This window comes from Jaculus jaculus, chromosome X, assembly GCF_020740685.1.
Source record: "Jaculus jaculus isolate mJacJac1 chromosome X, mJacJac1.mat.Y.cur, whole genome shotgun sequence".
NCBI classification, from domain to species: domain Eukaryota; kingdom Metazoa; phylum Chordata; class Mammalia; order Rodentia; family Dipodidae; genus Jaculus; species Jaculus jaculus.
The window spans coordinates 115,629,161-115,701,249 of NC_059125.1; the positions used below are offsets into that span (position 1 = coordinate 115,629,161).

The following is a 72,089-nucleotide window of genomic DNA, read 5'->3' on the forward strand; positions in this document are numbered from 1 at the left end:
ATCTCTCCCACCCAGTTCTCTTGTTTAATAATGGTGGGAAGCAACAACAATCTTACTTGACTGATAACAAATATTATGTCATCAGAGTTCATATTCTTTTCTTAGAATTGACTATGTAATTTAGTTAACTATGTACATGTAAAATGGACAGCAGGTATAATTTATTTCAAGCATAACACACATCACCCAAGTGTTGTGGCACCAATGTATAGTCACAGTTATCTGAGATACTTATGTGTTAGGATCATTTGAATTCCAAATTTCAATATCAGTCTATAGAACATGGTGGGATTCTGTGTTAAAGATGCAAACAAAAGATACATTGAATCCAAAATGAAACTTAAATCTTAGTTAATGATAAATACGTATTCATGGCTTTTCAGGGGAAAATTCACCATTACAACAGAAGGGCTGAATGCTTGATACAGAGCAAAAGCCTCGAGTCACAAGACTAATGATATTTTATTAGGAAGGTAACAGCAAGAGTGGTCTTCACCTTATAGAAGCCAAAGTTCCAAGTTGTTGTTTCCAAGAGAGTTTCTCACATAAAGAAATGCTTTTTGAGCTGATGTTGGAATTATATCACTCAGATTTCAAGTACTTTACTCAAGGAGTCATCAGTATATAATGGAGTTAAGTGAATTCTTGATTTCTCCAATATTTTTCAGCAGCTATTATAAGAAGTAGATAATAAACATATTATTAACTGATTTGTATGTTATAGAAAATAAAATATCTTAGAGCCTGGTACGTCCACGGCGACCTCGCCTGTGTAGCAAGCAGAGATGCTTCTGTACTGGATGAGAGCTGAGGACAGAGGGCCAGCACTCCTCGGAGGGATGCCCCCGGTGACCCCTTGGCAGTCGGTTACTGTAAAGGTTCCTGCTGCCCATGAAGTCACGACGACCTAATTGCTGATGCCAATGAGCTGTGTTCTGCGCTCTGTTTCTTTCCTGCTCCCTTCTAGTTGTTTGTCAAAGAACAGCTAGTTTCTGTGCTACACTTACTATTAATCTTGCACGCAATCAGAGTACAAAAAACAATTTGAGTATTGAATGTGCCCCTCCTATGATTAGGGCAATGGAGGAAATGTATAACTCTACTAGGAATAAAAAATTAACTCTAAAACAGTTTTTAGATGGTGTAAAGTAAAAACAGCTTATGATGTTTGAGAACGATACTGAGCTTGAGAATATAAAAGTAAAAATGTTGATCGGTAATGTTCATTAGAAGTATGACAGTTCTACAGATAAGGAGTTGTAAAACTTAGGCATTCCCACCAGGAAACTTCCTGGGGGGTATGTTCAGTACTTGATCAAGGGCTGATAGTAGACTCCCAGAGCTGGGAACTACCTAGATCCACTCCCCTATGAGGGAGGATATGATAAATTCGGTAATAGATGAAAAATTATAAAGGAAAAAGGAGGCTATGGCATTCTCTTCCATTTATGAAACGCTTAGCAAAGACACGTAAGCCTTAATGCTTATACTCTAGACAAGTAAGAAAAGAATTCCTGGAAAACATTAAACCAGCCTTAAAATATTGGTGGTCTTTTGGATAGAAACACTTTTATAATAAATATGAGGATTATATAAATAATCTAATAAGTGGAAAGAGATGGCTCTCTGCTCAGTTTATAAAAAATAAATAACCTATTGTTCACCTTACATCCCTTACCCCAAGCTTCTATTCATGTAAAGCTATGGTCAATGATGCAAGGCGTCCTTCTTAAAAAACGGGTACATTCCTGCCTGATAAATATTACATGTATGCTTACAATAGAACAATACTTAAGACTGTTTAGATTAATGATCACTTGTTGGCTTACTAAGTTTCCCTGTTCAATCTGTATAAAACCTTCATGAAACCTTCAGTAAATTGCAGCAGCATATTCAACTTAGAGTGTGTCTGTCTGTCATTTCCTCGCCGAATCCCGAGTTCTCCTTGAGCCTTCGCCCTTGTTCTCCCTCGGTCCTGATCTCCCCGAGAGTCAGTCCGCGGCAAGAGCCTGATTTAATAACCTGGGAATTTAAAATATAACTTACATCTCCTATCATCCTTCCTTATGCCATCAGAGAAGCTTCTTTCATAAAGTCACTGAGTGAGGTACGAATTACATTATATGCTTTCTTCTCCCCATCTTCCACACACTAAAACACAAAAAGCTAGTCCAGTTATAGGCAATAACCACTCACCCCAGGACTTCAATTTTAAAAGCAATTTCCAAAAGTAGCATCTATTTTTATTTCATTTTCCAAAGTAAGAATCTACTAGTATTCAAATGATACTTAATATTCATTCCAAATTTTAAAATCTCTTCAAATAAAAGGTGAGGACCATCATTCCGATTTTCATGGAGGAAAAAATAAAGAAAAACATTGGGCAGGAATGAAATATTGTTAGAGAAAGGACAACACTAGTAAAATTTGCTACCAACAACAGCAGTGTCACAATGCATAAATGAAGTTGGGAATGGTTTCACACAGTTCCCAGGTACTTGGATGCTCAGGGAAGTAGACAAAGTGCTTGAGGCCAGCCAGACGAACATGGTAAGGCCCTGCATGAAAACAGAAAAAGAATCAGAAAAGCCATAGACATAAGAAGGCTTCAAGATCCCATCATATAGATCATTTAGAATATTACTGGTAACATTTTCAAGAATCTAGTTATAATATACTTATCAATAAGAATAGTAAATATGTCATAAATTTACTAAAGGGAATAAAATTACCTGTAATAAATGTTTCTTTTAAACTTATAGAGAACAGAAATTAACATTTGAGCATTTCATGTCTTTTTTCTATTTGTATATTACAGAGAGAGAGAGAGAGAGAGAGAGAGAGAGAGAGAGAGAGAGAGAACAATTTCCTTTGTTTTTTAAGACAGGATGTTACCATGAAACTCAGACTAGCTTACAACTAGGCATGCTCGAGCCTGTGGCTCCCCTGTACATTTATAAAGGCAACTGGGGGAAATGACCAATATCTGTCCGAGCAACTCATGATCTAACCTAATTAGCAATAAATAACCTGATGTGATGCTCACACAAGTGCAATAGCGTCACACAGCCATGGTGGGGAACCAACTGCTCTTGATTTGGCTAACTGATCCCCTCAGTGGTATGAGATCCATAGCTGGACCTGGGAAACAAGTCAGAACCATACCCAAACATAAACCCACTCTCCAATATCAAGCTACCATCAATCATGGGGTACAAGAGGGCCTACACCTATTAAACTCTCTATCAAAAAAGTAAGTGTTATCTCAATTTTCCAGGTGCTAACTTACTCTCCGTTGGAGAATCTGCTTCTCTTTTTCAGATAGATGCAGATCCTAAGGAGAGAGCTGCCCCAACATACCTCAAAAGGGGCCCGACTGAAACTAAGGACAATTGGCGAAACAAGCAAGGGTGATGTTTTCCTGTGAACCGGATACCAGCACAAAGGGGAAGGAGACCAACGCAGAGAAAAATCAACTCCTACCAAATCAGAGAGCCAGAGCCTCAGAGGCCCCCAACACCTCAGCATTGAAGCAGACCAAAAATGAACCCAACATGGCTCAGGGAAATTTTGCGGAAGAGGGGGCGGAAAGAATGTCAGAGTGACATGTTGGGTCATGATATGCAGAGACATTTATCGTACCAATAACTGTGGGCTAACTCCACAATGCACGACCCATTTACATCAACAAGGAGGGTCCATTGTGAGGGCGTAGATCATGGATGAGCCTAAACAATGGTACCAAACTGCCTGTATTTGCTGAAAAGAAAATTAATAAATTAAGTTTTATAAAAAGGTAATGTACCTCCACACCCCTCTACAATGCATTCTAAATCATCATTGTTCATTCAACAAATAATTGGCACATTCACCTATAATGTATAAAGTCTGAAAAGGAATTTTGTTCAATGTGGTGGAGAAACTGAAAAACCAATAATACAGAACTCTAACTTTGTTATCAGTGAAAAGAGACATGTAAACCAAAACTACACAAAAACGTTCTGTTGCAAGTTTCTGTGGTGCAGAGTTCAAACTGGGGAACAATGAAAGTTCAGTTGGGAAAAGAATACTATGTCAGTAAGGAGGCATGAATATAGAAATAATGTCGGGGAAGAGGAAAACCAAAACGAGGAAGTACACAATCAATGACAAAACAATGCTGTATCCAAGTGGAAAGAATGCACAGGCCAAGTAAATGAAGCTTCAATGCTGACCCATGTCATGGTTTGCGTCAAATACCCAAAAATGTACAATGGTGGAGCTTCTGTTAGATTTTAAGGTAAAAGATGTTTTAGAAAGATAACATGGGTGACTTAGGAAGGGTAGGATGAGCCGCAGAAAGGGGAGTGAATTGTTCAGTTTTCAAGAATGTGTAATGATACAGGCAAAACATGACCTAGGTTGACAATAGTACACTTGAAAGACAGACCTGTGGTAGAGGGAATGCTTATAGAATGTAGAAAGATTTGAGTGTGAAAGATTGAAGATGAGGAGGAGTTAAGAATGACTCTGAGTTTCCTATCCTAAATGACAGCAAAAAGTGATATTACATAGAAGTAATCTTGTTTGGTACATTATCAAACTTTTAACCAATGAAACAATTGTTCTTAGAGAAACTTGCAGAAATCCAGCAAGTTCTCTACTTGGAATCTCTTAAAATCATATTTACTGTGTAAAATTTTTTTGAAAGTTCTTTAAAAACATTTTATAGCTGTTCACTATTTTGACTCAAATTTGCTAATATATAGATATCTGTCGAATATTCTCACTCAAAATGAATTTGTCTTCAACTATATATCCCATTATGGGCTATATCTTATGAATACAGATGATCGTTTAAGTGAGGTTTTGTCATTTGAATAAGTCTAAAAGAACAATGTTAGAGTTCAGTTATGTAATAGATTTAGAAACAAAAGAAATATTTTAAAATTTCAATAGTGTCCTTTCTAATGTATAAACACTGGGGACTTCAGAGAGAAGATAATGAAGAAATGATGCACAGGCTTCTATTTGCCTGTGTCACAGTGAATAAGAAAATGTTCATTCAGTCAGCAATGAATAAAGCACATAGTATTTACATTTCTTATTAAAATTCTCAATTTTACATTTCTCATCTTGAATAATCACCAAAGATATTATCCTCCTGCACATATGGTTCTCACTTCACCAATAAAGAAAAATTCTAACTGGAATACAGTTCAATAGTTCAAATATACAAACTAAATGTTTTTCATATATAATTGTAAAGAACCAGTCTATGTGTTATATTGTATAAGAATGTTTTTTAAGTACTTTATTTATTTTTTTGAAAATAGAGAGAACAGAAAAAGAGAAGAGAAGGAGCACCCCAAGGACTCTAGCCAGTGCAAGCAAACTCCAGACCCTTGAGGTACCTTGTGCATCTGGCTTTATGTGGGTCCTGGGGAATTGAACCCATGTCCTTAGACTTTGCAGGCAAGAGCCTTAACTGCTATGACTTCTCTCCAACCCAAAAATGTTTTGTGTGTCAGTGGACAACATACCTTCTTATGCTGTGGAAACACCTGCTTAATTTTCATCAGTCTCTTCTTCTGTAAAATCCCAAGTTGCTTCAAAATCATTTTGTCTTTTTGGACACCATTCTACAAACATAGTAGAAAAATTGTATAAAAACTTGGTAGTTGGATCTCTTTGTTCTGATTGGCTCCATTCATAATAATCAGAACTTGTCACACAAAGCTACAACTCAAGCAATAAAAGTTTAAAATTGATCAAAAGAAGTCTTTCTTAAGCATAAAAAGAATAGTTTTAAAATTAATTCTTTGAATATTTTGGTTTACAATAATTATAACTAAATTTCAAGTCATTTGTGTTTTTTACTACTAACATGCTATGAAATGATGGTGGCAATAAAGATACATATTTTAACACTGTGTCTGTTTATGTTGTACAAGGTGGCTTAGAAATGGTGAATCTCTTTCCTCAGCCTCATAAATAGCTGAAATGGCAGGTATGCACCCCATGGCAGACTAAGTAGAAGGTCTTCATATTCAAACATGTCTTATTCTTCAGAATCTCAGTGGTAGGCAGATGATAGCCCACTAATGGTGGTTCTTTCAGTTCCTTTACCTATTCCACTCCAGTGATGTTTCGCCTGCACCTTCCTGTATCCATTCTTTTATTACAAAATTGTGATTATAGATGTTGCTGTTACTATTTACATAGTCTACACTACTGGAAACATTGAACATATGTTAACTTTATGTCTTATAGTATGCTGGTGTCCCATAGAAGATAACTTTATATAGAAACTTTTAAATCTGTTACCAGGGGCCGTCACTAATTTTAAAATGTAGGAAACTGAGGTGTGATAATTATTTGTCTATTACTTTTCCACAGTTACCTATAGCCCAAATCTCAATTTTGTCCAAACCAATTGGCTTTTAGAATCGAGGCTTTAGCCTCAACACCACTACCCATTTATCCCTCCAGGTCACTTTCTCTTTTTAGTACTACAGCTCAGTAATGCACTGGGAAGAACAAACCACATACCTTACTCGCGCTTTACTGTTTTCATGACTACTGTGCTCTCTGCTTTCTCTTTCTCAGCTCAAATGCTATAGTCACCCATTGTAATTACTCCTTTTCACACACATATAAATCCCACCTAACTCTCATATTTACTTGGCTTAATCTATAATTCAAATATCAATTCTAGCTAGTCTAATGGTGGCAGTTCTTTAACCATGTCATCATTTAGTACATAGAAGCCACCCAAGGAGAAGAAAGTTCAATGTCCCATGCTGATATCTACCACCAACCTACAGCTGTCATTGTTCTGCTTTCTCTGAGGCAGATAAGGATGGACTATGCATGTTCTTCATTAACTCCTGTTTCTTCACATAGCCCTTTTCAAGAATTCAGCAGTTATCCTACTTTCTCTGGTACTTTATATTTGATCCTCCAACCAGTCCAGTTGGCACAGACTGGTGCATTAAGCTATTGTGAAGGTGGAGAGGAATGCCAGGGCTACAAGTCCTGACATAATGACAGAGCAAGTGTAATTCCAGCCTCTGCAAATTAGTAGAGTGTGTTCATCTCAAAATAAAACGTAAAAATGGGCAGGGAGATACAGCTCAGTGGCAGAGCAATTGCACATCTTATGGCAAAATCCTAGGCTCTAATCTCAAGGACAACAGATAAATTAGGGAAATGAATCTTTCCCTATACATTTCTCCTGTCAGTACACACAAAAAAAGAGATTTTGCTCTCTCTCTTTTTAAAAAAAATTAAAACTCTTTATTCCCTTTCACCTTGGCTTACCTTAGTGTTTTCTTTTCTATTCTGTCTCATCCTCATTCTAATCAGATAATTTACTCATTTTTCAACCAAATCATTCTCAATCAGGATGCCAATATCCTCTCAATGACATAAATTCATCTATCTCCCCTGTAAGTGGCACATGGCCCAATTAATGCTCTTTTCTGTTTAAGACCCTAAGACCTAGAGTCTAGCCTTGTACTAAAACCTTTTGTTTTTAAAAAGGATGCCTCTACATGGAGTCATTTACTTTCTATGTATGAGGCCATTTGTTCTCTTTCTTTTGAGTGCAAGCCTCCTGTCCTAGTCCTCTAGATAGTGAAGTGCTACAAGAGTCTGTCCTTAGACAGTTCATCTTCATTTACCACACCTCCTTTAGTGATTTCCTCCAGTTTTCATGGTTTAGAAATGGCCTGTATGCTGAAAATTCTCAACTTTGTTTATTTATCCAATAGCTCTCTCTCTTTAACTCCAGCCTTATACAGCTAGAAAATATTCAGTATCTTCTTGGAATGAGGATCCTGTGCATCACCAATAGAATATTTCCAAACCTGCCCTGTTCCACCAACTACAGATTTATTGGTTAGGAACTATACCACATATATTTAGACATATTTTGGTAACTATGGACAAGGAAATGAAACCTAGAAGGTGCAATTAATACACTTACACAATTAAAATAATTAAAAAAATAAACCCGGGCTAGAGAGATAGCTTGGAGGTTAAGGTGCTTGCCTCTGAAGCATATGAACTCATGTTTGATTCACAGGTCCCACATGGGCCAGAAACATAGTGAAACAAGCAGACAATATTGCACATGTGTACACAAAGGCACGTGTATCTGGAGTTCATTTTGGGTGGCTGAAGGCCCTTGTACAACAATTCTCTCTCTGTCTCTTTCTCTGAAGACAAAATCTCTCATGCTTCATATGGATGATCGAAAGGCCTCAAGTTGCCAAAAATGACTTCAGCAATAAGAATGAGATTGGTGATCACACTTACCATACCTGGAATCAAGAACAAACAAGCCAAGTATAGGCATGCACACTTTTAGTCCTAGCACTTGGGTAGCAGAGGTACAGGATGAATGAGAATTCAAGTTTAGGCTGGGGCAACATGCTACGTTTCAGATTAACCTAAGCTAGAGTAACTCCTTACCTTAATTTTTTTAAAAAAAATTAACAAACTTTAGGGCTGGAGAGATTGCTTAATAGTTATTGCACTTGCCTGCAAAGACAAAGGACAAAGTTTAGATTCTCCAGGATGCACATAATCCAGATGCACAAGAAGGTACACACATCTATGGTTTGTTTTCAGGGCCTACAGGCCCTAGTAGGCCTATTGTTTCTCTCTCTGTGTGCCTTTTTCTCTCCCTCTCTCTCTCTCTCAAAAACTAATAAATTAATTAAACATTTAAAAAGTAACACACTTTATACAACCATGCATTAATAACAAAAACAGCATGGTACTGGCACAAAAACAGACACATAGGTCAATTAAATCCAACACATGGTCCTTGTATAAGTTCTACTAACAACAACCACCTGATTATTGACAGAGACACCCAACCACAAAAAACACTGTAGAAAAGACAATATTTTCAACAAATGGTGCTATATCAATGGGATAACCATATGTATAAGAATGAATTTGGACAGTCTTCTATGATCCTGAAAAAATGTCACCTCCAAATGTTTTAGCGACCTCAATATAAGAACTGAAACTGCTAGCCAGGTGTGGTGGCGCACACCTTTAATCCCAGCACTTGGGAAGCAGATGTAGGACAATTGCTGTGAGTTTGAGGCCACCCTGAGACTCCAAAGTAAATTCCAGGTAAGGCTGGGCTAGAGTAAGACCCTACCTCGAAAAACCAAAGCAAGCAAGCAAACAAACCAACAAAAAACCCTGAAACTGAAGCAGCTAGGGGAAACTGAAATATTATTATACAGTCAAGCAAAACAGGTTGTGATCACAAATCATTGTGACATCAAACTGGAAATGAGATGGAAGCCACATCCCTGATGGTTAGATCCTGGGATGTGCTTTATGAGGCGTTAGAGATAAAAGTCACTAACAGGCAGTTTATCCTAAAGTTATGAAACGAACTAGCCAGATGAATTCATTCATAGGAACAATAGTGCCAGATATGTTATGGGCCTAATCAACTGCTCTTCGGTTTCATATGAGTCTAGCTCATTAGATGGGAATTCATGCCTACTACTAAGAACCCAACCAGAACCTTTGGGCTTCAAAGGTCATTGACACCAGAGGGATGTTCCCACTATTCTTTGGCTAAAAGGTGGTTAGGCCCCTCAAGGTGTCTTCCAAATGTCTAACTATCTGCTTTGATCCATGCTTTGATCACTCATGGTTAGAGAATATGTTTTTTAAAGACCGCATTGAATACCAGGTAGAAGACTGAGACCCATCAGAATGACAAAAGAAGGAAGCTGCCTGGCACAAGACAAGTCTCTAGCACACACCAGGAAATGGCAGGTTAAATATGAGTGCAGCTCTCTCAATTAGATTGAAAACCTCCAACCAATACAAGATGCCCATTGTTTTTTATCAGTATGATATGTATCTACACTTCTTTGGTTTATGATTAGCAGGTCTAGAAAACATTACCAAGAATGGGTAATGTGGCCTGACTTAGGTCCATGAGCCTAATTCAAGCCTAACTTCTCTATTTCTATTTGAGATGACTTGAGGCTCAGCTACAGCAGACAGGTAATAAACTTCCTGTGATACCAACAATTAGATTTTCTTCAGCGTCACTGATTTGGTGCATATGCAAATCACACTGCTGACAGATATCTTTAAACTTATAAGTATTCTCCTCTTTATACTTCTTCCTATAAAACAATAACAGATAATACCACTTTTAATACCAATATGAAGACTGTTCACATCAATATTGCATTGACATTCTTACACAATAAAAGGATGGAAATCTTACCATTTCAATATCTTGGTGAAAATCCAGGAAGTAAAACTAAGTTTGCAGTTACTAGAAGTATTTTTCCCATAGAAAGTAGCAGAAATGTCTGCACCTAAAGATTTGCATTTGAAAAGTGAGGCGTTTTTACCATATATATCATTGTTCAGGAGAAAAATCCATACCATCTCCAAGGAAAGTTTTTCAAATTTTCCCACTAAATATAGGTTCTGAACAAAAGATTAAACAGTTGATAATTAGAACTATGTGGGTAAGATTTCCCGCTTTTGACACAGGAAAAACATTATTAAAAAGAAGTGGTTCTGTGAGTTAAATGAATGACTTACTTTAGTGCTTTGATTCAGGTGTCCCCCATAAAGTAGGTTGTTCTGAATGCTAAGTTACCAGCTGATGGAGATTTGGGAAGTAATGCCTCATGGAGGGAACGTATTGATGGAGGTGGGCTTATGAGTATTATAGCCAGTGTCCCATTGTCAGTGTGTGCCACACTCTCCTGTTGCTATGGTCCATCTTATGTTGGCCAGGGTGTGATGACAAACCTCTGCTCTTGCCATAGTTTTCCCCTGCCATCATGGAGCTTCTCACTTGAGCCTTTAAGCCATAATAAACCTCTTTTTTCCCACAAGCTGCTTTTGGTTGGGAGATTTCTACCAGCAATGAAAACCTGACTGCAACACCTACTTATGATATCAAATTGGCACTGGTTTACATTTTTCATGTAGTGTACTATCATATCATTCACCATTTCTAGGACAGCCACCAATAGTATATTTCTAAAATACTTCTCAAGTAATATATTTCTAAAATGAGCATCCCTTTCCTTTGAATAATAACCTTTGGAAATATTTGAAGAGAGCACCAATTAAGCTCAACTACCTTATAAAAGTATACATCAATTGCATGAAGGAAAAAAAAAGATATAGGAGTATTTGCTTATAGAAGAATCAAACCCAACATTTCACTAGAGACTCCAGTAGACAGGAGGTGGTGCAAATTTTATAACTGTGCCAATATATGCTGAGAAATGAAATAATCAAGGGTCTGAAACTACCAGCCTTATATTTGGTCTTCTTTTGACTTCCAAAGTTGTTCTGCTTCCTGAATACTCCTTTCAGTAAAAGGATTGATATATGTTTCTTCAGTTCTTCTTTGGGCAAGGAGAGACTTGATTATGTCAGCTACATTGAAAATAAGTACTTGGCCAATTATATGTTGAAGAAAATTCAGTTGCAAATTCATATGCAAGTAAAATTTAGTATGAGAAAAGTTTGCTTAATAACATCAGTGAAAGATCCGGGTGTGGTGGCATATGCCTTGAAACCCAGCAGTTTGGTGGCAGAGGCGAGAGGATTGCCATGAGTTCAAGGCCACCCTGAGACCCCATATTGAATTTCAGGTCAGCCTAGGCTACAGTGAGACCCTCCTCAAAAAAACAAAACAAGCAAACAAAAAAAAGAATAGAAGTGACATTAAATGGCAATAGCACTAATAGCACGTACCAAATTTTTGATATTCAGGAGTACCCCAAAGTTCAGATTATCAAAGTAGGTGTGCTCAAACAATGGAGACTATGCAAATTTTCCATTTCCAGAGAATTCTGAAATCTAAAAATATTCTGTTCCCAAGGATTTTAAATAAGAACTCTTTTGACCCAGTCTTAACTCTGAATTTTCTGAGTGAAGCTAAGTTTTAAATACATTGATTGGGCTGGAGGGATGGCTTAGCAGTTAAGGCATTTTCCTACAAAGCCAAAAGACCCAGGTTTGATCCCCAGGACCCATGTTAGCCAGATGAGCAAGGAGGCACATGCGTCTGGAGTTTGTTTACAGTGGCTGGAGGCCTTGGCGTGCCCATTCTCTCTCTCTCTCTCCCTCTTTCTCTGTCAGATAAATAAATAAATAAAATATTTGAAAAATTGATGATAAACAAAAAACAAACTGATGTCACTAATGGTAAAACATGTCTTTTAATCTCAAGATTTGTGAAGCAGAGGTCAGAGGATTGCCATGAGTTCAAGGCCAACCTGAGACTACATAGTGAATTTCTTCCAGGTAAGCCTGATCTACAGTAAGAATCTATCTCCAAATCATGTATATATAGAGAGGTGATGAACAACAAGAAAAACTAAATCACAACCACAACCACAACAACAAAAAGCAGAGCATGGGTAGACCTTAATTTCTTCATGATGACAGCCCAGAAAAATGGATAATTATTTCTCAAACTATAATATATTCTCCAATGAGATGATACATTAATTGAAATTAATTTTATAATAAATTTTATACAGTACAGAAAATATTTTCTTTAAAAACAATCTGGACTGGAGGGATGGCTTAGGAGTTAAGGCTTTTGCTTACAAAGCCAAAGGACACAAGTTTGATTGCTTAGGATACACATAACCCAGCTGCACAAGATGGCACATGCATCTGGAGTTTGTTTGGAGTGGCTGGAGGAACTGGCACACCATTGTCTCTTTCTATTTCTCTCTCTCATAAATAAATATAGTTAAATGATACACACACACACACTCTCTCACACACACATATATGTATATGTACTTTGGAAATCCATTATTAAATCTAAAAATATGAAATCTATTTGCATAATTATTGTCAATTGTGAAGTTTCAAGTTTTTCTACAAAAAGTTACAAACAACAAGAAGTTAATGAAAACATTTTAGTTTATGCAAGTACCAAATTAATTTGGAACACGTCAAAGAATTTTTATAGATCTTTTTAAAAGAACACTTTTACCAGTAAGCACAGAGGGTCAAAAAGTCTTACTATTTAATGGACAGCTTGTCAAACTGCCTTCTAAATGTCCGTGTTTGTATCAAGAGATTAGTGCCGGCGTCAGCCTTGACCTCAGAAATTCATTATTGCAATGGGCAGGGAGACTTAATGCAGAGATATATAGCTGGTAACAGTGTAAAGAATAAGTGCCTGCTCTTCCGGCCAAGATGGCGACTGCCTAGCTGCACTCCAGATACCAGAGAGAAAAACGCAAGAAATTAAGGGCTAACAGGGTCTTTTTGCCAGTGGGAGGGCACAGAGTGGGGAAAAACAGGGAAGCACACATCCCCGCGCCCCCCCCCCCATGCAACCTGGCGCTCCCCGGCCCGCACGCCCCAGCCCCGGCGCTTCCCATGCTGCCTGCTCGCCCCACACCCCCGTGCTCCCCGGGCAAAGAAAGGCAACAAATTAAGGGTTATCAGGGTCTTCTTGCCAGTGGCAGGGCACAGAGTGGAGAAAAACAGGGAAGCACACATCCCCCCTCAAGTGAGTAGTCTACCCCCACACATACAGCCGCCGCTCCCCGCACCCCATGCCCTGAGCCCCTTGCCGCGCTGCTGTGCTCTGTTTGCGCGACCGCCAGCCCATTGTGCGCCTGCCAGCCTGCTGTGCTGACTCACTGGGATCTCTGCCTTTGTGCTCTGATCGTGCGTGTTGGCCAGCCACGCTGTGCTTGGTTCCCACGCCCGCGGGGGCCACCTCTGCCTTGATTAAGCTGCTTCCAGAACTCCTGCTGCTGTGCTCCAATCGCTTGCCTGCCGGCCAGCCTCTGCTATGTCCTGATCCCATGCCTGAATCAGCTGCCTCTGCACTACAATTGCACGTGCAGGGGGCCCAGTCCCATAGCAAGGGCCACACAAGTCCACACTGAGTCACTAGCGCCAGCTCAGGCACCATCCCCTACCTGTCCATCGCTACCCATCCCCCACACCCCTGAGGTGGGAGAGCTCAGTTTGCAAGTCCCAGTATTCCCAGCCAGACTTTGGGCAGCTTCAGGGCTTGCTGCCTCAGTCGGAATCCAAACTAGAAGGCAGGCAGCTTTGGTGCATTACTGGGTGAGAATTCAGGCAACTTTGGTGCCCTTGTCAGGGTATAGATAGACGGCTTTAGAAAGAGAGAGCAAAAACCCAGGCTACTTGTAATTGCCCCAGGCTGCCTTGGATTCTCATTAAGCTAGATCCCACCCACCTACCTGCCCATACACTGACATGGGTAGACCACAGCGCAAAAGAAATAACATGAAAAATAAAATACAAGAAAATCCAGACAGATCACCCAGTCCAACAAGGATTACATCTAACCAAAACATAGAAGAGTGTTTAGGATCAGAACATCAAGTGGAAGCTATGAACAATGCAACCCTGACCAACCTACTGCTAGAACTGGCAAGAAAGCTACAAAGGACAGATAATCGTGTGGATGCTACCATCACTAAGATAGAGCAATATGATAACACACTGGAAGGAATTCAAAGAGAGCTAAGAGAGTTGAGGGAGAGTGAAACAAAAGAGGACCTTAAAAATCAGCTGGCCACACTAAATGAAAACATAAAGAAATGCAAGGATGATTTCCAAGAATCATCAAGAAAATCAGAAAATGAGGCGAAAAGGGAGCTGGAAAGAGTGATGGAAGTGATACATAGGAAAGTAGTAGAAAATGCAAACTTAATTGAACAAGTCCAAAACTTGCTAGAGGCCCTCAAGAATAGAGTCAGCGAAGTGGAAGATAGAAACTCTGATCTGGAAGACAGGATGGAAGAAACAGTTCGAGAGTACAAAAATTTCAGTAAATTAAAAAGTTCCTGTGAATAGAACATGAGAGAATTGTGGGATACACTTAAACGTCCTAATATCAGAATCATTGGAATACCAGAAGGAGAAGAATTTCAGACCAAAGGCATGGAGAACATATTTAACACAATAATTGAAGAAAACTTCCCCCGTCTCTTAAAAGAAAGGCCAAACAAGATACAAGAAGCAAGCAGAACTCCTAACAGACTAGACCCAAGGAGAAACTCACCAAGACATATTATCATCAAGACGTTAAACATTGACACCAAAGAGAAAATCCTAAAAGCAGCTAGGGAAAAACAGCATATCACTTTCAAAGGAAACCCCATCAGAATTACTTCAGACTTCTCAATGGAAACCCTGAAAGTTAGAAGAGCCTGAAATGAAACTCTCCAAACTCTAAGAAATTATGGCTTTCAACCCAAACTACTCTACCCAGCAAAAGTCTCCCTTATAATAGATGATGAAAGGAAAACTTTCCATGACAAAACTCAGCTTTAGAATTATATGAACACAAAACCAAACCCACAGAAAGTATTCCAGGAAATTCTCCACAGAGAAGAAACAAATAACCAAGCACAAATGTCTACAAGAAGCAGATCACAGCAACCAAACCCAGAGTAGACAGAAAAAAAAAAGAATTAAATTCCATGTAAATGCCAACACACCTCTACCACCACAACATGGCAGGGATCAAATCAAATCTCACAGCCATCACCCTAAATATTAATGGCCTTAATTCACCCATCAAGAGACACAAGCTCACAGGGTGGATCAAAAAATTAGACCCCTCAATCTGCTGCCTTCAAGAAACCCACCTTACCACTAAAGACAGAAACCTCCTCAGGGTGAAAGGGTGGAAAACAATATTCCAAGCAAATGGAAATAAGAAACAAGCAGGTGTAGCTATATTAATATCAGATAAAATTGACTTCAAACCAAAAACAATCAAAAAAGACAAAGAAGGCTACTTCCTATTTATAAAGGGAACAATCCACCAAGAGGATATTACAATCATAAATCTGTATGCACCAAACACAGGGGCACCTCAGTTCATAAAACAAAACCTACTTGACAATAAAACAGAAATAACCACCAACACCATCATAGCTGGGGACTTTAACACACCATTATCAGTAGTAGACAGATCATCCAAACAGAAGCTCAACAGGGAAGTAAGAGAGCTGAACAAAACCATAGAGCACTTAGACCTAACAGACATCTACAGAACTTTCCACCCCAAATCCACAGACTACACATTCTTCTCAGCAGCCCATGGAACATTCTCTAAAATGGACCATATACTGGGTCACAAAGACTGCCTCCACATATTTAGGAAAATGGACATAATTCCCTGCATGATATCAGATCATAATGCTATATTCTTAGAAATAAACAACAAAAAGACCAACAAGAACCCCAACGGCAACTGGAAACTGAATAACACACTCTTAAACAATAAATAAATAGTGGATGAAATAAAAAAGGAAATTGCAAAATTCCTGGAATTGAATGACAATGAGAACACATCATACCAAAACTTGTGGGACACAATGAAGGCAGTCCTAAGGGGAAAATTCATAGCACTCAATGCCTTCATAGAAAAGACAGAAAGATCCCAAATCAATAGCCTAACCATCCCCCAAAAGGCATTGGAAAAACAAGAAAAATCCAACCCAAAGAGCTCCAGAAGGAAAGAAATAATTAAAATCAGAGCAGAAATTAATGAATTGGAAACCAAGGAAACAATTAAGGCAATTGACAAAACAAAGAGCTGGTTCTTTGAAAAAATAAACAAGATTGACAAACCTCTGGCCAATTTGATCAAGCAAAAAAAGGAGAGACTCCAAATTAACAGAATTCAGAATGAAAAAGGAAAGATCACAACAGACATAAGTGAAATTGGCAGAATCATCAGGACTTATATCAAAAACATCTACTCCACAAAACTGGAAAATGTGGAGGAGATGAATAAATTCCTGGATGCATATCATCTACCAAAGCTAAACTCAGAGCAGATTAATCACCTTAATGAACCCATCACACTCACGGAGATTGAAAAAGTAATAAAAAACCTCCCAAAAAAGAAGAGTCCAGGACCAGATGGATTCTCAGCTGAATTTTATCATACCTTCATGGAAGAACTGAAACCAATCTTTCTAAAACTGTGCCACACCATTGAAGAACAGGGAAAGCTACCCAACTCCTTCTATGAAGCTAGTATCACCCTAATCCCAAAACCAGGCAGAAAAGAAAACTACCGGCCTATTTCCCTAATGAACATAGATGCAAAGATCCTCAACAAAATACTTACAAACCGACTCCAACAACACATCAAAAGCATTATCCACCTTGACCAAGTGGGATTTATCCCAGGAACACAAGGGTGGTTCAACATACGAAAATCGGTCAATGTAATTCACCACATAAATAAGCTTAAACATAAAAACCACATGATCATTTCGATAGATGCAGAGAAGGCCTTTGACAAGATACAACATCACTTAATGATCAAAACTTTGGAGAGAATCGGCATGGCCAGTCCACATCTTAACATAATAAAGGCAATATACAAAGCTCCAAAGGCCCAAATAATACTTAATGGAGAGAGACTGGAGGAATTCCCATTGAGATCAGGAACAAGACAGGGATGTCCTCTCTCACCTCTGCTTTTCAATATAGTTCTGGAAGTCCTAGCACAAGCAATAAGACAGGAGAAGGAAATAAAAGGGATACAATTTGGAAAGGAAGAAGTTAAGTTAGCTCTATTCGCTGATGACATGATTGTATATGTAAGAGACCCAAGACACTCCATCCCAAAACACCTGAAGGTGATTAACTCCTATAGCAAAGTAGCAGGATACAAAATCAATGCACAAAAATCAGTAGCATTTCTGTATGCAAATGAAAAAGACACAGAAAAAGAAATAAAGGACATAGTCCCATTTTCAATAGCAACAAAAATACAATAAAATACCTTGGAACAATGTTAACCAAGGAAGTAAAAGATCTATACAATGAAAATATAAAAACTCTCAAAAATGAAATTGAGGAGGACTTGAGAAGATGGAAAGACCTCCCATGCTCCTGGATAGGCAGAATTAACATTGTGAAGATGGCAATCCTACCAAAGGCAATATATATATTTAATGCAATTCCAATTAAAATCCCTACAGTGTTCTTCACAGAGATAGAAAAAATGATCTCAAATTTCATATGGAAAGGCAGAAGGCCTCGCATATACAAACATATCCTCAGCAAAAGAAATACCTCTGGTGGCATCACCATACCTGATCTAAAGCTATACTACAAAGCTATAGTAATAAAAACAGCATGGTACTGGCATAAAAACAGGAGTATAGACCAATGGAATAGACTTGAGGACCCGGATTTTGGGTCCACCAACTATAGCTACTTGATATTCGACAAAGGCCCAAACAATACAGGCTGGAAAAAAGATAGCATCTTCAACAAATGGTGCTGGACAAACTGGATAACCACATGCAGGAAACTAAAACTTGATCCACACATTTCACCATGCACTACACTCAAATCCAAATGGATCAAAGACCTCAATATAAGACCAGAAACTCGAATACTACTAGAAGAAAATTAAGGAAGTACTTTCCATGATATAGGAATGGAAAAAGACTTCCTGAACAAAACCCCAGTGGCTCAAGTTCTTAAACAGTCACTCAACCAATGGGATCATATGAAACTGAAGAGTTTCTTTACAGACAAGCATATAATAAGCAAAGACAGTAGAATACACACAGAGTGGGAGAAAATATTTGCAGGTTATCCAACTAATAGAGGCCTTATTTTTAGAATTTACAATGAACTCAAAAGTCTAAACAATAAGAAGACAAATACCCCACTCACAAAATGGGGTGCAGAGTTGAACAGGCAGTTCACAGAGGAAGAAATACAAATGGCAAACACACACTTAAGAAAATGTTCATCATCCCTAATCATCAGAGAAATGCAAATTAAAACAACTATGAGATTCCACCTTACCCCAATAAGGATAGCAAACATCAAAAAGTAAAATGAAAATAAATGCTGGCAAGGATGTGGAGAAGCAGGGACACTCATTCACTGTTGGTGGGAATGCAGGATGGTACAACCACTCTGGAAAGCAATATGGAGACTCCTAAAAAAGCTGACTATAGCAATACCAACAGACCCAGTTATACCCTTACTGGGCATCTACCCTAAAACCTTCAAACCAAAGGCCAGAGAGATTTGCTCAACCATGTTTGTAGCGGCTCAATTCGTAATAGCTAAAAGCTGGAATCAACCCAGATGTCCATCATTAGAAGAATGGATAACAAAGATATGGTATATCTACACAATGGAATCCTATACAGCAGTAAGAAAAATGACACAAAGAAACTTGAGGAAAAATGGTTGAACCTGGAACAGATCATTCTCAGTGAACTTACCCAATCACAGAAAAAAAATCAACACATAGTCTCACTCATCTACAACACCTAACCTGAATCTACCCAAGACGCCTTACATACTCAGCAAGCACCTCATGGACTAGACAATAGGATGGAAGGGACGGTGGGGAGGGCATCGAAGGGTGGAATACAGTAATCTGGACCCAAATGGCATTGGTACCATAAAATTCTACTTCCTAAAAGTCAGACCAAATGGCTGAACCTTCACTAGACCTTTACAGGAAACACCTGAACCACAAGACACTGGAGAGGGTAGGATCAAGACTTAACTAAATCTTCTAAATCTTCCCTCCCTCCCTCTCCCCCTCTCCCCTCTAACTGTCTCCTCTCTAACTCTTGTATATTAGTTATGTTTTTCCTCAATTTATTAGTGGGCACTGGCCTGTAACCCCCACTTCCAACTTGGGCCTACCATCCACAATGAGCTTTAGATCAGAGAAACCTACAAGGTTTCCCAAAACAATGACAGATTTCTGTCAGAGTACTTGATGACCCACCAAAGGCCAGTGATAAGACCCTATTGCTGAAGACTCCATATGCAGCTTATACGCAAAATCGAATGGCATGGCTGGAAGCCAGGAGAGAGTCAGTCCCCAGACAGTCAGTGTGTCTAGCGCCAGAAGGTGCTACATGGGCGACTGGGGGAAACGACCAATATCTGTCCAAGCAACTCATTGTCTAATCTAATTAGTAACAAATAACCTGACGTGATGCCCACACAAGTGCAATAGTGGCACACAGCCATGGTGAGGAGCCAACTGCTCTTGATTTGGCTAACTGATCCATTCAGTGGTACTAGACCCATAGCTCGGAAACAAGTCAGAACCATACCCCAACACAAGCCCACTCTACAATATGAAGCTATCATCAATCATGGGGAACAAGAGGGCCTACACCTATCAATCTGTCTATCAAAAAAGTAACTGTTGTTTCAATTTTCTTGGTGCTAACTTACTCTCCGTTGGAGAATATGCTTCTCTTTTTCAGATAGATGCAGATCCTATGGAGAGAGCTGCCCCAACATACCTTAAAAGGGGCCCAACTGAAACTAAGGACAATTGGTGAAACAAGCAAGGGTGATGTTTTCCTGTGAACGGGATACCAGCACAAAGGGGAAGGAGACCAACGCAGAGAAAAATCAATTCCTACCAAATCAAAGAGCCAGAGCCTCAGATGCCCCCACCACCTCAGTACTGAAGCAGACCAAAAATGAACCCAACATGGCTCAGGGAAATTTTGCGGAAGAGGGGGTGGAAAGAATGTCAGAGTCACATGTTGGGTCATGATTTGCAGAGACATTTAGCATACCAATAACTGGGGACTAACCCCACAGTGCACAACCCATTTACATCAACAAGGAGGGTCTAATGGGAGGGGGTAGATCATAGATGAGCCTAAATAATGGTACCAAACTGCCTGTATTTGATGAAAAGAAAACTAATAAATCAAATTAAAAAAAAAAAAGAAGAAGTGCCTGCTGAAGGTCCAATCATTGAGCTGAGTGCTCAATCCTAAACAGGTAATGAAACCCATCCAATACAAAGACTCATTTAATTTTGCACAAGAGTTGGCTGAAAGAATGTATCTGCTTTTCGAGAGCTCTTGGTAGTCCAACATGGGTTCCCAGGATTCACAAGCAAGTGCTTTAACTGCTAAGCCATCTATCTTGCTCAGAATAAATTTTAAGTAATTTTTTTAAAAGATTGAGTGTGTAACTCAGTGTTAGAACACTTGTTCTGCATAGACAAAGCCCAAAGTTTAATACCTATCAGCATAAAAAATTACTTAAACAATTATTTATTTGAGAGAGCAAGAAAGAGAGGAGGGAGAGAAGGAAGAGACAGCATGAATGGATGTGCCAGGGCTTCTATCCACTGCAAGAGAATTCCAGACAGCTGTGGCACCTTGTGCATCTGACTTGAAATGTGTAATGAAGCATGGAACCAAATGGAACCTAGGTCTTGGGCTATATAGGCAAGTGCCTTAGCCACTGAGCAATCTCTCTTGCCACTATTTTAATGTTTATAATGTGTAATACTTGATTTGGAAGAAGTATCCCATGTGAAATAATCTACACTCTATGTGTTAGCCAAGTGAAGTACTTTTTCATTCTTTCTATTTATGAGACAGCGTCAAGTATCCCATGCATGTCTCCAAATAGCTATGTAGTTGAGAATGAATGACCTAAATGTTTGACATTCCTACTTCCATCATTCAAGTGCTGGAAATATATGCGTACACCACCTAAAACATGTTTGAATGACATGATAGAACAAGAAATTTTTTTGCATATCTTACCTTATATCTTCAAATATTGTTGTAGAAGACTGTTTCCTTTTGATATTTATCAAATATGTGTCACCATTCAATGAATCAGGCTCTTTCTTGCAAAGTTTACCAAAATCTGAACTATTTTCTGGATTGGCAATGACAATGGAACACATTTAAAGTAACTCTATTATTTTGTAAATTTAAATATGATAGGATCTTAATTTTCATTTCTTTCAGACATTTTCATCATTTGAAGTCTAAATGAATTCAAGTGATAATTCATGGCAATTTTATAGGACCAATTCTTCAAGTCTCACTGAGAGATGATCATGTTAAATTATTTATAATTTATCCTTATTGTGGTCCTAAAATGAAAAGTGACACTGTGTGTGCCCCCACCCTTTCCCATAAACTGATGAGCCTTGAACACTTGGTCCAAGCCGATGTCAATTTGGGAGTTCGATCCTTGATGCAGGAGGTGTGTTGTTGGGGATCAATTTAGGTGTGTAAAAGACAGATGCCCTTTGCCAAAACTCAGCACATTTTACTCTCAGTGCTTTCCACCTGCTGTATCATAGGTGATGAGGAGCCTCTTCTTATGTCATGCTTTATATTGGCATTGTGAAGCTTCCCCATGAGAAAAATCACAGACTCTGGGAAACTGCTTACTAAAATAATTTCAGCAAGTGCTGCTTAAATTCAAAGGGTAACTGGGTTGGATTGGATTGGATTGGAGTTCATTTACTCATCCCCGTGAACTGACTGACCAGAAACAACTTAAGGAGGGAAGGTTTCATTAGGCTTGACATTTTAGGATGAAGTCCAACATGTTGGGGATGGCATGGAAGCAGAGTTCTATAATAGTTCATATTGCATCTGCAGACAGGAAGTACACTGTCATGAGTAATGGCACTCAGCTGACAATATTGTTTTTTTTTCTCTCTTTTAATTTTTTTTTTTGATTCTGGCTAGGGTCCAAGCCAATGAAAATGGTGCCACGTGCAGCTAAGGAGGGTCTTCCTAAGTAAATAATGTAATCTAACAAACTCCTTCACACATATGCCGAGACACTGTCAGCTAGACAAGTCCAGATATAATCAAGGTGACAATCTATCACGTGTGCACCCCTTAACAACTTGACATCTAAACCTATCACTTTTAGGCCACATTATTTAGCCCTATAGTTTCATGGAAAACTCCTGATGCAAAAATGTGTTCACTCTAACATCAAATTTACTCAGACCTCTTACCAATCCTAACCGTATCCAGAAATCTAACATATATACTCCATTATGAGGCTCCACTGAATTGTTAAGGTGAGATAGCATGTGAAATAAGCAGGTTAAATGATTCTGACTCACAATGGCATAGTAAACATACCAAATCCAAATGGGATGAATTGGGCCATAGAACAAAAAATAAAAATGAAAAAAAAAGATACCAAAATAAAACTGCATTTGATGTGTATGCCCCCAGCACATGCAAGTCTACAGAGTGGTCTCAAACACAAACCAGAGTGTGAGCACCAGTAGTAGCTGGAGCTCCTCTTTTGCCTTGTGAACCACTAAATTTCTTCAGAAGTTGTACAATTACACACTCACAGCTATTTTCCAGTTATGCTGGTCACATTGCAAGTTCAAAAAGCCAGGAGTGGCTCATGGCTCCTGTGAAGGGCAGAATGTGTCTAGACGCTTGATGATAAAAGTCAAAAAACAAGGAAAGTTGAAAAAAGAAGGAAACCACTGACTCAGGCCTTGGAGGGAGTCAGAAGACTTTGGCTCACTGCTGTATAGGCTACATCTGCTCTGAAGTGAGTAGCTCATTCAAAGAGGCCCATATCCCAAATCAAAGAAATTATGAATCTCAGATGCACAGACATGCTATCTCGTCGCAGGACCATCTCCCTGGGATCAGGTATGTCCTCCCTGAAGGGAGGCTGAGTCACAAGGTGGATTTGAGTAGATTCTACTACATCTCTCCCATGAAGTCTTTTGGATATGCTAGCAGGTGATGAGACTTTTTGCCATTACCCATAGAGATTCAGACACTGCCTTGGTCCTCTGACCCTGAACTTCCAAAAATTTCTCCCATGCAGCCAAACCTGGACCCCAAACAGAAAAGGGGCTCATCACAGTAATTGGGACTCAGTTTGGTTCCCTGATTTGGATGGCGCAATGTTACATTATTTGTTGACTCTGTCCGGTTTGGGGCACCATCAGCTCTCAGCTTGTGCTAAACTTCAAGAACCTCACAAGATGGCCCTGTATCCCCTTTGTGAGGTGGGGATTGAGTGACCCAGCCTAAGATTCCATCTTGAGTCAAATGTTGACCTGGCCCTCCTAGATACAGAAACTCTTAAAACCATTCCTACGAAGAGATACCTGGAGTTAGCAGGAGATAATGAGCTCCATCCAAGAAGTAGAAACACTTTTGGTGTCAAGTTACCTCAGGGTGAAGGTGTAGTACTTGAGGACACTGTATGTGGAGGAGAGCTGCTACAGCCTACACCCAGCTCTCACCTCTACTCTGAATGCATATTGAGGACTTCTGAACTAGAACGTCACACATTATATTTAATTCCTCCAAGTCCCCAGATGTAAATTTGTCTGAGTGGACCATTGAGTCAATTCAGGCTACTGTGTTGTAGAGCCATTAACAGGTTTAGGTATCATCTCCCTAGAGTGGGGCTTCCACAGTCCACACTCAGGATTTTCTCCTACCCTATATGCCATATCCTTAGCCTTCTCTGTTCTTGGAATCTCCAAAGTTGGCTCCTATGCAGAGGCTGCCTAAGGTCAATTAGGGAAGTTATTTGCTACTACGGTAGGGGCCCCATTTTGTGCTAGGTCGATCACAGAGATGATGCTGAATGACTTGGGACCATAGCCCTAAAGTATGCTATTTGCAGTCCTCTTTGAGATTTCATTTCAGATCTGAAAGTGGGGCAGTGTCCCTGAGCTCCAACAACATCAGAAAAGGCCTACCCTTAGTTTATGGATGTTGGTGTGGAAGTGTAGAGAGAGTCTTTTTCTGGGAATTCCTACCCTGTTTTTCCAATAACCTAGGCAGCATTATCGCTCCATTTTGTCCTATTTTTTGAGGGATTGTGGGACCAGAACTACTTTTCCATGTGTACTCAGAAAGTAGCTTGGATGTTCCTAATCTGGAAATTATGAAAATGGCTGTGACATACAGTCCTAAGATGGAGAACTCCATTGAACCATTCTAAGTGAGTACCCAGTTAGGGCAGCATTCTCCACAAAGGTCCAGCTCTATTATTAAAGGGCATCTTTATCTGGAGTGAGGGGCTGTCAAGTTTGATCAGTGGTTAAGCCACTTGAATGCATGAATTCAATTCCCCAGTACCTATGTAAATCCAGATATACAAAGGACACATGCATCTAATGTTCATTTGCAGTATCTGGCTTCTCTAGCATTCTCATTCCCCTTGCCTGTTTCTCTTCACACTTTTTCTCTCTGCTCGCAAATATGTAAATAAAAATAAAAAATTATATTCACCTTGAATGAAGTTTCTGCATTCCACAAATAGATCTTTTGCCTTTCACCCTACAAACAATGAGGATGTTTTTGCTCAAGCAAAGGGCAAATTATCTTGGTACAGAATTCTTTAGTCAGAGGAAATACAGTCCTCAGGGATATAGGATGCTTTCACTTCAAGCCAAACTGACCACAGTCTTGAAGACATATTATTAATGTCATTGTAACTTGTTCTAGTGTTTCTGTAGTCCACAGTCAAATCTTCATGCCTGTGAAAGCATCTTGTGCTACTGTAAAGACTCCAGAATATCAAAAGAGGTTCAAAATCCTCCCAACCTTAGAAGCAGATTCTCATAGGTAGAGCAGGACTCATTCCTACCAGATTATTGAATGACCCTCAACAGGTGTGGTGGTTTGATTCAGGTGTCTCCCATAAACTTAGGTGTTCTGAATGCTAGGTTCCCAGCTGATGGATATTTGGGAATTAATGCCTCCTGGAGGGAGTGTATTGTTGGGGGCGGGCTTATGGGCTTATGGGCTTTATAGCCAGTTTCCCCTTGCCAGTGTTTGGCACACCCTCCTGTTGCTGTGTTCCATCTTATGTTGGCCAGGGGGTGATGTCCACCCTCTGCTCATGCCATCGTTTTCCCCTGCCATCATGGAGCTTCCCCTCAAGCCTGTAAGCCAAAATAAACCTCTTTTTCCCAGAAGCTGCTCTTGGTTGGGTGATTTCTACCAGCAATGCAAACCGGACTGCAACAGTAAAGTGGTACCGAGCAGTGGGATTGCTGCTAGACACCTGACTGTGTGGCTTTGGCCTTTTGGAGCTGATTCTCAAGAGGAATGTGGAAGTAGTTGAAACCTGGCCTAAGAGATGCCTTGCAGTGCTGTAAGTACAGCTTGATGGACTGTTCTTGTCTGAGCTCTAAAACCTGAATGCAGTAAGAACTATGGACTGTGAGGTTTGGTTTATGAGGGTGAGAAAAAGCTTTGCCTGGACTGGGCTAGCAGTTTGTGTGAGAAGCTTGCTCTTGTGCCCATGTCCTGAGAAGTTGTGCAGGGTTGCTTTGCGTAGAAATGAACTGGTGTGTGCAGAAGGATATGGCACAGAAAGGAAAATCTTTGGGTGAATTGTTCCCCGTTCAGCTGCAACTGAGAGATTACAACCTTTGAGACTGGGATAGCTGACCTGCGCTGGGGCAACAAGAAGAATGTCGACTCTTTTGAAGGGGCCTGAGTGCTCAAGGAGTGTCCTGTTCTTCAAAGTCTGCTTTATTCCCCCCTGGATTAACAAATTGGCACCCTACCTGGTATCGTGGAGTATAAGAAATGCTGGAAAGAGGGTCATTGAATTTGCAACACGGTCTTGTGTTTTGGAAATGGCCATGGGCAGTGTGAAGCAGGTTTGCTGGTTGCCTGCATAGAGACCCCATGGGGCCATGAGGATGAACCGTGGCTTGCAGTGGAGACCCAGTGGAGATGCCGGGACCATGAGATGGCTGCCGAGGAGCTGCCGGCCCCGATGAAGTTTCCCAGGACTGTGAGTAGCCTAGCTGGAGGGGTGGAATTGGAATGTCAGAGACTTGTTGCTGGTTAGAATTATCAGACTTGAAGATTTGTCACTGGCTAGATTTGCTGGACTTGAAGCTACAGAGTTTGATGTTTGCCCTGATTGTTTTAAATCTTGTAATGGTTGAATGTTTCTTTGCTATGCCCAATGCCATCTTTTGCAGTGTGAATATTTATTCTGTGCCATTATGGTTTTTTTGAGGTTATATTTTGGTATTATGGCTCAGTTAAAAGATCTTGAACTATGGGGATGTATGAACATCATTGAGATTGATAAAAAAACTATGGGGACTTTTAAAGTCAGACTGAATACAACATGCATGGATATCAGTTTATGGGGGCCAGGGGCGGAATGTGGTGGTTTGATTCAGGTGTCTCCCATAAACTTAGGTGTTCTGAATGCTAGGTTCCCAGCTGATGGATATTTGGGAATTAATGCCTCCTGAAGGGAGTGTATTGTTGGGGGCGGGCTTATGGGCTTTATAGTCAGTTTCCCCTTGCCAGTGTTTGGCACACCCTCCTGTTGCTGTGTTCCATCTTATGTTGGCCAGGGGGTGATGTCCACCCTCTGCTCATGCCATCGTTTTCCCCTGCCATCATGGAGCTTCCCCTCAAGCCTGTAAGCCAAAATAAACCTCTTTTTCCCAGAAGCTGCTCTTGGTTGGGTGATTTCTACCAGCAATGCGAACCGACTGCAACACACGGTTATAGCTTGATGGGCCTCGTTTATATTGGGTGGTGTTTGTGTCACCTCTGTCAGTAATAATCTAGATTCAAAAAGTTGTCATTCCTGCTCTGCTCTAGAACCCTGAGAATAGTTCCTGCACACACGATCACCAAAGATGGAAGTATATAATCAGATCACTACAACAACCCATTTGGTGAAGTTATCTCCATTTCGGCCCATGTGAAAGGGACCTTGTCATCTATAGCATGATTTATGCAATTTACTCTGTAGTCTTTGAAGTTTCGCCCTACAAGCAACTATGCCTCTTGTGGTCAATCCCCCACCCCCATTGAAAATGCTCCTAAGTATGGTCGCAAGAGAGGGAGATCTCAAGTGAATCTTTCCTAATGAGGATCTGGTAACCTATTTGTATAGCATTCCTCAGAGAGGCCTAGTTATATTATTAAAATACCCTGTCATCTATAGAAAGTTTTCTACAATCCACTTCCAGGTCTTTGAATCACTTTGAGATCAATGCCCTTTCAGCTCCAGGAATATTTCACAAATGTCACAACAGAAACCCCCAAGACACACTGGACAAGGGGCTTATTTCAACCTGAGAGAGACTCAAAAATTTCTTGGGCTGGAGAGATGGCTTAGCGGTTAAGCGCTTGCCTGTGAAGCCTAAGGACCCCGGCTGAGGCTCGGTTCCCCAGGTCCCACGTTAGCCAGATGCACAAGGGGGCGCACGCATCTGGAGTTCATTTGCAGAGGCTGGAAGCCCTGGCGCGCCCATTCTCTCTCTCTCCCTCTATCTGTCTTTCTGTCTGTGTCTGTCGCTCTCAAATAAATAAATAAATAAGTAAATAAATAAATAAATGAATAATTTAAAAAATATTTAAAAAAAATTTCTAACGTAGGAATGTACTCTAACTTAATGTGGGTTTTACATTGACCCTCAACACTCTCCTTGAGACTGAATATTTGACAGAATCAACTAAGCCACAAATACCTCATGAAATGGTTTTAACTCTCTACTGGGACAACTGACACTTCTCCTAGAACTTCCTATAGTAAGTGTTGTTCTTTCAGTCATCTGTACATCTATGGCAACCCAAGAGCATATTATTTCTGCTAAAGGTTGATGATGAGTATACTATCTTGGATAGGTGCGTTGTTTTTGTTCAGGTGTCCCCCATAAACTTAGGTGTGCTAAATGCTAGGCAATTTGGAAATTGAGAAATCCCAGATGGGATGTACTGTTGGTGGTGGACTTATGGGTATTATAGACAGCATACCCTTTGGCAGTGTTTGGTATAGTCTGCTGTTGCTGTTTTCCACCTTGTTTTGGCCACGAGGTAATGTCCACCATCTGCTCATGCCATCATTCTCCCCTGCTATCATGGAGCTTCTCCTTAAGTCTGTAAGTCAAAATAAGCACTTTCTTCCACTAGCTGCTCTTTGTCATGTATTTTCAGCCATCAATTTGAATATAACTGCAACCATAAATTGGTCCTAAGTTGTTGGGGTTTTTGCTGCTAGAAACTTGACTGTGGCTTTTGGCCTTTTGGAGCTGATTTGTTAGGAGAATGTGGAAGGATTTGAAATATTGGCCTAACACAAAACATGCAGTGCTGAAGGACAGCTTGATGGATTATTTTGGTTAGAGTTGAAAGACCTGGTTGCCGTAGGAACTAAGGACTGTAAGATTTATATCATAAAGGGAGAAAGAGTTTGCTTTATCTGGACTTAGCCAGAAGCAGTTTGTGTAAGAGGCTTCTGTTATATGTGTGCCCTTAAAACTTGTGCAAGTTTGCTTTATATAGAATCTGACTGGTGTGAGCAGAAGGATATAGCACAGACTAAAAGAAAATCTTTGGGCTGAAACAAATGCCCATTTGGCTTTGATTGTATGAGAGGTTATATACTTTGATATTGGGCGAGCTGATCAGCATTGGGACAGTAGGAAGAATGCATACTCCTTTGAAAGCAGGGGACCTGAATGGTGAAGGAATGTCCTGTTCTTCAAGTCTGCATTATGCCCCCAACCCCAACCATGTTCAACAAGTTGATAGCCCACTTACCGTATGGAGTATAGCTAATGCAGGAATGAGAGGGTCACTGAATTTGCAACATGGTTTGTATTTTGTTGTTGGCCAAGGGCAATATGCAGAAGGCTTGATGGATTACATGTGTGGAGGCACAATGGAAACTTCAGGATGAATTTTTGGTTGCATGGAAACAAAATATAGATGCCAGGAGTATGGGATGACTGTCAAAGAGAGCTACTGATACAGGATGCCACTCAACTGTGAGGAGCCTGAATTGATGGGTAGAATTGAACCTCCAGAGACTTGGCCCTCTTCAGAATTATCAGTGTTGTGGACTTGTCATTGGTTTGAGATGTCAGACTTGGAGGCACAGTGTTTCATGTTTGCCCTGTTTGCTTTAACTCTTCTGTTGGTTCAATCTTTCTTAGTGGTGCCAAATACCATCTTTTCAGTGTGAATGTTTTTTCTGTGCTATTATTGTTTATTTCTTTTTTTGACATTAGGGCTCAGTTAAAAAGCCTTGTACTGTGGAGTTGATAGAACAGCTTTGGGGTTGATATAAACTAAGGCAACTTTTAAAATTTGATTGAAGGTATGGCATTTTACATCATGGAAGTTTGCCAGCTTATGGGAGCCAGGAATGAAATGTGCTGGTTTGATGCAGGTGTCCCACATAAATTTAGGTGCTCTCAAAGCTAATTTCTGAGCTGGTAGAAATTTGTTAATTGGATCCCCCTGGAGGTGATGTATTGTTTGGCACAGACTTATGTGTATTATATCCAGATTACCCTCACCAATGTTTGCTGCTGTTGTCCTCCTGAAGTTGGCCATCAGGTCATTCACCCTCTGGGTATTGTTTCTCCTGCCATCAAGAACTTCCACTTGGGTCTGTAGGCCAAAATAATCCCTTACTACCCACAAGCTGTTCTTGGTCATGTGTTTCCTGCCACTAATACAAAGCTAATTGCAATAATGTGTGAAGGGGAGATTTTTATCTTCCTGGCCTTAGAGAATAACATAATTCTTTCAGACACCCAGTGAGAAATGAAACTAGACCCAGAAGCTCAACTGCACATGGAGGGCTCCCAAATAAAACATATCCTTATGCTTTCAGCATGAGAACAACCAGTACCCAAGTGGTTTAGTGAGCCCCAGCTCTATTGACCAGTAAGAATTCTGTGTGTTGAGCCATTTTGATTTCTAGAGGATCACATAGCTCAGAAGGCCACATTCATTTTAGGCTGCAAAATCAGAGTTCAGAGATCAATGCATGGAGAGAGAGAGAGATCCAGTAATATAGATAGACCTCTTTGACAGCCACTCAACAAATATCCACAAATGTGTGGGGTTACTTGTTCCAATGAGCCCCTTCATGCCATTCTCCATCTGGTGACTTGTGGAATTTAGAGACTTTTTGTGAGATTCCGTGTTCTTAATGAGACACATACTATTTTCACAGTGAATGTGACAGCTCACTTGGACTGTAGATATTCACTCACTCTAGGATGAGGGAGTAGCAAAAAATAAAATAAAAGCATCCTGGTCAGTAAGACACTAGGAGGCTAGTTACAGCTCTAAGAACACTGTCTCTTTGGAATTTATATGTCTGAATAGGAGGTATTTTCTGAGGTTAATGGAACATAGAGAACTGTGGAACTTGCAGGGTGAAAACTTCCAAGTAGAGTGAAGAAGCACCATTCCAGGTAGAGGTCTCTAAAGCAATATAGTTGTGTACCTGTGGTCAGTGATATGCCAAACAGGAACTCAATTGTTAGAATGATTCCTTCCCCAAAGGATTGTCAAAGAGGAGTGGACCAAGACTTTTTGGTTAAGGTCAGAGGTCCTTAGAAATTCAAGGTGTGTGTAGGAAGGCTGAAGAAGCTCCAAGCTACATAGGACCTAAAATCACCCAGACTCATGTTCTCCTATTTTTCATTCTGCTCTGAAAAAGACTGAGTGTTAAGAATGGCCCACATCCCAAGAGTTCTCTTTGATTTGAGTCCATTTGTTTTCCTATGTTCTTTGAGGAGATAGGGCCTCAGCTTTTCAAAGTTAATGGCAAAACTGTGATGTAAAAGTGGGATAGAACTTATATATCCCTATATGTACCTTGGCCTCTTGCTCCTGGATGTGATGGGGAAGAACAGAAATAACTGGCAAGCACATGCAAGGGGAGTAGGAATATGACCTCCACAAACTGCTCAGCTTGTATACAATGAAGTAGCAGGGACAAGCACTGATACTACTAAATTATTCCTGAGCTTCACAGGCAATTGATGGCTGTGATCATGGGCAGATGAGATTCTGAAACTCCAAGGCAGCTTTCATATCAGCCACCAGACCATAGCTGCTAGTGCCCATGAAGACTCCACAACCACCACATCTGTAGATGTAAGGCCATCCCACTCCAGTCCAGAAGAAACCCAAAACAGAGCACACACTAATGATCTTACAAGAGACACGATTGGATTCCTCTTTTATAAAAGAAAAAATTTACCCTGAGATGGATAAACCATAAAGAAAAAACGAATGCAAGACAACACTAAGGCATCTGGAAAAAAAATTGTTATGTAGCCCCATAATCAAAGTCTCCAGTGAAAACAGAGGAGCAATAAGAAAAAGAATCCAGGGGGCTGGAGAGATGGCTTAGTGGTTAATTGCTGACCTGTGAAGCCTATAGATCCCTGTTCGAGGCTCAGTTCCCTAGGACTCATGTTAGCCAGATGCATAATGGGGACGCACATGACTGAAGTTCGTTTGCAGTGGCTGAAGGCCCTGGCTCATCCATTCTCTCTCTCTTTGCCCCCCGTCTCTCTCTCTCTCTCTCTCTCTCTCTCTCTCTCTCTCTCTCTCTCTTTCTCTCAAATAAATAAGAGTAAACAATTTTTTTTTAAAAAAAAAGAATCCACAAAAGAAAGCACAATAAGCTTTTGAAATAAATTCATTGAGACCCTGGCCAAATGAATGGCTGAAGTGGAAGCAAATCATCAAAACCCAACAATTGCACAATTAAATATAGAATAATCACCTATCGCAAGAAACAGCTTTTATCACTTAGCTTAACATTTTTGAGGAAATCCAGAGAGATTTCAAAAGAGAAAAAATTGAATTAAAGTTGATTCAACACATGCTTGCAAGTATATAAATAAAAACATAAGAAGAAACAAGGCCACTTTTACTAGTCAAGGGAAAGTTCCAATAACATGATATCATAAAACTATATGCACCAAACATAGGTAAACCACATTTATAAATAAAACCTACTTGACAGCATATCAGACATAAATCTAATTATCATCCTAGTGGGGATTTAAATAGCCCTTTGTCATCAATTCACCCATAATCCAAGCAGAAAATCAACAGTGAAATAATAGATATTAATAACACCATAGATCAACTATACCTAACAGACAGCTACAGAACATTCAACCCCAATTACAGAAAATACACATTTTTTCTTGGCAGCTCATGTAACCTGCTTCAAAATAAACCATTTATTTGCCCTCATTTCAAGAAACTTTACTTCCTGCATCATATCTGATCATAATGCATTAAAGCTAAAATGTTGACAAGATAAACTGAAAATACACCAGTTCCTGGAGACTAAACAACACACTATGAAACAACAACTAGATCATGGAAAAAAGTTTTAAATGTTAAATTTTGAGAATTGAAAGATAGTGAAAAACAATGTACTGAAACTTATGGGACACAATAGTTAATTTTAAGGGGAAAATTTATAGCACTAAAAGCTATCATAATAAAGACAGATAAATCTCAAATTAATAATTTAACCATCCACATAAAGGCATTGAGAATATAAGAACAAACCAATACTAAGAGCTAAGAAGTTAAAGAAGTAATTACGATCAGAGCAGAAATTAGGGATTTGTAAACAAAGTAAACAATTTTAAAAATTGACAATAAGGAGATTTGGTTCTTTGAAAAAAGAAACTTAGGGTCGTGTGCCTTCTGGCATTTGATAGCAAGAGGTGTGCACAGGAACCTAGGAACAAAGGCTTGAGTGTTGACAGTAGGGGATAGGAAGCACAGTGGCCTGCTTGCCCCAAGGTCTTCAACTGCCTGGGGTACATTTGGGAGCATACTGTAAGTGTCACAGTGGTAGGGATTGAGTGTGAGGTCTTTGTCCCAACAATGAGGAACTACCTGCAACAGTAATTTGGTACCACACAAGTCTGGTTGTTGATACTGAAATGAAGCTAATCATATAGATTTTGCTAGTTTGGAACCTGTTTGCTGGAGGCATGTCGAGGAACTTAGTAGTAAAATCTTCAGAAACCTTACAGAGTAGCAAGCCACATTTTATGGGCTATTCTGGTGAGAGTTTGAAAATACTAAATGCAAAGAGAATTGTATGCTTGGCTTAAGAACTTCAAAGGGAAAGATAGCACAGAACTTTGCTGCAATGGGGGGTACTGACATAAATGCATGTTGTGTTCTTCTGTGCAAGCCCTACAAAGCTTAATCGAGGTTGAATTTAAAGGTAATACACAGGACTGGAGAGATGGTTTACTGGTTAATGTGCTTCCCTACAAAGCATAAGGACCCAGGTTTAATTCACCAATAGCCATGTAAGCCAGATGCAAAAGAGTTGCATGCATCTAGAATTTTTTGGATTTTTTTTTCAGTAGCTGGTAGACCTGGCAAGACTATTCTCTCTCTTTCTCTCTTTTCTTCTCTCTCTCTCTCTCTCAATTAAAAAAAAAACCACTTAATAGGTTGGTATTGTATATATGTAAGTCGAATGATTGAGATGGGGAGGGGATATGATGGAGAATGGAATTTCAAAGGGGAAAGTGCGTTGGGGGAGGATATTACCATGGGATAATTTTTATAATCATGTAAAATGTTAATAAAAATTGTGAAAAGATAAAAAAAAAACAATCAAAAGTAATGGATTAATGCTTGTTGGAAGGTCTAGAATTTGAAAGATATATGACTTAATGTTTTAAAAATGTAAGCACGTCACTATTGGCAAATACTAGGATCCATTCCCAAGATTTGTTTGGGGGCAGATATGTTTCCAAGCGAAAGACATACAGAGTGCTGGAGTTCTGCCAGTATGATGTTCCTGGAAAGTGCTTGCCTGTGATGGTGGTGATTGCTTTTTTACTCTCTGCCTGGTCCTGTGAGAGCGGGCCAGCTTCTTCTGCCATTATTGAACTTCCCCTCTGTCTATAAGCGCAAATAAATCCCTTCCTCACATCATTTGTGTCTGGTTTGGAAGCACTTCCTAGCAACTCAGGCTATCAACTACAGGGTTGGAGCTGATAATGAATACTGATGAGAAGGGAACTCCTTCACCATTCTCCCCTTGAGTCTTTTTCTTCAAATGATTTCTCATTACTTACCATACCCAGATGATTCAGTTCAGGGCATCTTTCCACTTGTCTCAGTGCAGAGCAGCTGGCCCATTCTGAATGGTGGTAAGTTTTTACCCATTTCAGCTCAAGTGACTGCAGTCTCTGTCCAGAGTTCTGACTTGTCTGGGCTCAGGAAGGGCAGCCACACCAGGGTGTGGGTGAGCACGAGAGCAGACTGGATGACACCGTATCAGATTCTGAATTCCAGCTCTGCTGCAGAAGACAGATGGTGTCACATCTTTTTGATCCCCTCTTTTAGTCCCAATCCTAATTTCTCCTCAACAGCAACTGACGTTTTCTCAAATCCTGAATTTGTGTTCAGCCCTAGCAACATTTTCCCCATCTATTTCTCCTATTCTTCCTAACAAAGATTTTTTTAGTACTTATTTTGTGAAGTGTTATGATTTCTAGATTTTTTATCAAAAAATTTGGTCAGCTTTCTTTGTACATAAAGTTACTCAATATATTGAATTTTCTATTCTCATATTTTTCTCCTTTTATGTGGTTCTTATGTGGGTATTGCTAGGCACTGGGAGTCCTGGATATCAAGGCAAAATCTGTCCAGACAGTTACATTTATGGAATGGTACTCTTCCTTTTGGCTCTTACATTCTTTTTGCCACCTCTTCTGCAATGGACATTGAATTATGGAATGTGTGATATGTTTCAGTGCTGGACACTCCTCCATGCCTTCTTCTTGCCACTATGCTGCCTTTTGGGTCATCCCAGTTGGTCATTGCCATCTGAAAAAGAGTAGCTTATCTAATCAGAATTGAGCATAGTGTTAATAAATGAGTACGAACATTAAGTGTATTGCTTTCAGAGCAATCTGATGAACGTAATATATGCATTTACCAAGACAAGAGCAGGCTTTATACCCCTAAGGCTCATGACTCCTCTGCCATATTCGTTTGATTAGGTTTTCAGTACAGGCACATATTCCCTCAAGTAGAGTGGGCCTTCAGTCCAACTAAAGAGCACTCAGTTTCCCACACAGCAGACATGCTACTCTTGCACTAGTTCAGACATTTGTCCTGTATGGCCAAACTTGAGATTTCCATTGAACACTGTTTTCACTGATGATGACTTTGGTCTCCCATAAGACTGCATACAGTGCATCTTTTTCCATATTTCAGTTGGCAGGGCTGCAGCACGTTTCTCAGCTCAGCACCAGCTTGATTTCTCAGTGACTTTGCAGCTCATGCATGTAGAGTCTTCATCAATAGGGTCTTACCATCTCATTCTCCAGAAAACAAAGGGCCTTGGCAATAGTCTGTAATGTATTAGAGGCAACAGGGACCTCCATGGCCAACAACTCACTGGAAGGTATCCCATCACTGGCACTGAAAATTTTCATAACAATCTATGGCTTCTGAATGTGCTATTATTTGGAAAAGTAGATTAATTTTCAAATGTCTTATTCAGTGTATCTTGAGTTTTGATTGACCCTCCCCTACACCTTTCCTTTATACAATTTCTTCACATGATTGTGCTTAGGCCTTTCCAATCATTGTAATCTGTTCTTCTACTTAAATATATACAAAACCATCCCCTAAGACCTTCCCTCTCCTCCCTCCCTGGTAGCCGTTTTCTAGCTTATGAGTTTCTGCTACTGATTTTTGGTTCCAGATCATACTAAAATCTATACCTCTGTAGCTAGGCTCCAAATTTGAGAGAGAACGTGTTTGGCTTTTTGGGCCTGGGTTACCCCACTTACTATAATCCTTTCCAGATCCATCCATTTCCCTGAAAATTTCATAATTTCCATTTTTTTAACCACTAAATAGAATTTCATTGTTTAGATGTACCACATCTTTATTATCCATTTATCTGTGGATGGACATCTAGGCATGTTCCATTTCCCAGCAATAAACATGGTTGTGCAAGTATATCTCTGGTTAGTGAGAAGAATCATTAGGATATATGCCTAGGAGTGCTATAGCTGGATCATATGGCACATCTATTTTTAGCTGTCTCAAGAACATCCACACTGATTTCCACAATGGATGTACCAGATTACATTCCCACCAACAGTGCAGAAGGGTTCCCCTTTTACCACATCCTCCACAACATTCACTGTCATTTCTTTTCTTGATGGTAACCATTTTGAAGGGAGAGCGGTGGAATCTCAATTTAGTCTTTGCTGTACAAATGCTTTGTTATTTCATGAGATCCCAATATATTCAAAAAGTCATTACCTAGGACAATATGTTGAAGGATTCCCATACATTTTTCCTCAACAACTTCAGAGTTTCAGGTCTGATATTAAGGTCCCTGATCTACTTGTATTTGATTCTTGTGCATGGAGAAAGACAAGGATCTATTTTCCTCTTTCTACAAATAGATATTCAGTTTTCCCATCCCCAGTTGTTGAAGAGGCCAAAATGATTTTGAGAAGAAAAATAAGGCTGGTGGTATCACTATACCTGATTTTAAGCTATATTACAATGACATAGGAACAAAAACAGCATAGTAGTGACACATAGACAGACATGTAGATCAATAGAACAGAATTAGAGGACCCAGATGTTAATCCATACAGATACAGCCATCTGATCTTTGACAAAAATGCCAAAAAATATTCATTGGAGAAAAGACAGCCTCTTCAACAAATGAAGATTTTTTAAATCAACTCTTTGTCTACTTTATATGTGTATAATCCATGTGATGCTATATGATGCCACAGGGTCTGTCAGGTCAGTTGCACAGCTGGAGAACACCACAGGGCATATCATTCTCCTCCTGCCAGGCTTGCCATTCACATAGACTTCTGTAGGATGGAACTTCTTAGAATGGACACAATGAACAGCTTTGTTAAGGATCAGGCTTTCAGAACATGGTGCTAGGCTGCAGGTCTGAGTAGAGTAGGCGCACAGACAATCTGTAACATGTTTCTGCCCTAAGGGTGACTTGAGGACACCTGGTGCAAGGATGAGGCTCAGGAACTGTTGTCTGTCCTACAATTCTGTGTCATCATTCATATGACAGCAATGCAGGGCTAGGGTGAGCACTGGCCTCTAGTGACCTCTGCTATGTGGAAGGTTCACATAGTAATCAATTGTTGGTCTGGGTAGCTGTGAGGAAGGAAAAATACATGGAGGTGCCTCATTCTAAGGAGTTCCCATTATGGTATGGCTCAGGGCCCACTAGATTCCATAATATACCAGATTTAGGCTCCCAGGCTTCATTACATGGATTTTAAGAGAACAAGGATCACAGATTCAAGGACACCTTCTTTATGTCCAGAAAAATAAGCCTAATTACAACATGGAGTTTCTTTAGAGAACAGAAACTAAAAGGGATAAAGCAGATGGACAGTGAAAAAACAGTCCTAAGGGGAGAAGATAGTTGAAGACTAGTGATATGAAAACAGAGGGTGGATATTGGAGTTGAAAGGTATTAGCAGAAATGAGAGCATGGAGATGGACAAAAAGACAAAAGCGGTAAGTAATCTAAATATTGAGTTAATTTAATAAAATAAATAGGAAAATAGTAACATGGATGTAGGTACCCCTAAGTGACTTGTGGTTGTGTATTTTGTCCCAGCATGGAGAAGGTAAGTGGTACAGAATCAACAGCTGCTTCATACATGGGAGTCTGTATTCTCCTAATTCACGTCAGCAAAAGGGCTACACATCCCCAACAATGAAGGTCACACAGCTGATGTCGCACAGCTTATGTGGCAATATTTCTGTTTAAAAGAATGAATGAGCTCTTAATGGGATGCTGTGCACACTCTTCCCCAGGGATTGCAACTATAAGTAAATACTAGTGCTGCTCATGTAAGTCACTTAGGCACTTTTATACTGTGGCATCTGGACCTAGTTTCTACCAAGGAAATATTCTAAGGACTGGATGAAGGGAAAGAACACATTCAAAAACCCCATGTGCATGGAGGGGATTATAGCATGGGAAGAATGGTTATAGATAAATGGTACATTTAACAGAATGAGCAACTGAAAGGAACTGGAAACGAGATTGGTCACAGCATAAGTATACTCAACATTTGAGGTAAAGGTCTTTCCTCCGCAGTATCCTTCAGGGAAGAACAAGACCCCTGGTCACACAGGATCCACACCTGGCCACGGGAAAGAAGGACTTCAACCACATGACACACTTATTCCATTGTTACAATCAAGAGCCAGCGTGTCCCATTTCTGAATTCAGGACTGCTTCCTAAGTGAGGTCATTCTCCTGCAGAAGCTACCAAGGTGCTTACAAAACAAACATTTGCCGTATTAACCCAAAACATTTTATTAAATCAGAGCCATTACTGCCAGTATAAGTAAAGTTGAGTAAGGGGGTTGGAGGATTAGTTAAATGAACATTTCTACTGGCGTCAAAGAAATAGCCCTCCAACAGTAGTGGAACTGAATGCTCTCCACAGCGACCACATTAACCATGTCATGCTCCTGAGGAATGTATCCAGAAGGGAGGATGAGGGAATCCAGGGTGAAAAAGACGCTGTCTTCCACCACACCAATTCTTCCATCCATGCTGGTAATGCATACCTGTGATGAAAAATGACTTGTGATGAGCGTAGAAAACATACCCCACCCCAAAAGGCTTGACATCTTCTCTACCTCAGGCTCAGCAGCAAGCACCCCCCCCCCCCAGCACTGATTATCAACCTTGGCCCAAGTTTAAACAGCTTTCTTCAGTTAACACTTCCCAGAAATTAAAGCACAGTGTGTTGGTCTCTGAGCTCTGTATCTATGATGAGTGCCATTGGTCTTGACACTACTCACAACTATGAGTCTACTTCAAGGACTGTCGTTCTCATTCTTAGACTGAACTATGCTAGTTGTCGTCCTCAGTATTTATTTGAATGCATGCGTGCATGTGTGTGTGTGTGTGTGTGTGTGTGTGTGTGTGAGAGAGAGAGAGAGAGAGAGAGAGAGAGAGAGACAGAGAGAGACAGAGAGAGAGACAGAGAGAGAGACAGAGATGTTGTGTGTAGCTTATGCATGCTGGTGGGCAGATTCTTGTGACCTGTGTGTCTGCATGGGGCAGCTAGTGGAGAATGTCAGATGACCTCTTTCCTGTATTGCATGTCCAGGTTGATTCCTTGCAAAAAAGTCTCTCACTGAAATCATGCCTGTTATATTCAGTGAGGTTGGTATCCTACAAGCCTGTGATTCACCTGTCTCTACTCCCTACAAAACCAGGGCACTTCTCCTGTCTCTGCCCACACATGCCTGGGGTAACAGCTGTGTGTGGCCACATCCATGGCCAGCTTTTGATATGGGTGGCTTAGCAAAGGACTCAGACTTTGTTAAGCCATCTTGGGCCCTCATGCTAGCATCCCAACATTCAAGAAATTTATGATGGTTAATTTTTTTTTTAACTCAGTGTTGCTCCCAGAGCATCCTAATACCAAGTAAATGACATGAGATCTATGTTAGCATCCTACATACTTTAATGCACATTTCCTTAAGGAACACTTCCTTTTCAATGTTTCCTCTAAGGCAAGGAAGATATTAGAAAATATACCTAATAAAATGCTTGGCAAGAACACAGTAGATAGCCATTACTGACAAAAGAAACCTGGGAATAAATTACCTCATTCATGTTCTTACTGTTGACAGCGCTCACGGCATGTACACTGACATTTGAAGTGCGTGGATGGATGGAATACTCAATGTGTATCAAGTCACCTGGATAAGGCATAAACCCTAAAACAGAAAAAGGATTTTGGAGTTGAATTATTATTTCACTTAGAATAGTCATGTGAAATATCCTGAAGGCCTTTGTCACTGGAAATCATTGGCCTACCTTCTACTAGATGTAAATTTCCCAAATGTTTCAACAGATATCTTGTACATCTTGATGTTAGAAGGGAAGATTATACTCCTTTAGACACGAATCCACCTCTACTGTGGTATCATACTCAGAGATTAAAAAAATTATTTACCAGTGGCAACACTTTGGGGTAGTAAGGAAATACTTGGTTGGTCATATCACCCTTGCTTTGGTAGAGAAATCAAGTACATAGTAGGAGCATATTGTGGATCCTAGATTCCTGCCAGTATTACTAGTCTAGGAAAATCTATCTGCATGTCACGAGTAGAATTCAAAGGTGAGAAGGGGAAGAGAAAGGAGGACAGAAAAAGACGTGAGAGAAAGATGGATATCTGTAACATTCCTTTAAAATGAATGTGGTAGTTTGAGTATCATGTCCTTTGTATTTGTAGGATAATCTCGTAGACTACAAATTAAATGGAGCCAGTATGGTGAACGAAGTCTATCATAACAGCACCAAGAAGGCAGAAATGAAGGATCCTGTGTCCCAGGATGGCCAGAGATTGATAGTGAGCTGATTATCGCAAAAAATATTTAAAAAGAATCCGAATAGAAATTGAATATCAGTATGAATGAAAAGTGTCAACGGATATTAGTGATTGCAATTACAAATTATAAGTTAGAGCAGGGATTTTAAAAAGGGCATATTCATTCCTATATTGTACCTCATTTCCAATTCCAAGAGCATCTCTCACATTCTCAAGTTTAGTTAACTCAAGGCAAGTCGAGTATACCAATAGCTCTTGTTCTATGTTCTCTAAAAATATAAATCATACCTTTGGTGACAAGGCGTAGAGAAAAGCCAGTTTCTCTGCTAATATAAACTGCATCCTGTGTCACAGCAGTGACACACCTAGTAACGACTCTGGTTTCAAGGTCTGGTGAATCATTGAAGTCAAAAGCATGTGATCCAGCTTTCACCTGTAAGAAAAGGAGAGTGACATCAACTAATGTAAAAGTCCACACTAGAAACGTGTATAACAGTCAAAGTTTCACCATTCAAACAGGTGCCATGAAGCGAATTGGCTGGTCACTCCTCTACAGAAGCACTGACAATATGATTCCTGACTCAGAGACCAAAAGCTTCATTAATAGCAGGAATGGAGCCTTGCTATAGCGGAAATCTTAAGCAACTCCTGTCACCCTTAGCCCACATATTTCACATGCCACATACAACACAGGCCAGGGATAACAGGAAAATGGTGACTGCATATGGATTGTTAAAGAATATTTAAGGGCAGCAGAAGTTACTTAGTAGTGGTTAAGGCAACTGCCTGTGAAGACAGACAATACAGGTTAGATTCCCCAGTATCCAAATAAGCCAGATGCACAAGGTGGCACATGCATCGGAACATTGTTTGCAGTGGCAAGAGGCCCATTCTCTCTGTCTCTCACTATCTCTCCCTCTCTCCAATAAATACACAAATCAATAAAAGTAAGCATATTTAAAATGTGAGGCAAATAACTTTGTTTGAAGAACTCACAGCTTTAGATTTCTGAATTGAGAAGTACAATGGCCTTCCTGTCTAGGAATCCAAAATTCCACAGGGAGAGATTAAAGACTATGTACGTCTAAGTAGGATGGCATACTTGCTGAAACTAGAATTAGAAAAACATCTTGTAAATTCCTATGGTGAGAACTATTTATCCTGAACCACCAGAGGACAGTATTTATAGGGCTTGACATTTGAAATGAAGGGAGAAAGAGTGGTGTTACCTAGGGATTTGTGGTAGAGCAGAAGCAGGTAAACAAAGGGAGAAACAAGTGACCAAAAGGCATAGTAACAAAAATCCCTGCAACCACACATTAGATCATCCCAACTTATCTGCGCAGAGGAGGGGAATGTCAACTTTCATCTTGTGCTGTCATGAGTATTTGTGTTAATCTAACAAACAAGGTCAAACTCCCATTGGAACAAGATAGTCTCCATGAACTTGGTCTTACATTGATTGCTTTCAATGTGTGAGATGCTTCATCTTCCTCCACAAGCAGAGTAACTTTTTGTCCAACTGTCAAAGGCACATCATCCATCACCACGGCAGAATTGAAGAAGATGGATTCATTGATCCAGCCATAGTCATTGTAGAAAGATGTTATGGTTCCCTGAATACTCTTCAGCTTGGAGGATCCTATGATATGGGAAAACGGAAATTACATTAGATTACATCAAAGGCACCGACCCTCTACTCAGAAGTTGGATGACCACTTGGATAAACCTGTGTTCTTCACCAAAGGAGACAGCTGTAATATCTGCCCACAATATTGTTGTGAAAGTTGAATGACACGTACATGGCAGTTGCTTCAAGATGTGTTTGATCTGTACATGTACAAGTGCAAATGCTCTTGTGATCATGAGAGCTGTCTATGAACCCTCTTTCTTGAACTGCCCATTAATGCCTCTATAACACTTCCTCAATACCACCACTGCCAATGGATGAGCAGCTTCTACAGATTATTAAACATCACCTCAGCCAGATTGCTACAAGATATGGAGATGCAGAAACATGTATACACAGGCACTTTTTACTGTACATAAGGAAACAGGTAGTCAATATTTTGGGTTTTGGCTCCAGAATTAGTCTGTCTGCTAATAGGTCACATGCCCTCCTTTGGCACATTCCCACTGACATTGACATCTTGGCTTCAGAGACACCCATCCATGGGGAGCTAGGGCATCTTCAAACACAAAGTAGTGCTTCAGCTTCCAAGAGGAAAGGAAGAAGCAGTACCATCATCATCAAGCTGTTGTGTCTGTCCAAACACCTCCCCCTTTTAAGTGAGTGACTCCGTTTCTGAGACAAGTGAGTGGAGGGAGGGCTAACTGATGGAGACTGAGGGGACAATTCTGATCAACCTTCATTCAAGACGGCAGTAGCCTCCCTCAAGAGAGTTGAGGGCACAGGTCACGGGCAGCCTAGTCGTTTCTTGGAGAGAGTGGAGAAACCCTTTCTCTAGGCCCCTCAAGATGGCGGCACCCCCTCCCAAGGCCCGAGGTTGAGAACGACCGTAATCACGAGGGGAGGCCAAGGCACTCCCAGGCAAAAGTACCTCCTAGCTGCTGAGCCTGGTCTTCGCTGGATTCCTGCCTCCTCTGGAAAAAGCCCCAAACGCGGCGCAGAAGATTCATCAGGACGCTCATGCCTCGGTTCTTGGTGAGGATAGTAAAGCGTAACGGCAGGCGAAGCGGTCGACGGGTCTGTCGGCTAACGGAAGAGGAAGTAGCGGAGGGGTCTACGCGCGTCCTCTCAGCGTGCAGCTTCCGGTTTCTCCTTCCCCACCCTCCCCGGATGTGCCCAACACCTGCCCTTGCGCCTCACTTGAGCCAGGGCCACTACACCACCCCAGAGGACTCGCAGGCTCCCTGACAAGCTGCCTGTCTGGGGAGACCAGGGAAACAGCCCTGTCTTCCCATCTCCCATCCACTGAGGAGCCCTCTGATCAGCGCTTCCCTCCTATGACGAGGGAGAGGCGCTGGGTGGAGATGTATGTTCCCTCCCTCCATTATGACATCACCCCAGGAAGGTCTCTGGAAATTCTATTTTAGCATGAGCCCCACGGTTGCTCAGTGTGGGTGCATGGGGCTCCTTTTGGTTTGACTTCCTTTTTTCTGAGAGTTTTGGATGCGGATTTGAAATGTGGGGAATCCTGTGCCAGTGCCATGCAGACCAAAAATAATTCACAGTGTTGAGCAGAACAATTAAGAATCATGAATAGGATTGTTTGGATGTGTGTTTCTGAGCAGTTGCAGTTGTGTGTGTTTGTGTGTGTGTGTGTCAGAGAGAGAGAGAGAGAAAAAAAAAGAGATGCACTTGTAACTATGTAACATGCACTTGTAGCTATGTAACATTTTGTAAATGGTATTTTCCTTTTACACTATGTCACTGTTCATGTTTGCTAAGGTATTTTGTCTTTGGTGTGCTTTGCCTGCGTTGGTGTATGGCAGAGTACACAGGGAGAGGACACAGCCCAAGCTGAAACAGGGTGGACACAAGTTTTACCACTGAGGTGCAGTCCCATTTCTGGAATAAGAATTTATAATAGAATCTTATGACAATCATTATTACCACTTTGACTTTAATTACTGCATTATTGTAGTCTGTTATTGTGAGTTTGATCCTTGCTTCTTTGCGATGGATGATGAGCCAAGCAACATTCCTTATGCTTTCATTTACTTTTTCATTCTTTTTTAAGAATTTCTTTATTAATTAGTTTTTTACTCAGTGAATACAGTCAGTTTGGTACCCTCATTAGGCTCATACTTGACCTACCCCTCCCTTGGTCCCTCATTGTTTAGGTATATGGGTCATTCTTCATAGACAATTGCATGTTTCACAAATTGATTTCCATATCAGCCATAAGTTGTTGGATTACAACTTATGTCTTCATTTTCATATTCCTGATTCTTAGTGTACTTCAGGCATATTTTGACCTTTTTCATATCCTTGAGGTTAGGATTCAGATTTTCTTTTGGTTTGTCGAGGTAGGGTCTCACTCTGGTCCAGGCTGACCTGGAATTCACTATGTCATCTCAGGGTGGCCTGGAAGTCACTGTGATCCTTCAACCTCTGTTTCCCCGGCTTGGAATTCAGATTTCTGATTTCAGGTGGTTCTTCTTTTCTATTTTATGAAATTAATGCTATAGGCTACTCTATTCACTGATTTAACTGTATTCCATATATTCTGATATGAGTTCATTGAATTCCATTAAATGGGAACAAGTGTTAAATTTTTCTTTGGGATTTACTAAAATGATTTATTATTTGAAGAACATTGCATTTTACTATTAGGTTGCTTACACTTTTTAAGATTTTGCATTCTCACACAAGTTGTGATTTTTTTTTTTTCGGCCTTGGTCAAATGAATATTGTTTGTATTTTACTTTGATAATCTTACTTCTTATATTAATGGAGTATGGGTCTCTTTAAATATTTTGTTTTACAAACAAGCCACCCTGTTTGCATTTATCATGCAGATATTTATATTTTCATTAACTCTTTCCTTTTTTCTTTTTCTCCCATTTTGTTGAGGTAGAGTATTTCTTTATCCCAGGCTGAACTGAAAATCTCTCTATAGTCCCAGCCTGGTCTCAAAATCATAGTGATCTTCCTACATTGTAGGGATTAAAAGTAATTGCCACCACACCCAGGAGGAAGGGAGGGATGGAAGGAGGCATGTCGAGATAAAGAGGGAGAGAGAATGAATGGGCATACCAGGGCCACTAGCCACTTCAAAGTAACTCCAGGTGCATGTGCCTCACTCTATGTGGGTACTGGGGAATTGAACTTGGATTATTTGGCTTTGTAGTCAAGTGCCTAACCCCTGAGCCATATCGTCAACCCTCTTTCAGTACCTTTTGATATTAAGTGTGTCTCTAGTTTTTCTATATATTGATAGGTCTTCTATAAATCCTCTCATGGGCCACTGCTATTTGAAGGTGTGAGTGACATTTCTCCAGCACAGTGTGTCTCTTATGGGGTAAAGGGAGTCTTGGACCCATGAGGAGGATCAAGACATTTAATAGGCAGGTCACATGTGTGTCTGTGTTCCTCTTTCCAGTATTGAAATTAGTTTTGGTGTCTCCTTTTCAGGAGAGCAATTCTAATGTCTCTGATATCATAGATGCTTCTTGCTCCTTGTTGCTGATGTGCTGGGTCTTTCTGAACAATTTTGCACATGTAGTTTAATATCTGTCACTTGGGTGTGGGCAGAGTCTCACACAGTATGGAAAGCAAGTACTTCCCCTAGCCTTATACTGTTCACAGATCCACTTTGCTGGCTGTGTCTGGTGTGCCTGATGTGGTCAGATGTTTTCTGATTTTAATCAGAAGTAAGGATCTCACCGATGTAGCCTTCTGATCATGATATGAAGGATGGAAACTCTGACCTTCTTTTTCTGGGCGCTGAGATGTAATATATCATACTACATTAATTTTGCTTCCCTGTTTCCAAGTTTAACTTATTTATTTCTACTTCTTGAATCTTCTTTTGGTTTCTCCTAGCATTATGTAATGAACCCTCATTATTCCCTGCCGAGAGTATGAGAGAGAGATGAACTGTTCTATTATTTCTCTAGCTGAACCAGAATTTCTTGTCTCTGTACTTCTGCTGATGTTCTTTGTGGCAGTCATGCTGTTGTGTGCTTTGATCATGCCGATGGTTGTGGTAGTGGACTTCCGCTGCCCTGTGGTTTTCTGCTAATGTTTCTGGTGGTGGTGATGATTCTGGTGCCTGGTGTGTCTGGCTGATTTCTGTGGAGCTCAACATTGTGCCACACTGTATCTCTGCTGACGGTCGTGGTGGCGATCATGCTGCTGCCCTCTCTTTTCATCCTTATGGTTACTGTGGTGGTCTTTGTGCTGTCTTCTGTGTCTCTCTGCTCAAGGTGATGGCATTTGTCATGCTGTTCCTATCTGTGTCTCTATGTACACTTGCTGTGGTCACAGTGTTGCTGATCAATTTTTCTTGGTGGTGGTCACTGTGGTAGACGTTTCATTGCTCTGTTTCTCAGCTCATGTTCACAGTGTTGGATATAGTGCTGCCTCCTGTTTTCCTGCAGAAGGTCAATGTGGTAGAAATGCCACTGGCCTTTGTCTGCTGTCTGCAACACCTGGCAATTGGTATATCCCTGGAAATCACAAAAAAATCCTTGGATGAAAAATTGAATGTAATGTCCAGGATCACCAACCCCAATCATTTTGGTTCCTTCTCCTGAAACTTACTTTGTCATTTCCAGAGTTAATGAGTCATGAATATTTGGCCAAAGAATAACTATACAGGTTGAAGGTGTGTTAATTAATCTTAATTAATCTTTTGGAGGAATGGTTTCATGTTGAAATGATATATCCTGAGAGCAGAAAAAAGGTATTATTGCTAGGATTATCCTAGGTAAACTAAGTGAATGACACACTGAATAAAGGAGAAGAGATACTTGGTGGACAGTAATTGGCCACGTCTGCAGCTCAAGATGTCAGGGGATGTTTGAGGTGCTTATGCACAACTTGTGATCCTCTCTGTCTTTTGTTAGGTCTTCCAAGGAAGTAGCTAAATCCAAACTCTTTAGCCATTAATACTATTTATTCAGTTGCCTGGTTTATTGAAAATTTGTTGATTCCCTGTGTTCCTTATTATTTTATAGTTGACTTGCCTATGAAAATGACCACTCACATTCAAATTGTCTCATGCTGGTTATTATAATTCTGTCCCTTTCTTTCCATTATTTCTGTCCAAAGAACATACCTTTGCTCTTCATCTTCCAGTTTCATTTCGATATTCACATATACCTTTACGACCTCTCACTTTCAAACTCTTCCTGTTTTCCTATAACCGATGCATATACAAACTCCAAGTTTCAAAACAATTTGTCCAGTTTTCTCAGACCTTTTACAACATGATTCAACATTCCAGATTAGTCACATTTCTTTATGTTATTTTCTTTTGCTTTGCAAAAATCCGTGTACTTTATGTTAGGATTAAACCAAACAATCTACAAATTCTTTATTACCAGAAATATATCCACACACTTATATCCTTGTTAATATTTATCTAACTTACTGCTTCATTAGCTTTAGGACAAATTTTAACAGTAGATCTAGCATTTCTCAGTTTTATATCACCAACAAGCCTTTGGAAGTGTTTCACTATCTTCAAATGAAGGAATTATTTGGAGATTAACCTTTGTGTCCTGGAGAAGATGGCAAAATACCCTACCAAGTGTCATAAAAAAAAAAAATCAAACGCGGGGAGGCAGCGCGCAGGTGGCGAGGGACGGGGCGCTGGCGCCGCGAGTCCATCTTGCTGCGGTTCCGGGAGCGCATGGCGGGTCCCAACGGCAGCTGCTGGGTCGCGGCGGCTCAGCAAACTCTAGTTTGACAATCAAAACGTGAAAAGGAAAAGCCCGATTCCTTTGCCCTGGGAAATAGTAACCTCCCTGCACACACCTGCTTGCCAGGGACTGAGGAAGCAACAAACACCTTTAAAGACCAAGGACCCCAAGAGCTGTGTGTGATGTGATGGAGCTGCTTGAAGAAGATCTTACATGCCCAATTTGTTGCAGTTTGTTTGATGACCCTCGGGTTTTGCCCTGCTCACACAACTTCTGCAAAAAATGCTTAGAAGGTCTCTTAGAGGGAAATGTGCAGAATTCATTGTGGAGACCATCTCCATTCAAGTGCCCCACCTGCCTTAAAGAAACTTCAGCTACTGGAGTTACTAGCCTGCAGGTTAATTACTCTCTTAAGGGTATTGTGGAGAAATATAACAAAATCAAGATCTCTCCCAAAATGCCAGTGTGCAAAGGACACTTGTGGCAGCCTCTCAACATTTTCTGCCTAACTGATATGCAATTAATTTGTGGGATCTGTGCCACACGTGGGGACCACACCAAGCATGTCTTCTGTTCTATTGAAGATGCCTATGCTCAGGAAAGGGTTGCTTTTGAGTCCCTCTTTCAGAGCTTTGATACCTGGCGTCGGGGTGATACGCTTTCTTGCTTGGATATGTTGGAAACTAACAAGAGGAAGTCCCTACAGTTGCTGACTAAAGATTCTGATAAAGTGAAAGAATTTTTTGAGAAGTTACAACACACATTGGATCAAAAGAAGAATGAAATCTTGTCTGACTTTGAGACCATGAAGCTTGCAGTTATGCAGGCCTATGACCCAGAAATCAACAAACTCAACACTATTCTGCAGGAGCAACAGATGGCCTTTAACATTGCTGAGGCTTTCAAAGATGTGTCAGAACCCATTGTATTTTTGCAACAGATGCAAGAGTTCAGGGAGAAAATCAAAGTAATCAAGGAAACTCCTTTGCCGCCTTCTAATTTGCCCACAAGCCCTTTAATGAAGAACTTTGATATCAGTCAGTGGGAAGACATAAAACTAGTGGATGTGGATAAACTCTCTTTGCCTCAAGACACTGGCACATTCATTAGTAAGATTCCCTCAAGTTCCTATCACTTAGTTTTCATAGTTCTTCTGCTTGGCCTCCTCATTTTCTTCGGTCCTACCATATTCCTAGAATGCTCTTTATTTGATGAACTACTAATCTGGAAAGACCATCTTTCAAACCTTAGTTTGTACCTGACTAGATCAGCTGATTTAGTAGAACAATCAGTTTTTTACTGGGAACAAATGGCAGATGGGTTTTTCATTATCAGTGAAAGAATCAAGAATTTTAGTTTGGTAGTGCTGAACAATGTGGCAGAATTTGTGTGCAAATATAAACTATTATAAAATATCAACTATGCACTTCTGGTTTTTGATAAGATGGTTAGAGATGTTTGAGAGTTCAGTTTTTTTTTTCTTCCAAAGGTATTCTTTTCAAAAATAAATGCTATTCAGATGAGGAAGCATAATGATACAAGTAAAATTTTGTAGTACTATTCCAAGCTTTCCCTTTTTAAAATAAATGTCCTCCCTTCAATATTGGCTGGGTTTAGTGCTGTGATAAAAATGAGATGTGAGTGTACTTGCAATCCAAGCTATTCTGAATGGTGAGCCAGTGGTCTCTTGTGCTTGGGACTTTTGATATCAGCCTGGGCAACATAGTGAAATCCCATCTCAATACCTGCTCTAACATTGCATCAATGAGGTAGGTAATGTCATGGTGATTGTCTTTCAAGCATGTAGACACTAGGAAAGCAACTGTTTTGACAGTGGGTATTCTAAAATGAAAAGGAAAGAATATAAATACAAGTTTGTAGAGGGTTGATTTCTTTCCTAACAAAATGTAAATCTTAGTACTAGGTAAACAAAATCTCTTCCTCCTTTTTAACAAGGTTTTGCTACTTAGCCTGGCCTTGAACTCATGGCAGTCCTCCTACTTCAGCCTCCTCAGTGCTGGGATTCCAGCGCTGATTTGTTTTTGTGGAATCTTTACCAAAGGTGATAGAACTGTTATGGCAAGGGCAGGAAGTGGGAAAGCCCCTTTTCACTGGCAGCTAAGTGTTATGGTTGTGATGTTCTGAAGTATCCCAGCAACTGCACAACCAAATCTATTCACTGGTTTACAGAACTTCAGGAGCAGTTCAGGCTAGACTGACATAGATGGGACAATTTGTTGACTACTGTCAAGTGTAAATTTGCTGAATATGGATGCTGTTCTGTTGGCTTACATGAGATAAAGCCCAGAGAACAAAAATAGTTAATTTTCTCACCTTGCTTCAAATTTAGATTAAAACAAAAGTGAACATTTCAAAACTGCTTTTTACCTGGGTGTAGTGGTGGTGGTACATGCCTGTAGTCCCAGCACTTGGGAGGCAGAGGTAGGAGGGTTGCCATGAGTTTGAGGCCACCCTGAAACTACATAGTGAATTACAGGTTCAGCCTGGGCTAGAGTGAGACCTTACCTTGAAAAACAAAACAAAACAAAAAAAGAAACTTTTTAGTTTACCTTATTTCTGTTATGGAAAAAGAATTTTGGCAAACAGTGCCTTTAATTTGATTAAGGTAAGCATTGACAGGAAAATATAAGGCAACTAAATTTTAAAGTACGGAAGAAATAACCCTTTTAGCTGAGAAGAGTCTACTAGGTGAGGTAACGGCTCCAACATTCTTAACAGAATACATGATTTATCCACTAAATTGCTAAAAGGATTATAAGAAACCTAGATGGTATTTCTCTATAAATCTAACCTCTGCTGGGAGGGATCAGTAAATACATTTGGGGAAGGAAAGTGCTCAACTGCTCCTAGTTATTTTTTTGTTATTTGTGTTTTACATATATTTAAACTAGGGGTTTCTTGTAGAATTTTTGTTTTTTTCAGTGCTGGGTATAAAAGTTAGGGTCTTAGACATGCTAGGCAAGTACTCTACCCCTGAACTATACTCAGTCCCAAACTTGTTTTAAAATTTGTTACAGGAAAGATTTGAAATAAATCATCAGCTGTGTTAGCACTTTTCCTTATTCTACTCAGTTTCACCTCCTTCGGCTTTTCTATTTTGTATGCTGCAAGTTCCCAAGCAACTCTAATTTGCAAACACTGCTATGGATACACTATTTGTCATAACAGTAGTTACCTGGACATTTAGGTCTTGTTTTTTTTTTTTTTTTAATTCTTCACTTCCCTCTGTTTCTTACTCATTTATAAAAAAAACATTTCTGGTAGTAGGCTCACATTCTTCATGAGTATGGGACTGATGGTTTGTAACTTTTAATTTGAAGTTAGGGAAGCATGAGTAGTCAAGAATTGGTCACTTTGAATGTGGGAGGGAAGATATTCACAACAAGGCTTTCTACCATAAAGCAATTTCCTGCTTCTCGGTTGGCACGCATGTTAGATGGCAGAGACCAAGAATTCAAGATGGTCAGTGACCAGATTTTTGTGGATAGAGATGGTGTTTTATTTAGTTTCATCATGGACTTTTTGAGAAATCGCCAGCTTTTATTACCCTCTGACTTTTCAGACTATGTTAGGCTTCAGAGAGAGGCTCTTTTCTATGAACTTGACTCTCTGATTGATCTCTTAAACCAACACCAGCTACAATCAAGACCTGCTGTCCTGGAGGTGCATTTCCTAAATCAGAACACTCAAGCTTTCTTCAGAGTATTTGGCTCTTGCAGCAAAACAATTGAGATGCTAACTGGAAGGATTACAGTGTTCATAGAACATCGAACAACACCTTCCTGGAGTGGTAATTCTTTCTCTCCTCAGACAACTTTACTTCCACTGCCTCCAGAAAGACCTTCTTACCATGACCTGGTTTTCTATTGTGGCACTGACGGCACTACTGATAACCAGACTGGAGTCAGGTATTTTGTACTCTGAAGCATCTCTCCTCTGTTCCAATTTCTAACATTCTCTCAAAATTGAAAGTTCCTTGTACCTGAAACTTGTCTTGGGGAAAAAAAGTGTTTGTTTAGACTAATGTTTTGGGATAACTAGTGGAGTTTTATTTTCTAAACTTGAACACTTGAGACTGTGTATATTATAGGACAGTATCCCTGTTTGTGTGAACTAGAATAAACCAAGATTACCCAGGGAAAAGGGGACTGTGGTCCTTCAAGTTTATAGGTTATTTATATTTCATTGCTAATGACTTAACTTAGAAATGAGTCACCATATATTTTTAAAGAGATTCTTTTAGTGGCTTACATACTGAAAAAGGTTCAATAGTTTTACCTGATTTCCTTAAACACTTTTTTTTTTTTACAGTACTTAAGTTTGCTGATTTAAGCATCCATAAAGGCAGATATATCTCAAAGGAAATTTAGTGTTCTGTTATATCCTGGACTTTCACACTACTTAGAATGTGGGGCTAGTCTGTCCTGTTGGTAAGAATAGCTGCTCCTGAATCAGTCATGTACTTGTCTACCCTTTGTTCTTGGCTGGATCTCAGGACTGATTTCTGCCCTGCAGTCAGAGATATAACTCCCCTGTCCTCTGCTTAAAAAATGTCTTAATGCTTTCCTACCATTAGTTTTATATCAACTCTGAAAGCTGGTTTTAATTTTTCAGAGGAAACAGCTGGCGTGTGTTCTTTGTTCATAGCATTTAAAAGAAAATCACTTTTGGAGGGTGAAGATGAGACATTTCAGAGTTCTTCCTTAACTTGAGCAGTAGCCATCAGGGAAAAGATACCATTATGACAACATGTAAGATTTATATTTGGTTTCCTGGTCTTTCAAAGAGATTGCATACCAGTCACATTAATAAGCTGGTTGTAGAGAGGATCTGATTCTTCATTAAACTGTTTTAACTGTATACTTTATGTCCATTGATGATGTACATAATTAAGAGAATAAAATTTTGTTTTATAATTTGATTAAATGATAACCTCTCTTGACATCCGATTTCAAAAAATTAGAAACCTAAGGAAAAATGCTCATTGAGTTTAGGAAGAAACCTTCTAGGTAAAGATGTCTTGGAAATGCTGTATGCTCTTCTAAAATTATGCTTTGAGAAAGCAACAAGATTAGAAACTGAAATTGGTTAAGTTCTTATTAGTAGCACAGGTTTTTGACATCTAAACATGAAAAAGGCATATCTAAATTTTCATAATAGATAATTAAAAGACCAGCTATTAAGCTTTTTTTTTTCTCAAGATAGTTTCTTGGGACCCAGGCTAACTTTGAATGCCTCCTGGGCTTGCCTCTACCTCCTAAGTGCCAGGATTACAGGTGTGTCTTGTCATGTCCAACTACCATATGGTATTCTTTTCAGTTGTTTCAAATTCAGAATTTTTTTCATCCTTTATGAGTTTTTAAAATATAGTGCCAGTTTCAAAATAGACATAAAGTCTAAGTAAAGTACATATAGATTTGTAGTGATTGTGTAAAAATCCTGGCCTTAAAAAGGCCCACTTTTGATTATATAATTGCCTAATTTTTTTTTTCTGCTCACTCCTTGATCTGAATCTATCAATTCAAATATTTTTGGACAGTGGAAACAGTATAATAAGCCTGGATGGGTTCTAATAGTCTGGTATGTCATCACATTTATTCAGAATGCTTTTCCAGTATGATTTACCACTCTAAAGTCTTATTTACCTAGCAAGTTAATAAGTTTTCAAGTTCATAGTACTAGAAATACCCAGTTTATATCCTTCAGATGGCCATTTATGTTTAGCAGATTATCAAGTTCAAGTTTTGGGTACAGAATTCTAAATTCACTTTTGTAGCGTTTATTTGGCCTTATTTAAAACTAGCTTAGGGGCTGGAGAGATGACTTAGTGGTTAAGGCACTTGCCTGCAAAGCCTAAGGACCCAAGCTCAATTCCCCAGTACCCACATAAGCCAGATGCACAAGGTGGCACATGCATCTGGAGTTAGTTTTCAGCGTCTGGAGGCCCTGGTGTACCCATTCTCTCTCTCTCAAGTAAATAAATAAAGTATTTAAAAACAAGATAACAACAAGATAACAACAATAACAAAACTAGCTTAGAAGCCAGATGCACAAAAGGGCACTTGCATCTGGAGTTAGTTTGCAGTGGCAAGAGGCCCTGGCATTCATTTTCTCTTTCTCTCTCTCTCACTGTCTCTCAAATATGTTTTAAAAATAATGGCTGGGAATATCCACGGGTTCTGTCCTCAACACTAAAAGAAATTTAGATTTTCTATTTCCCATTGGTTTCTTTTATTCCATCTTTTTCTTGTGCCTTGATATACACTTTATAGTGGTAATCAAATACTTTTGTTCAATGGTTTATTGCCAGTACATTCCACTTTGCTACCAACTCTGATTTACTATTTGTATCTTAATAATTATATGAGATATCCTGTAACTTTCTGACAAGTACTTTTAGACTATGTAAGAAAGATCTTGGACTTGGTTATATGATATTATCTACTGATGTTAAAAATTTGTATCAAAAAATAAACATTTTTGAGATGTGAAAAAAAAATCAAACGCAATTTCATATATAAATGTCCTGGAAACCTAGAATACCCAGAAATGGATACAGAAGAGCAGGGCAGAGGCAAGATGGCCTATCCTTTGATATTTCCTCCCAACTTTCAGATGGCAGATTGAAACCTGACGCCCCATGCTCCAGAAGGAGAAGGAGAATGCCTCAGTTCTAGAGCCAAGAGAGCAACTGTAATGTGGAAGGAGAGAGCTGAGTCAGGATAGGGCTTGTCCCTGCAAACAAGTAAGAACCAGTCTGACTTCTATGCTGTGTGCAACTGAACTCTCAAGGAGCTCTACTACCCTTGTTTGCCACTAAAGATTAGGTTTTTCATATTTCATTTATTCATTTGAGCATGTTATTGAGTGAATGAGAGAGAGGGAGAGAGAGAGGAGGGATGGGCATGCCAGACACTGCAAATGAACTCCAGACGTATGTTCCACCTTATACATTTGGCGAACATGGGTACTTTGCAATTGAACCTGGGTCCTTTGGCTTGGTAGGCAAGTGCTTTAACTGCAAAGACATCACTCCATCCCTTGAAGAGGTTTTTGCCATAGACATAAGAGGCTGTGAGGTTTCTGTCTTTATTCAGGCTGTGGAAGGTGAAGTTCAGGCCAAGAACATTCAGATTGTGATAATATCAGTCCTTTTGTGATGGCCTTAAAAAGGCTCTTTTAAACTTCCAGACAGAAATCCAGTTATGCCAGTTAGAATGATTGTACTCAGAAAACCTTCAAGTGTCAGCACAGAGCAGCCCTTGTCAAGAGTTGCAATTGCTTTAAGACTTTCCTGCAATTTTGCCGCCCTGAGTAGACTCCATGAAAGGAAACTTGGTCAGTAAGGTGCCAACATTTCTAATGCCCAAAGAACCTGGTGACTGACTCAGACCTTCTCAGTAAGCCTGAGATCAGTATGTGTTAATCATTATTAACTGGATAACAATGTTCCATATGTGGTGATAGAGTTTTAAAGACTATATAAGGAAAAAGTAACTCAGAAAAATGAATGACAGCTTAAGGAGCAAATTAGAAATTATGATTTGCTTATTAAGTATACTTCCATTCTCAGCCATGACTTATCCATCCATCATAGTTACACTTGTCCCCCAGCTTCACTCCACAGTTGCAGGTGATGTATGGAAGGGCCCAACCATCATTTCCAATTTTCCAGTTCATTTTCAAAAGCAAATACTTTCTGTATTAGTTATTTCCTTGTTACTCTGCTCAATAATTGAAACAAATCAGTTTACTGGGGAAGGTAGAAGTTATAGAATTCATGCAGGGAAAGATTGGCAGCAGTCTGCCTTGAAGAATCAAAAATTGATGAAGGCCATATTTTGAAATATTCTAGTTGCATATAATTCAAAACTTGTATGTTGAGATTTATTTGGCATTTTTCCTTAAATCAGAGGGTATTGATATGTGTGTTATTCAGCACCCCTTCCACTCGCCTCGCAACACACTGAGTTGTAACTTACACTGTATGCCCAAGCTGGTCCCAAATTGAGAATCTAGGACATCTACCTACCTCAGCCCCTGAGTTCATATCAACTTATTTTAATTCTTCTTGTCAGCACCCTTTTTTTTTCTTCAAATTTCCCTTTCTTACTCAGGTTGTCTTGATCTCATTCTTTGGTCAGACATTTTTTTAAATTATTCCTTGATCTCCTTACCTCTTACATTAGAACATGTATATTGTGGACCTTGTCTCCTTAAGTGTGTAATGGCCAGTATTTCTTCCTTTGAGAGTTCTCTATTCATAACTCTCCCCACTTATTGAATAGGTGGTCCATTTTTTTCCCAAAATTTATTTGTAAGGAGAGAGAGAGACAGACAGACAGACTGACTGACAGAGAGAATAAGTATGCCAGGTCCTCCAGCCACTGAAGATGAACTCCAGACACATGTGCTTCTGGTGTATAAGTCCAGGGGAATCAAGCCTGGGCCCTTTGGCTTTGCAGGCAAGTACCTGAATCACTAAGCCATCTCTCCAGATCACATTCTCTCTCTCTCTCTCTCTCTCTCTCTCTCTCTCTCTCTCTCTCTCTCTCTCTTTCTTTTTTGATGTTTCAAGGTAGGGTCTCACTCTAGCTCAGGCTAACCTGGAATTTGCTATGGAGTCTCTCAGGGTGGCCTTGAACTCACGGCAATCCTCCTATCTCTGCCTCCCGAGTGCTGGGATTAAAGGCATGCACCAACACGCCCGGCTTTCATTTTCTTTTCTTAGAATTGACTATGTAGTTTAGTTAACTATGTACACGTAAAATAGACAAGCATAACACATAAAACCCAAATGTTTTGGTGCTTATGTATAGTCACAGGAAGTTGGGAAACTAAGGTGTGAGGATCACTTGAACTCCAAAGTTCAAGATCAGTCTGGATAACATGGTGAGATTCTGTGTCAAGGAAGCAAACACAGAAAAAGTTAATGCCCAATATCACCTTCTATGATTTCATTTTGGACATTTTGAGACTTATAAAAGATACCCTGGATCCAAAATGAAACTTAAATCTTATTTATTGGTAAATGTGTATTCATGGCTTTTGAGAGGAAAATTCACTATTACAACAGAAGTGTTGAATGCTTGGTACATAGGAAAAACTTTGAGTCACATAACTATTGATATTTTATTAGGAAGGTAACAGCAAGAGTGGCCTTCAATGTACAGAAGGCCATTGTAATTACTCCTTTGCACACACATATAAATCTCACCTAACTCTCATATTTGCTTGGCTTAATCCCATAATTCAAAAACTCAACTCTAGCTAGTCTACACTGTGGTAGTTCTTTAACCATATAATCATTAAATACATAGAAGCCATTCAAGGAGAAGAATGTTCAATCTCCCATAATCATGTCTACCACCCACCTCTAGCTGTCGCTGCTCTGATTTCTCTGAGGCAGATAAGGACAGACTACACATGTTCTTCCTGAACTCCTGTTTCTTCATGTATCCCTTCAAGAATTTAGCAGTTATCCTGCTTTCCCTGTTAATGTATATTTGACCCTCCATCCAGTCCAGTTGGCACAGGCTTGTAATTCTAGAGGGTGCACTGAGCCATTGTAAAGTTGGAGAGGAATGCCAGGGCACCAAGTCCTCGCATGGTGATAGAATAAGTACAATGGCAGCCTTTGCAAATTAGTAGTGAGAACTCATCTCAAAATAAAAAAAAAAAGTAATAGTGGGCAGGGAGGTCAACTCAGTGTCTGAATAATTGCCCAGCTTTTGGTGAATTCCTATGCCCCAATCTCAAGGACCACTGAAAAATTAGATAACCACATCTATCCCTATACATTACTCCCTTCTGTACACAAAAAAGCTACTTTGCTTATGGGCTGGAGAGATGGTTTAGTGGTGAAGCACTTGCCTGTGAAGCCTAAGAACCCCAGTTTGAGGCTTGAGTACCCAGGACCCACATTAGCCAGATGCACTAGGGGGGCGCACGCATCTGGAGTTCCTTTGCATGCCCATTTGCTCTCTCTCTCTGTCTGCCTCTTTCTGTTACTCTCAAATAAACAAATAAAAATGAACAAACATACCCTTTTTTAAAAAAGAAAGCTATTTTGTATATTTCAAAAGTAAAACAAAACTCTATTCCTTTTCACCTTGGGTTAGATTTAAGTTTTCTTTCCTATTCTATCTCATCCTCATTCTAATCGGATATTTACTCATTTCCTAAACCAAATTATTTTCAATCGGGATGCCAATAACGTTACAAGTACAAAAAAAAAATCACCTACCTGCACTATAAGCAGCACACTGTCCAATTAAGGCTCTTTTCTCTTTTATACCCTCAGACCTAGAGCCTTATATTATACTTATTTTTGTTTTTAAAAAAGTTTCCTCTATGCGGATTCATTTATTTTCTACATACGAGGCCACTTGTTCAGTTTGTTTTTCTTGTTTGACTCCTGTCCTAGCCCTCTAGGTAGAGAAGTATTACAGGATTCTTTCTTTAGGCTTTTCATTTTCATTTACAACACTTCCCTTAGTGATTTCATCCAGTATTCATGGTTGAGAAATTGCCTGTATGCTGAGAATTCTCAACTTTGTTTTTCCCATAATGCTCTCATGAACTTCAGGCTCATATAACAAGGACCTATTCAGCATCTTCTTGGAATGCTGTTCTTTGGCATCTCCAAGAGACTATTTCCGATTCTGCCCTGATCCGTCAATGACAGAATTATTTGATATGAGCAATTCCAGACATATTTCATAAATATTTTGATAATTACTATAAAGGAAACATAGAAAGTACAGCTAATACATAGTCCAAGAATCATTATTTACTGAAATAAAAACAAAAAGTCTTTGGGCTAGAGATCAGGCTTGAGGGTTAAGGCACTTGCCTGTGAAGCATAAGAACTCATATTTCAATCTCAGGTCCCACATAATATAGAAATACAGTGACACAAGCAGGCAATGTTGCACATGTGCACACAAGGGTACATGCATCTGGAGTTTGATTCCTTTGGCTGAAGGCCTTAGTACAATAATTCTCTCTCTGTCTCTTTCTCAAAAAACAAAAATCTATCACATTTCTTATGGATAATCAAAAGGCCTCAAGTAGCCAAAAATTACTTCAGCAATAAGAATGCAATTGTTTAACATATTTACCATATGTTATATCAAGATATACAAACAAGTCAGGTATGGTCATACACATGATTGATTAGTCCTAGCACTTGTGAAACAAAGGTAGGAGGATGACTAAAAATTTCATTTCAGGCAGAGTGTGTTCCTGGTTAGTCTGAGCTAGAGTAAGTCCCTCCCTCAAAAAAATCAAAAAAGTAACAAACTTTAGGCCTGGAGAGATGACGAAGCAGTTAAGGTGCTTGCTTGCAAAGACAAGGAACAAAGATTTGATGCCCAAGTGCCCACATAAGCACCATGCACAAGAGTGTGCATGCATCTCCAGTTCCTTTTCAGTAGCTCCAGGCCCTGGTGTGACCATTCTCTCTCTCTCTCCATTTCTCTCTCTCTCTGTCTTTCTATCCCCTGCCAATTTCACTCCCTCTCTCTCTCTCTCTCAAATAAATAATAAATAAAACATTAAAAAAATTTAATTAAATTTTTAATTTTTTTAAATGGAAAGGATTATACTAAGTGAGGTAACCCAGGCCCAGAAAGCCAAGCGCCACATGTTCACTCTCATATGTGCATCCTAGCTACAGATGATTTGGCTTCTTTGAGAGAAGGAAAATACTTAGTAGCAGAGCCCAGTAAGTTAAAAAGGAGATATAAAGGGGAGAGAAAGGAAGGAAGAAAGGTACTTAATAGGTTGATATTGTATATATGTAAGTACAATGATTGAGATGGGGAGGTAATATGATGGAGAATGGAATTTCAAAGGGGAAAGAAAGTATGGGGGGAGAGAATTATCATGGGATATGTTTTTATAATCATGGAAAATGTTAATAAAAATTTTAAAAAAATACAAAAAAAACCCATCAAACTTTATAAAAGCAAGTCATAAAAATAAAACTGCATGGTATTGGCACACAAATAGATAACTGTGTCATGCAAATCACACAAAATTTTCTGTTAAAACCTCTACTAATAAAACACATGATTTCTGACAGAGACACCCTCCAAAAATGCACACTGGAGAATAGACAGCATTTTAAACAAATGGTGCTGTAGAAATGACATAAACACATGTGGAAGAATGAATGTGGACCATTTTCAATGATCCCATAAAACAATCACCTCCAAATGTTCCAGGGAACTCAATAAAAGAACTGAAACTCAAACAACTAGAGGTAAGAGTTGGGAAAAACCTGCAAGATATACCAAGAGAAATATATCCAAAAGCCAAGGGAATGAAAACAATTATGGAATATACCACTTTAAGTACTAATATGAACAGTATTCATATCAGTATTGAATTGACATTATTATACAATAAAAAGAAAGGAAATCTTAGTATTCAAATATTTTGATGGGAACACAAGAAGTAAGAATAATATGTAGTTACTATAAGTATTTTCCCATAAAAGGAGTCAGAAATTTCTGCACCTATGATTTACTGTATGAAAATTGAGGGATTTTTTTAACATATATGCCATTGCTCAGGAAAAATAATCCATATCATGTCAAAGACATTTTTTCAAATGTTCCTACTGAATGGAGGTTCTTAACAATACATTGGAAATTGATAAGAAGAAATATTTCGATAAGTTTCCCTTAGTTTTGACACATTCTAGATGTTATTATGAAGAACTGGTTATGTCAGTTAAATGAATAACCTACATATGACATCAAATTGACACTTTTGTACATTGTCCATGCATTTAACTATCATACTGCTCACTATTTCTAGGACAGCAACCATTTCTCAAATAGTATATTTCTAAAATGAACATATCTTTCTTTTCAATAATAATCCCTAGAAATATTTGAATAGAGAACAAGTTAATTTCCTCTAATTTATAATATGTATACTGCAATTGAGTGAAAGAAAGAAGGTATAGGAGCACTTGCTTACAGAAGAAAAAAAAAAAACAACATTTCACTAGAGACTACAATAGACAGAAGGTGATATAAATTTTAAAACTGTGCCAATATATGCTAAGAAATGAAATAATCAAGGGTCTGAAACTACCATCCTTACATTTTGTCTTGTTTTGACTTCCAAAGTTGCTCTGCTTTCTGGACACTCCTTTCAGAAAAGGATTGATACATGTTTCTATTCTTCTTTGGGTAAGAAGAGCCTCGTTTATGTTAGCTACATTGAAAATAAATACTTGTTCAATTATATGTTGATGAAAATTCCATTGTAACCTCATACGCAAGAAAAATTAGTATGAGAAAAGTTTATTTAAGAATGTCAGTGACATTAAGAGAGCATTAGCATTAGATACCAAATTCTTTATATTAAGAAGCACCGCAAAGTTCATATCTAGGTGTGCTCAAAAACTGGAGGCTATGCAAATTTTCCATTTGCAGAAAATTCCGAAATCTCATAATGATCTGATCCCAAGCATTTTGAATAAGAAATACCTGAACTGATCTTAACTCTGAATTTCCTAAGTGGAGATAAGTTATAAACTCATGGATGATTAAAAAAAAAAAAAAAAAAAAAAAAAAACTGATGTTGAGCATGGTGGCACATACTGTAAATACCAGGACTTGGGAAGCAGAGGTAAGAGGATTGCCATGAGTTCAAGGCCTGAGACTACATAGTGAACTCCAGGTCAGGCTCAACTGCAGCAAGACTCTACATCCAGAACATATATAAAAGAAAGAAGTGGGGCTGGAGAGATGGCTTAGCGGTTAGGTGCTTGCCTGTGAAGCCTAAGGACCCCGGTTCTAGGCTCGGTTCCCCAGGTCCCACATTAGCCAGATGCACAAGGGGGCGCACGCGTCTGGAGTTCGTTTGCAGAGGCTGGAAGCCCTGGCGCGCCCATTCTCAATCTCACTCTCTATCTGTCTTTCTCTCTATGTCTGTCGCTCTCAAAAAAAAAAAAAAGAAAGAAAGAAAGAAAGAAGTGATAACCAACAAAAACAAACAAATAAACAGAACAGAACATTGATTAACCTTAACTTCATCATGAGGAAATCCTAGAATAATTGACAATTATTTCTAAACTTATAAAATATGTTCCAATAAGAAGATATATTCAGCTGAATTATTTTATAATAAATTTTATAAATTACACAAAATATTCTATTTAAAAACAGTCAGTGCTCGAGTAACAGCTTAGCAGTTAAGTCATTTGCCTGCAAATCCAAAGGACCCAGGTTCAGTTCCCCAGGAAACACATAATCCAGATGCACAAGGTGGCACATGCATCTGTCGTTAATTTCCAGTAGCTGGAGGCCCTGGTGCACCCATTCTCTTTTTCTCTCTCTCTCTCTAATTAATAAATATAGTTATACACGCATAAATATATATGTATGTATATATTATACATATACATATATATGTATACAGATAGATAAAGATATAAACACATTGTTAAGTCTAATAAGAAGAAAAGTATTTGTAAAAAATGTAGTCAATTGTGAGGTTTCAAATTTTTTAAGAAAAAGTAACAAACAACAAGTCAGGAAAAGCATCCTAGTTTATGTTAGTACCAAATTAATTTGGAACACATCACAATGTTTTCATAGAGACTTCTGAGTGCTGGTATTAAAGGCATGTGCCACCACGCCCAGATATCATAGACCTTATTAAAGGGCACTTTTAGCAGTGAGTACAGAAATTAAAAAAATCTTACTATTTAATATACAACTTGTCAAACTGCCTTCTAAATGTCTGTTCTTGTACCAATAGATTAGTGCTGAGGTCAGCCTTGATCACAGAAGTTTATTTTTTGCAGTAGGCATGCAGGCTTAATGCAGAGATGTATAACTGGTGACAGTGTTATGAATAAGTGATTGCTAAGTGCTCAACCATAACAGGTTATCCAACCCACTCAATACCAAGGCTCAGTTAATTTTACACAAGAGGTGGCTGAAAGAATGTAAGAGCTAGCATGTGGGGAGAAGTGCTATGGATTGCTGGCTTCTATATGCTGCATAGCTAATAAACTCATGAACCCACAGCAGCTGTTGTTTCCTGCACAAGATTGATCCATTTAATATACCATAGTGGATCAAGTAGAGGCTCGCAAGATACCACTCCTCACTGAGTAGGCATTAGCAGTTCGTGGATTCTGGATGGGGGTTGAGAGTCACATTCTTCAGAGTTGTAACCACGAGTAAGTTCGGGTGTTGGCAAAGACCTCCTATCTAGCCTCTCTTCCTACCAACCAACCTGTTTACGCAACAGCCAGTAAATGCTCTTAGAGCAGCTGCCAGTTCTTAAAATTGCAGACAGGCTTACATCAGGCCCACCAGGGAATCCCCCAGGCCGGTTCTCCAACCAGGAACGTTGCCCTCTGGTCTTGCCGTTTCTCCTCTTTCCTTTTCTATCATGGGACAAACCCCAAGTAAGCATAAATTGTTAAAAGGCTTAAAACTTCTCTCAAGACACAAGGAACACGGGTTAAGAAAAAAAAAAGATTTAACAAAGAGTAAAAAGGAGCTAATTGCCATAGTAAAAGATATTTTAAAAGCACAAGGAATTGAGATTGCTTCAAGTTTTTTAAGCAAATTTTTTATTTTATTAGGAGGATTTGTTCTTTCTATATGTGTGTGTATGTGTTTATGTGTGCACATTGTGCTTGCTAGTCATGTCATGTTTGTGACTGTTTGTAACTAAAGAGATGAGATGGATGCAGGTGACATTCCGTTCTCTTCTAGAGAACCATTTCAAGGAAATCAAAGACCTAAGCATAGAAATTAAAAAGGAAAAGTTAAATGTCTTTTGCAGGGGTAAATTTGCCCGATATTTGTTCTAGGCCAAGTTCACCTTACATAGAGGATTATTAAAAACAACAAAACTTTCTCTAAAGAGGTAACTTATAATTTGTCAGATATTTAAAAAAGATTGTAATGTCCTGTTACTTAAAAGGAGGAGGCAACTGATCTGACTTCTGAGCCAGCCTGCCTCAAGATAACAACACAATTTGCCTTAGTTACTCCTAATAAAATCATTTACAAGTGTGTTATTAGTATTAATGATATAAAATTGTATTAAGACTGCTTTCTTTTTAGTAATAGGATTAATCAATTTGGTGTAAATTTTAATAGCCTTTTAAGAAAGATAATTAATCACTTCTCGGCCTTTTGGCTAAGATCAAGTGTAGTATCTGTTCTTATCAGTTTAATATCTGATACGTCCTCTATCTGAGGACAATATAGTAAAAGGATTTCTGGAGCTCAGAGTTGGAATAGGAACTTTCTCCCTCCACTCCATGCATCGACCTGGTATTGCAGTACCTCTAGGAACGGTGCACCCCCTTGGGGGAATTAAAAAAAAAGAAAGAAAGATAATTAATGATGGGGGGAGATGAATTGATTGAAGGAACTGGGAAGGAATTTTTCAATGATTACTTGTTAAAAATGCCTTTTGAGTGGTACTTAGATCAGAATGTTAAAGTATATAAATAAAGGTGTGCGGATGTAAAAAAAAAAAAAAAAAGAAAAGAAAAAAAGAAAAAAAAAGAAATGTTCAGGCCAAACCTAAACACCATGCCTAAAGTTAAAGGTTTTTAACTGTTTGCAAACTTTAAGAAACAAAAAAACACCCTAATTTTCAGGCTAAAATATGTTGGAATAGCTTGCTTAAGTTTTATCAAATTTAAGTCATGGATAAAACATAAGATTGTTTTATGTTTATAAAACTTTCTGTGGTACATAAAAATCAATCGCTATCAAGTTTAAGCCAAAATCATTGGTTGTCAAGTAATATTTTTTTTTCTTTCAAAAAATTTATCAAGGGCTGTTTTGGCTCAAAAAAGACCAGATTCTAGTCTATTGTATGTAAAGTAACTCTCAATTTTGGCACCATGATAACATTTCATTAGATTTGGTTAACATACATTCAAAATTCTAGCTATACAGAACAGTCATCTTGATTTTGATGCTACTAAGGCTGCTAATGATTTATTTACTACAATGAAGCCTGTGTTGCCTGGTTGGGACTCTCTAAGTTCCTGGATAGGCAGCTTTGCAGCTGTGGGAGTTTGCCTTCTGCTTCTCCTGTGCCTATTGCCTCTTTTCTTCAAGTGTTTAATAAAGTCTATTGTAAATGTTCACACAGAGGTCCGAGCTATACACTACAGGACATGCCCTTGGTTCTCTCAGACTTTATCCTAGTTCTCCCTGAATTTTGTCTGGCTGGTGGCCAGAGACGGATGAGAAGGGAGAAGGAGAATCTAAAACAGAGAAACATGCTGGGTCAAAAAGCACTGAGGATAAGGTAATCTCTATTGTGATGGGCTAAGCAAACAATGGTACTTTACAACTTTTAAAATGATAGGGTTATCTAAACAGGTGGTTGGAGGCCAGAGGCCCCCGCAGTGGAGTGTTTCTGGAATGCCCTTAAAATGGAGATCACTCCAGGACCTTAGAAAAATTAATAAGGCCATGGTACCTATGGGAGCCCTACAACCAGGCCTCCCCACTCCAGTAGCAATTCCTGCAGGATATTGTAAAATCATTATTGACCTAAAAGATTGCTCTTTTACAATTCCCTTACACCCTGAGGATCTTCAGCATTTTGCATTTAGTTTACCTGTGGTAAATTTTAGAGGCCCTGAAGATAGTGGAGGCTGCAATTCTGAGCCAAAGGGTCACTTTTATCTCTTATAAAAAGCCTCTTCCCCTGGTCATTTGTGCCATTGACTTTACACCCAACGGGGTGTTCTGGCAGGAGGGGCCCCTCTTCTGTGTCCATTTACCCTCCAAAAGTTAAAAATGGGGGATTTATATCCCATAAAAGGCTCTCCAAGAAATATCCTTCATCATGCCTTGTTTGTCCTAAACTTTTTAACCCTTGATACTCAAGATATTCAGCTGCTGATCGCTTATGGTGCACAAATACAAAAAATACCTTTGCCAAAGCCATGTGGAAAGATCCTTTAACTTTAAAATGTAATGGCCCAGACCCAGTACTCATTTGGGGCCAAGGATCAGTATGCTTGTTTGACACCAAAGAAAATGCTGCAAGATGGCTGCCAGAGAGACTTGTAAAACAAGCTGATGATCCTCCAGTGACATCTCACATATCTGGGGAAGAAACACTTCCCTGACAGAATCTTCCTTTTTCCTGGCAGGACAAAGTTGGACGGACCTTAAGACGACCCTGCCCCGGAGGACACAGCTGGCCTGCTGGAGGGGCTGACTCCCATTCGCACTGTGTTTGGCATCATTGAACTGTCCCTGGAGGATACAGGCTCGTCTGGCCATCAAGGACTCACAGAATGCATGTGTACTTATGTGACTCACATTTTTATTTGAATACCACTGTACATAGTTTATATGCTTATGTATAAATATATACTGTTATATCACACATAAAATATTAATATATATTCATCTATAATTGAAATTATCATGTAATTATATTATAAACAATCTAGTAATTATTAGCTCATGTAAGTATCATCTTTACATTATTATTAATGTATTTAAATTGTATAATTTCAAGTTTTGTTACATAATTAGGTAATTATAGATTTGAATACTATTTATACATAACCATAACTTTCACAATCATTTCATCACATGTCAATGTATAGTATGTAGTTCATTACTATGATGTCCCATCCTGGTCTCATAAAAATAATGTCATACTAGCTCAAATAGCATATGTGTGTAAATCCAACAGGTGTTCTCAGCTTCTTAAAACTACAGATTTGTATAGGACCTCAGGAGAAGTGTGGTGAAATGCCACAGATACTCCAACCTTAAACCATGGACAATGTCCCACTCCCTCCCCCCTTCCCCCCCAGCCCACTCCCTCCAGTAAAATCATTGGACCCATCAGGCCCGCTTCCCATAGGCCCCTGGGCTGTTCACACCCTGCCCTCACTGGGTTCACCACCTCCATTTTCCTGTCACAGGCACTAGTCACGTCACCTGGTAAAGGTGCCACCAACCTTCGACAGTGTCCTGAGAGGGACATCACTGCCCCACTCCCCCCCCAAACCTCTGGAACCTTCCTGACTGTTTTCCACATGTCTCTATACTGTTCAGGCCCTGCCGTCATCTGGGTTCACTACCTCCATTTTCCTGTCACAGGCCCAAGCCAAGTCCAGGGGGAAAGGTTTTGCTCATGGGTCAGGATCAGGGTGGGGAGGAGTTGCCTGGGTCCTGGGCTCCCTCTGGACAAAGCCCTGTCCTCCGGAATACAACCTGAATGTGTGAAGAACAGTGTTACTCATCTTCTGCAGCCATCCCAGTGCTCCTGAGGTAAGGGAATTTATCAGTGAGCATAAGAATCCAGGTGCCCCTCTTCCTCCTCATCTGGGAACTGTGCTGATTGTCTCCTACCCTGTGCATGTGTATGTGAGCGATGAGGAGCCGCTAGGAAGGTCCAGCCTCTGACCATTGGACAGCTTGTGTCTGTCTCAGACACCTAGGAATACCAAGCAACACATTAGTACAAGGCTGCTACATTTTTACTTTTTAATTTTTTTTAATTTTAGAGAAAAAAGACAGAGATAGAAAATTGACATGACAACTCCAGATGCTTAAGCCACCTACTGAGCATGTGTGAAATTGTGGTTGCATCACCTTTGTGCATCTGGCTTACATGGGATCTGGAGAGAGCAAACATGTGTCCTTAGGCTTTCCAGGCAACCTCTTTAACCACTAAGCCATCTCTCCAGCCCTGCACATGGCTGGTTTATGTCACCATGTCAATAGACTGGACAGCCTGGACCAAGACTTTCAGTTTTTGTCTTTGTTGTGGGTCAGTCTGCACATGTATATGTGAGGTGTAAGAAATTAAGTTACATTGTGGGCAGGGGGTTGGAGGTGAGTGTTATTCAGATTGCTTGGGGCCAGTGATATTTTGGAATATCTGTTCAACACATTGGTAGATGGGGGCAGTGTCATGTCTGAATATGAAGTATGTGGTCAGTAGTTGGTAGTCACTACACCTGGCACTTTACTACTTTTTCCCTTTCAATTGTCAATCTGCACAAGCTAATCTCTAAAGCATGAAGCACATGATCAACCAGCCCTCTCATTAAAATGAGCACCTTGACAAAATAATCTTTCTGGCTTAGGTCCCATCTCACTCACTCCTCCCTCATTCAACCTGCTTCCAACATCTTCCAACATCAGAGATATAAGAAAATTGTTTTGTATAAGTCATTCAAATCCTATTTTATGAGTTAAGCAAGATCCTTAAATGTAACCATATAGTTTTGTGATTGGGCACTGCCACACTTAATGTTTATATTTCCAGAACCACTTTATTCCCCTGAGATATAATGCATTGGATAAATTCTCCAACTTAATACATAAAAAGTAGAGAAAGTGATCAGCATTTTGAATTTGAACCTTACTTTGAGAGCAATGCCTTGGTTGGTCCCCATAATTAAAATGATGACTTTAGGGTAGATTTTATTGACTATGTGTGTTGGATTCTAATAAAATCTTTTGAGGGTCAATGGAAAGAATTGTACAGTTTTCCTTATTCCTATTTATATGATAATTTAAATTAAATGGTTTGCCAGTTTCTAACTAATTTTGCATACCTGTACTACATACGCTTGACCACCATATTTTCTTTTCCTGTTTCAGTGTTGAAATCTGTTCATTAGTCAAGCATTAGGGTGTATCAAGGATAGTGGCCATTAACTTCTTTTGATGAAATGCCATGATCAGATGCTGGCATTTTTTTTTCATTGCATTAATTTCTTCTTTTCTGAATCTAGGCAGTGTTGAATGTATTATGTCATCAGGGCTCAGCATAATTCTCCCATAAAACTGTCTGGAAGTAGTGATTTCATGTAGGATATTGTAGTGCACTGAATCTCATACCTGTCCCCCACCCCTCCAATAAACTGATGTTCTTGGAACACTTTGTCTCAGCTGATGGCAATTTTGGAGTTCAAGCCTTGCTGCAGGAGGTTTGTTGCTAGGGATCAATTTAGGTGTGTGAAAGACAAAGGCGCTTTGACAAAACTCAGCACAATTTCTTCTCAGTGTTTTTCACCTGCTGTGGCATAGGTGATGACCAGCTTCTGCTTATGTCATGCTTTACACTGCTTTCAATAAGCTTCCCCATGAGAAAATACATAGACTCTGGGAAACTGCTTGCTAGAATAATTTCAGAAAGTGCTGCTTAAATTCAAATGGCAACTGGATTGGATTGGTAACCAGCTAACATTATCTCTTATTAGTCTAAGCTGAAGTCATGGCTGGAATACTTGAAAAACAAAGCATTTAACTATCAGATAATGATTCTGCCTGACAACCTCAAAAAATCCGGATAATATTTATAGCCCACTATTAGTTCATTTATTCATCCTCGTAAACTGACCAGAAACAACTTAAGGAGAGATGGTTTCATTAGGCTTGACATTTTAGGGTAAAGTCTGCCTCCTGAGTGCTGGGATTAAAGGTGTGCACCACCATGCCCAGCCATTTTGTTACTTTGATGTCACTGTACTGATCAACTTAATCAAATGCTGATGTGTTCATGCTGAGCTTGTGGGATGAAGGAAAATGATCCTGTCCATGGTCGGAGCAAATCTTTCACTACAGTGAGGGGAAGCTGAGAAAGCAAGCATAAGAAACAATGTAGGAGAACCACAGATGAAGGCACATGCAGAGTCACATGTGCCCCATGGTCCAGCTGCCTTTCTATAGTGGATGAACTCCTTCTAGAACTTACTTTGTCCTTTCAGGGGAAGAGGGTCCCTACCCACATCTGCAGCACTCTCCTGGAGAGCTTGAGAAAAAATGGCACCCATGATTTTTTCTTGGTTTTGGGTGCCATGTCTTCTGAGTACACTGTGGGAGGTTGTTTTGTCATCAGAATGAATGAGACACACATTGTCCTCAGCACCTGTAAGTAATTGAAACATGCCCAAGGAGCTAAAGAGAGTGTTTTAGGGTATTCCATGTGAATGAGGATTTCATGTCCTAAAAACAAACAAACAAACAAACAAACAATCAAACAAAAAACAAACAGTAGGTCTTGATATCCACCTGATAGTTCAAAATGCAGTGGGCAATTCAATCTTCACCAAAGGATTCAAATACTCACAAGAGAGTTTCCCATATAACACTCTTGGTGAAAAGCCCCAGGAATGCTGGGTGTGGTGGCGCACACCTTTAATCCCAGCACTCAGGAGGCAGAGGTAGGAGGATCGGTATGAGTTCAAGGCCACCCTGAGACTACATAGTTAATTCTAGGTCAGCTTGTACCAGAGTGAGAAAAAAAAAAAAAAGCCCCAGGAATAAGGTGATTACATTTACCAGTTTCCAATGACCTTCTGTTTAAACATTATTATTTTCATTCCTCTGTCTAAAACTATTTTACCCTTCCTCCACTCACCATTACTCTTTGACACAAGGCCCCATGAGTCTCTTAAGACTACAGAAAGAATCAAAGAGAAGGCAGAATTTCATCCCAAGCTCCAGACAAGTACTAGCAGTGACATGATCAAACTAATCTTCCCTTGAAATATAGTTTTCTTAAGTTGCATATTATCACACTCACAGCCATTTTCTAGTTATGCTGGGCACATTCCTAGTTCTCAACAGCCAGGAACGCCTCATGGCTCCTTTGAAGGGCAGAATGTGTCTAAACCCTTGCTGATAATAGTCAACAAAGCAGGAAGGTAGAGAAAGGAAGGGAATCAAATAACTCAGGCCTTTTAGGGAGTCAGGAAACTTTGGCCCACACTTGCATAGGCTACATCAGTTCTGAAGCCAGTAGCTCATTCAAAGTGGCCCATATCCCAAATCTCAGAAATCATGAATCTCATATGGAGCTGCTACAGCCTACACTCAGCTCTCACCTCTACTCTGAATACATGGTAGGGACTTCTAAACTAGAACCTCATACAATATTTTTAATTCCTCCATATCTCCAGATGCTAATGTGTTTGAGTTGCCCATTGAGTCAATTCAGACTACTGTGTTGTAGAGCCATCAACAGGTTTAGGGATAATCTCTCTAGAGTGGGCTTCAACAGTACACACTCAGACTTTTTTCCTACTCTATAAGCAATATCATTAGCCTTCTCTGTTCTTGGAATCTCCAAAGTTGGCTCCTATGCAGAGGCTTCCTGAGGGAAATTGTGGAAGTCATTTGCTACTACTCTCAGGGCCCCATTTTGTGCTAGGCTGATTACAGAGCTGATGCTGAATTATTTGGGGACCATCTCACTGAAGTGTGCTATTTGCAGTCCACTCTGAGCATTCACCATAGATCTGAAAGTGGGACAGGACCCCTGAGCTCCAACAACATCAGAAAAGTCCTACCCTTAGTCTATGGATGTTGATGTGGAAGTGAGGAGAGAGTCTTTTTCTGACAATTGCTACCCTGTTTTTTGCAATAACCTAGGCAGTGTTATAGCTCCGTTTTGACCTATTTTTTGAGAGATTGTGGGACCAGAGATACTCTTCCATGTAGACTCAGAAAGTAGCTTGGATGTTTCTATTCTGGAACTTAGAAAATAGCTCTGGCATACAGTCTTCAGATGGAGAACTCCATTGAACCATTCCAAGTGAGTACCCAGTTAGGGCAGCACTCTCCACAGAGGTTCAGCTCTATTATTAAGGGGCAGGAAGAGAGGTTCACTACATTTGCAACATGTTTTGTATTTTGGAAA

General features: G+C 39.6%; 2 protein-coding genes and 1 non-coding gene across 3 annotated transcripts; all 3 read left to right on the forward strand.

Annotated features, from left to right (window-relative positions):
- The first annotated feature begins 48,367 nt into the window (after positions 1–48,367).
- On the forward strand, positions 48,368–49,893 carry LOC123456710 (E3 ubiquitin-protein ligase TRIM13-like). Its single transcript, XM_045140860.1, has one exon. It carries the CDS (start codon positions 48,562–48,564, stop codon positions 49,783–49,785), a length of 1,224 nt encoding a protein of 407 aa, XP_044996795.1. The 5' UTR covers positions 48,368–48,561; the 3' UTR covers positions 49,786–49,893.
- A 1,832-nt stretch (positions 49,894–51,725) lies between these two features.
- Positions 51,726–52,342, forward strand: LOC123456716 (potassium channel regulatory protein-like). The gene has a single exon (XM_045140902.1). It carries the CDS (start codon positions 51,726–51,728, stop codon positions 52,317–52,319), a length of 594 nt encoding a protein of 197 aa, XP_044996837.1. The 3' UTR covers positions 52,320–52,342.
- A 12,218-nt stretch (positions 52,343–64,560) lies between these two features.
- Positions 64,561–64,751, forward strand: LOC123457018. The gene has a single exon (XR_006634861.1). It is a non-coding gene; the product is annotated as a U2 spliceosomal RNA (small nuclear RNA).
- The last annotated feature ends 7,338 nt before the right edge of the window (positions 64,752–72,089 follow it).

Bases quoted from the DNA above. Each gene is read 5' to 3' on its own strand.
- LOC123456710 (XM_045140860.1), top strand. From the start codon at position 48,562: ATGGAGCTGCTTGAAGAAGATCTTACATGCCCAATTTGTTGCAGTTTG.
- LOC123456716 (XM_045140902.1), top strand. From the start codon at position 51,726: ATGAGTAGTCAAGAATTGGTCACTTTGAATGTGGGAGGGAAGATATTC.